Below are 67,844 nucleotides of genomic sequence, written 5' to 3'. Positions count from 1 at the left end.
GGAATCCCTATTTCCTGGATCATGACTGTCAGTTTGATGCCTAAGCTATGTCAGAGAAGGCAGTATGGGAGATTGCTGGTCAGGACCTGTAAATGTGCATCTTTTGATTCTATCACCTGTGATAGTCTCCACATGTATCTGCTAATCTTGTTTTGTCAGAGTTAAACTACAGTACAGAATTTGTGAACCCAACAACAGGGAATGAGCCTCAGGCTATAGGGTGCTTCCTGATACCAGCTAACTAGTTTTACAGAGGTTTCTTGCAACTTCTCAGCTGCTCGAGCAAGATGGTATGCCTACCTGAGGATCACGAAAGGCTTTCTATATTATATAAGCCAGTAACTCTTCTGAAAGGCAAGCTCAGTTCAGCATGGTATGAGCACACAGCTTAAATCACATCACCTAAATTCAAGCCTGTGTTCAGACACTTTTCTTCAAATCAAAGCTTAAATGCTTCAGTCTTCACATTCTCATCACCGGGGAAGAAATAGCTGAGAGGGTGGCACCGTCCATCCCATAATTGCAAATGTAAATCTTGGTAATGATGATCATTAAACTGTAGGTGCAGGTTTCCTGAAGGCATGTTGTGTCAGGCAAAACAAGGTCGGCTTTTCAAACGTTCATCTCATTGTGTCAGTAGTGAAACACATTTCCCTGGTGGAAACATGTGATTGAGTAACCTAATTATATATTCTGGCTTCCAAGAACAGCCTTTATGTTAATGCAACAAGAGATACATTCTCTGCCCTAATTTACAGCCACGAGCATTCCCTGACTGCAGTAAACTGGCATGATCTTACAGAGTGGCAGTGCTCATATTTCACTTGTTCCTCGCATATCTCAAATACATCCTTGTGTTACAAGCAGATCAGCCCCCTGATTCGCTCTCAGACATGGCTGTTGTAGCACCATGAGTCAGATTATGAGTTTGTGCTTCAAAAAGCATTTCTTTCCATACAAAACATTGTGTAAGAGACAATCCTCCTGGACTAAGCACAGGTGGCCCCTCCCTTCCAGGGTCATTTTTTAACCATATGCCAAAGCCAAGCTGTTTCTCATACACGAGGATTTAGAAATACTTCTAGGGAAAGGAAGGGAAGCATTTCCTTTTTGAGCATCTGCCCCAGTACCTTCTTCCCTTGGCTAACTTCATAATCTGATGGATGTAGAAGCCAGAGATTCCTTCCTGGGACTCAACAAGGGCCTGGGCTGTCAAATATCTGTTTGACAACTGATTTAAAATGGATAGCCTTTAAATTAGTATTTCTGACATTGCGTTGCCTTTGAATTTTCATCCCTGTGTTGAGTTCTACCAAGCAAAAGGATCCGAATAAGCAGCACTAAAAGGACTTCTGCATCTCCTTTGTCCTCCATATGACTCCAGTGTCCCAGCTGTTTTTAAATTTCCTCTTCCTTTTTGCCTGTTTTTTGATTATTATTTTTCTTCTGGCCTTTCTCTCATCATCTATGTGCTCTACTGCTTTTACCTGAGATGTTTACTTCCTTCATGTGACCACTTGAAGTGCAGACAAGCCTAGAGAGATGGGGGAAATGAAAATAGAAGAGTGATGTAAAGGAAAAAAAGCCATGTAACTTTCTTCTTACTTCAGTGCAGACAAAGCCTCAAAGCATGGGTAAAACTAATGTGGGAGCACCCATATTCACACTATCTCCCTGCAACATCCCATCATTTGCATTTCCTAACCTGATTCATTCCCTTCTCCTGTCAGACCACCATCAATAAAAGCTCTTCTCTCTCTACATGCTCATTCCAAAATCACCTGCTGGCTCCAGGAGGTTTTACCCTTTCTTACAACATGCTCCTTCTACTCAGGCAGATGATTTTATTTTTGTCCAATTGCTTACATGAAGCCTCCGTTTGGTACAGGTCTTCCAGGACATAGACATACTCAAAATGCAATCTCAGAAGTTTCTTTGCTTTCCTGATTTAGGCAGAAAAGAAAACTTCTTTCATGCTAAACCCTTAGATTAACTGAGCATTGGGGAAATGTTACTATTTTGGAGACTCTGTGCTGTCCCCCCAGTTATGATGTCAGTCCTGGAGTTTGCACAAGCACATGTGGTGACCTGCCTCAGCTTTGCCTTTTGATCTTCCTCCCACACAACTTATTTACAGAGTGTGGAACATCACTAACCTGCTTGGCAGAGAAGTTGTGAGCTGGTTTAGCTGGAGTTCCCCACACCACAAGCACTGGTGGTTGCCACTGAATGTGTGCAGTTCTTCACATGCACACATACCTGTTTTCCACAAAAGATTAGCATGCTGGCATTAAAGACAAAAGTAATTATTTTGAAGCATATATCCTTAACATTTTAATTACCATGGCAGCTCCCATCAAACCCCCTTGTTGATGATGGAGAACAGAATCAATACGGACGACCAGTATGATCTAGTATTGTTCGTTTATTAAGGAACCTCTACAGCTTATATAGACTCAGAGAGCATCATTGGCATAGCTTCATTGGTTCCCCACGACTGACCCCACATCGTACTATTATAGATTATTGGTTAAACTACTAATATCACGTGAGGTTGTTGATCGACATATGCGTCCTGTTATTCCAAGATAACTCTCTGTGTTTATAGCTACCAACACCTTGCTTTAGTTACAGGCTGCAGCACTGTTTTGCTAAACTGCTAGCTACTTCTACACTTATGCTAAGCATGGCCTACCACTATGTCAAGCTCTAAGCTTATACTGCCAGATTGCTCACACTGCTTATTGCTACCATTGCCACACCCCCCAGCAAAGCTCATTTCATGGCTTGACTGGGAACTGGACTCAGCCCGAAACTTGCTTGATCTTACATCTTTGTTCTGAAATGCTGAGGAAAGTTGGCCTGTGAAGCAAAAAAAAAATATATATTTTTTTTTTGCTCCAGTTAGGAAATCACAAAATTGCAAAATCACTTCAGTTGGAAGAAACCTCTAAGATCATCAAATCCAATGACATGGTTACTTCTATCAGACATTGCCTAATAAAGTGTCAGACTGACAAGATCGTATCACCTGTAGAATAATAGTGCATCTGGGCTGGAAGCTGATCTGGTCATCAGAGGACTGTGGTTTCTGGAGAGCTGGCAGAAGAATGGGCAGAAAACCCTGAATACTTTCAGGAGGAAAGGAAGAAGTATGATTGTTTTGAATATGGGATTTCATAGTCTCATTTTAAAGACTGATAGTAGAGGCTTATTCTTATTTATATAGTTTTTAAATGCCCCTGGGCATTCCCTGTTAGCTTTCTAAAAGCAGACTGATAAGGCAGTGCTTCGCCTTTGTTGACAGGAGATAGCCCAGCACACACTGGGAAGGTCACAGTGACAGAGCTGAGTACCCAGACCCTCCTCACAACAGGCACATTGAAGCTGTATCTCAAGACAAGGAGACAGCCTCAGGGAACACAAGCCTATGACACAACCTGCCTTTTCTCTTGGATATAGAGAATTACTGAAATCAGCACACCAGACTTGGAGGGATCAATGTTGCACCTTGGTTAGGTTCTTGGAGACAAACTACAATGAAGTTCATGACATGTGTAAAATGTAGGCCCTAGTCTTGCAAAGCATTGAAAATTATCAACTGCCACTACCATAAATGGGGGTAAATCAAATGATACCGTGAGTTACATATATATACTTGTGTATACTTATGTGTTAACACAATGCATTGTCATTCTAAGAAAGAGGGCCACAAATAATTTTGATTAATTTCTTTCTGTGCTCTAAAAAGTTAGATACTTTTTGGTTACATACACAAGACTCTACCTAACTGTGGCAATTTTTTCCCCTGGTGATAATTATGATTTTTCTCAGACTGGTTTCTGTGGAAAGTACTGAGTGGCTAAATAAGTGCCCTGTCATACAGGTAATTTGCTAACATGGCCACATTTGCTGGCTCTCTACCACAAGAGATCCACAAAAGTAGGATCAGTAGGCCCACATCATATTTATGTCTTTCTAGTTATTTCATTGCATGCAGTGCTATTTAAAAGAGAATCTCTGCTGTGCCATCAGCTCAATACTGCCACTTGGACATTTGCATAACTTCCAGAATTTTATTTCTAACCTTTTCAGAAGTCTTCTCCAGCAAGCAGCTTTCTCCCTGCCAAAAAGAGAGAAAGCTGCTATTTTTACCTTCCCCTTTTCCTCCCTCAGTTGAGATCTTTGTAACCCTGCTGTAATAGAGAGCTGGGAATCACTCAGTAAAAGAGCTGTGATAGAACATGCAGTACAAAATCTGTATTGGCTTTAACTCTGAGGTGCTTGATAAAGCCATTTCTTCTTTGATTCATAATTTTTAAATTAAGGTAACATTCAGAAATTATTCCATTTCCAATACAATGGACACATGAGAAATTAAGCTTCCCATCACTTTTGGTAATACAAAGCAATGGCAGAACATCCCCTGCTTGCTGACAAACAGCTCTTGGTTCAGGTGACACCATGACAGCATCAAACACTGTGTTGTCCCTTATTACAAACCCAGCAAAGCCTAATGAGACCAAATCCAAGGGCTGAGAAAACAGCACATTATTTCTGAAGGCAGTCTTTGTTAAGTGACTGCTTCCCACTGCCATTTTGGGATTCAGTGGGAATTATATCATTCTTTGGTTTCTGTGCTCCCGAAAGAAGAAAATTTACTCTATCTGTCCTAAATCTGGCCATCACTGATGTTATCTCCGTGCCAACACTTGCAGTTTCAGGGCAGCTTCTCAGCAGTCCCAGCTTGTGCTGGGTGTCATTTTCTCTGTCATTTTCAGCAAAACCAAAATACTTTTTCCATTGGCAAAGAAAAGCAGTTTCTGAAAAGTTCAAGTAAACTGTTTGTGGTTTGTTGTTTATTTTTAAAGCCCCCCGTCCCAAACTTTTGTAGTCAAAACTCCATTTGTAGGTGAATTTGTGATTTTTTGAGAAGGAAAAACAACCAGCCAACCAACTCATTAAATCCTCAAAACTTTAATGAGATAAAGCATTTCACATCTCAAAAACTCAAATGCAAATGACTACAAGATGGGAAGTTTCTGCTCATATATTGCAGGGATAAGGAGTAAAGAAAACAAAAAAGTATTCAGACCGCTCTACCAGGTGGTTTCAACCACTCCTATTCTGTAGGGTCCCTACTAGAGTGATGCAAAGGGAGTTTCCTCCTAGCCCCACGACTGAACAAGCCAGCAGAGCAGACTAAAGGAGGCAGACAAACCAGCTCCAGTGTGGAGAGCTGAGAATCGTCAAGCTGCCCAGTGCCAGGGCACTGGCACAGCTCCAGGATGGCTCTGGCAGCTGTGTTGAGCTGGGTGCAGAATGGGGAAACCGTGGCTGTATTCAGCTGGTCCAAGACACCTGCCTGGGCCAGCAGAACAGAGAACAGAGCACCAACCCCAAGCACCAACCCCATGCAAGAAAAGTGTTGGGGTGCAGAAATCCATACTCAGAGAGTTTCAGCCATTTTTGTACTTCAGAGCCGGAGGAGGAGGAGAGTAGCAGGAAAGAAACATTGTCATTGCAGGATGCCAGCTCCCGACAGCTGCTCCAGCCCTCTTGCCCATCTCTGGCCAGCTGAGTGGGCTTTTTGCTGATATGGCAGATTAGAGGCTGAATGTGCAAAACTTTGAGAGAAATGGTAACCTTCATCAAGAAGGAAATGATGTATAGATGAATGTGCCAAAATGTCCAGCCTTGGGCTGGAGCCCAGTTTCACCCTGTAGATCAGAAGAATCACGAAGAGGTGATTGGGAAGAGTCAGCATGGCTTTGCCAAGGGCAAATCCTGCCTGACAAAACTGGTGGCCTTCTATGAGCAGGTGACAACATTGATAGATGAGGGGTGAGCAACTGATGTCGTTTACCTGGACCTGAGCAAAGCCTGCGACACTGTCCCGCACCACATCCTGGTCTCCAAACTGGTGACACATGGGTTTGATGGGTGGACCACTAGATGGATAAGGAACTGGCTTGATGGCCGCACCCAAAGAGTGGCTGTCAATGGCTCCATGTCCCAGTGGAGGCCAGTGACAAGCCGAGTCCCTCAGGGATCAGTCCTGGGACCTGTCTTATTCAACATCTTTGTGGGTGACATGGACAGTGGCATTGGGTGCACCCTCAGCAAGTTTGCTGATGACACCAGGCTGTGTGGTGCAGCAGACATGCTGGAGGGAAGGGAGGCCATCCAGAGGGACCTTGACAGGCTGGAGAGGTGGGCACAAGCCAACCTCATGAGCTTCAACAAGAGCAAGTGCAGGGTCCTGCATCTGGGTCGAGGGAATCCCAGGCACAAATACAGGCTGGGCAGTGACTGGCTGGAGGGTAGCCCTGAGGAGAGAGACTTGGGGGTGCTGGTGGACGAGAAGCTCAACATGAGCTCTCAGTGTGCACTTGCAGCCCAGAAAGCCAATCAGATCCTGGGCTGCATCAGGAGAAGTGTGGCTAGCAGGTCAAGGGAGGTGATCTTCCCCCTCTACTCAGCTCTGGTGAGACCCCACCTGGAGTCCTGCATCCAGTTCTGGAGCCCCTATTACAAGAGGGATGTGGAGGTGCTGGAACGTGTCCAGAGAAGGGCCACAAGGATGATCAGAGGGCTGGAGCACCTCTCCTATGAGGACAGACTGAAGGAGTTGGGGCTGTTCAGTCTGCAGAAGAGAAGGCTCCAAGGTGACCTAATTGTGGCCTTCCAGGATCTGAAGGGGGCCTACAGGAAGGCTGGGGAGGGACTTCTCAGGATCTCAGGTAGTGATAGGACTAGGAATGAAGCTGGAGGTGGGGAGATTCAGGCTGGATGTGAGGAGGAAGCTCTTCACCATGAGAGTGGTGAAGCCCTGGAATGAGTTGTCCAGGGAGGTGGTCGAGGCCCCGTCCCTGGAGGTGTTTAAGCCCAGGCTGGATGAGGCTCTGGCCAGCCTGATGTAGTGTGGGGCGTCCCTGCCCACGGCAGGGGGGTTGGAACTAGATGATCCTTGTGGTCCCTTCCAACCGTGACTGATACTATGATACTGATACTATGATCATTGTAGCAAACATTTTCATACCACCTTCAGCTCCTAGTCACGATTTCTGTCCACCCTCTCCAAATCCAACTTCTTCCAGCCCTTCTTCCCCACTGAGAAAAGGTAAAGCCCATCTCTTTCCTACTCTGAGACACCCTGGGACCTGGTGGGGACCAACAAGTGGGAAGAAACGGTGGGATCAGGGACCTCTTGTACTCTTGCTCTGCCAGCAATGGGGCTGCTAATCATAGCATGTCTGCCAGGAGTTCACAACCACTGCTCTAGCACAAATACTAATAAAAATAGCTGATGGACAAGCACACCTCTGTTGGGAACTGCCCGAAGCATAGGGATAGAGCAGTGCTCTATGCAGCAGCAGCCCTCTCTCTTGCTCAGTGTGAAGTCACCATGGGCCAGCAGCCACCAACAAGTACCATTTGTTCTTCCACATGTTCTCTTCAGCAGTTACCACCACTGGAATTACAAAGATAAAGGAGGCTAAGTTCAGTAGGGAGCAGGTATAGAATCAGAGGTGCCAGACAGACTGTGCAGGTATTTGGGAGTCTAAAGATGGCAATGGGTGCCTATGGGATTACAAAAGGTTCTCCAGTTGCATTTCTGTCCCACATCACTTGTGCCAAGTTATTGTATATGTAGGATGTTCAGCAATACAAGCTGTGGAGCACGAACATCATCCTTCCACAGGGACACCCCTGGCAGAGCAGCCAGCCCCAGACCAACCCCTGGAGGCTGCTAGACCACAGGGGAGGGCTAGGAGCCCAGCATGTCTTCTGTGGCATCAGTTCCCATGACCCAACAGCCCTATGGAACAATCACACCAATATGTTTCAGTCCCACATCCCAGGGGAGGGGGGGCAGGTTTTGAGCACTGCAGGCAGCTGTGGGAACCTGTGGTTTTCCAGATCCTTGTATTTATGTAGGAATGGCAAAATGTGTTTTCTATACAGAACAGATTAGTGAAGTGGGTGAGAGAACCACCTGGTTTGGCTATGCTGGCCACACTTGTAAGGAAGCAGCTTGTCAAACAGGGAGAAAGTGTAGACAGCATAGCCTTTGGTAACCAAAAGCTGTAGGCAAAGCAGAAATTCCTAGCAGCACCTTTCAAGGCCAGCTCAGAAGATGCACAGCTCTGTCTGATCACCAGAGCCAAGTTTTATATGACAAATAGTTTGTATTACTTCAAAACATGGATTACCAATTAATCCTCCACTGCTTAGAAACCCAGAAACTGCAGTGGTGTCAGTAAGTTAGACCAGGTCCAGACTTTGAACTACTTCAGGATTTTCTCACTTTGTCTGTGGTTGATGGTGTTGAACAACTCATTTTCATCTTTCAAATAACACCTTTTTTCTACCCCACCCCCCCCCCCACCCCCCCCGTATGTGCTTCTGCCAGGATACCCTGTGTTTCTCATGCATTGCAACCATTACCTCTTGCAGATTTCTACCTCACAGGTATTTTAAAATGCTTACTTTGTTTTATGCTCAGCTGGCTAAGGACAAGTTGCAAGAGGATTTAACTAGACACTTGCCTGTTAGGGTACTGATAGAAAAGGCACATATGAATCCCCCCCTACCAAGGACATTCTTGGAAATAGCTATAATCTGATCTGCAATGCTCTATTTGCATGGTTTTGATTTTATTGCACACCTTCACAACTTGAATTCTACCATCTTGCTTCACTGAGGGTTGAAATTATCTTTTCAAATCTTACAGCTAAAGTATAGGTTCCTCACAGTGCTGAGAAGCAGTTCTTCTATAACTGCTTCTAGGGACTTTGCTGTGGTTTCATCACTGTTCCAGGGAGACAGGCTTGATTTTCTGACCTGCTAGCCCTTAAAGCCACCCAGCAACTTTGACATGTGCTTCTCCAGAGGGAGTTATGAGGGAAGTTCCACCACTCTGAGGTGGCTTTACAAACATCAGAAGTACCTCACACTCCTTGTAGGAGGCATGCAGGAACAGGCGTAACCTAAACTACTTTTGATACTTTCAACTTCAATTGGTGACAACTCCCTAGGCTGGAGCAGAAGCGATAGCTGAGGTGGGAATGGCCAGATTGGCATGCTCAGGGAGATTTTTGTCTTGATTTAGAGCTGCTCAGAAAAAAACTTGTAAATCTGTTCCCACAGCTAAAAGTTGCTGCTCTGATTTGTTAGACTAGCCCCCAGCTAACCCATTTCATGGGAACTGACAGCTAGTACATCTGAGTGATGTCTTTAAAAGGCTCTGAGCAGCGAGTGACCCTAGGTTATTGCAGACAGGCAACTTGTTTCTATAAATTCTCCCCTAGGAAGGAGATCAGAATATACTCAACCCACTCTCATTTCTTCTTCATGTATTTAATCTGCATCTAAGCTTAACTGGTTTATAGTAGGAGTATCTCGTAGATCTACAGCCAATTGTTATTTATAAGTTCTCCCAGCTCCAGGGCAGGAAAGGCAAACTTCTTGATTCACTGCACTGCTGTTGTATGAGATGTGTCTGTCCCTTGAAAAGGAAGAAGGCATGGTCAGACTCATGGGCAATTTCTCAAAAAAAGGGTGAAAGGATCTCTTCTTTCTTCCACAAGGAAGTATGTTTTTCCATTTTTCCAGACAATGAACCAAGAGAGAGAATAGTTCTGCAAGGAACCAATTCATTTTTTATCTTCCTGCCATTTGGGAGAAGAAAAATGGGAGGAAAGGAACCAGATTTAAAAGACAGGACAATTTCTTTGTTCCTTCAAAATGCAGGCTCCCATAAAAACTGCTTTGCTTCTCCAAGATAACAGCATCTACATCTTCAGAAGCAAGGCTGCATCTCCCCACATTTAAGTAGTTCACTGAATCCTGACCCCCAAGAACAAGAGTATTGTTTCCCACATCATAAGCCATGGAAAGTGTTTATAGGGGAAAATGCACGCTACTGCATGTGACACCCAATGAACCCAGAGCCTGTGTTCTCCTTACACAAGAGAGGTATCTAATATTAAAAGACCAAAAAAAAAAATTTTTTTAAATTGCATAAACAAGAGGCAGATACTTCCACTCCTATCTGGAGGAACACTGCAACAGAGAACCCCATCACTGAAGGAGTTACCAAAAACCCACAACAATCAATCAAGAGGTCAATTACTTGTCTGGCTAGGAGCTGGCTTATGAAATAAGAAGTGTAAACCACAAGCTATGCAGAACCACATCTGACGATACACTGCCCTTCTCTCCTAAAGAGCACCCCAGAGCACCACAATACTGTGCTGCTGCATTAAGGTCCCCTGGAGCATCTCCCATTTTACAGTCAATTAAAGGCAGGTTCTATATACAGCACGTGGTTATGGCCCCCCTCCAATTAGGTCTGACTGATGAAATCTAGGGACCATTATTTGGAAACTAGTAAGAGAAGGAAATTAGTAAGAAAAATTTATGAACACTATAGTCCCTGAACTGACAAGTAGTCCAGCTGTATCAGAGAAACTGATTGACAAAGTGTATCTCATGATACTTTTGGCTAAAGAACCACTCACACACTGTGCACTGGAAGCAAACAGAAACATGTGCCAACTCACCTGACCTGTGTGTATTGCACAAACTGGAAGCTGGAACTTGGAAACTCCACTTACCTGTGCTTATCCTCAGCTTCACTGAAAATACCACTGCATCACATTAATAGCACTACAAATTATTTACTATTCCCCAGAATCCTTCATGAGGCCCAGGAGTGGTTTCTCCATCAAGTGCCCACCAGCACCAGAACAAGAGGACACAGTCTCAAAATGCACCAGGGGAAGTTTAGGCTTGAGGTGAGGAAAAAGTTCTTCACAGAGAGAGTTGTTAGCCATTGGAATGGGCTGTCCAGGGAGGTGGTGGAGTCACCGTCCCTGGAGGTGTTCAAAAAAGGATTGGACGTAGCACTTGAAGCCATGGTTTAGTAGTCACGAGGTCTTGGGTGACAGGTTGGACTTGATGATCTTTGAGGTCTTTTCCGACCTTATTGATTCTATGATTCTAAGTGACATTTCCCTTATTTTACAATTGAAGCTAAAAATACCCTCCTGCATTTTACGACTTCCTGAACTTCATCAGAAATGTGTTTTATGCAGCAGCACAAGCACTGGGAAAAAAACAGGGTTACAAATAGATGTTACAACCACCAGAGCATCAAAGTAAATTGGACATTGAAAGAACCATCTCTCCCTCTTCAGGAGGGGACTAGGCTTTGAACAGATTACAAAATATTCAAATTGGAAACCAACACACCCTCTTTACAAACATACTTCCAAGGAAGAAGAATAAAGAAAAAAGAAAACAAACAAACAAACAAACAAAAAAAAAAAACCACCCCAAAAAACACCCACAACCACACAAACACCCCCCACTATTCATAGCTTTTTTATTATATGTTTTGCTTATGTTTATTGAATGAAGTGAAACAAAACATAGACAAACATGAAAAATAAGATCTGTGTTCCTCACATCTCATCTGTAAGGCAGTCTTTCAGAATGAACGAGGAGCTTCTCCGAGTACAAAGGCCAACAGAGACCACACCACCACAATGCCAGACACTCTAAGGGACAAGAATAATAAAATGCTGTTAGACTACTTATATTTGGAGCTTAATTTTACTTTTAGTAAGCATTAAGATTCTTTTCCAAACCAGGTCAAGCAAGAAACTCACTCTTCATGAGCATCGCTGTCACTGCCTGTTGCACCTTAAATCTTGAATTTGCTCCTACTACCAAGCTTTCAAGGCTGCTGTATTAAAAACATCCATCCCACACTTGGGAGACTCTGCCTCACTCTGCTCAAGCTTATTAGAGCTAGCACTACAGCTCATTGAGATAACGCCCTGTTAGGACAGCACATACATAGTCTTGTGCTATCCATAGGGTAACATTCCCCTGTTAAATGAGGATCAAGACTAAAGTCCAGTTGGGCTGAAAGCTCAGCAGTCGGCAAATGAACCTGCTTCTAAAGCCCTTGTTCTCCTGAAGGGGGAAGGAAGGAAGGAAGGAAGGAAGGAAGGAAGGAAGGAAGCACACCGCAAAAGAGAGACCGCCTGCTTCTGCGATAGGGCAGGGCGCTCTGCAAGGAACGGTATTTCCCCCTCCCTGCGCATGCCACTTCCCTAGCTCACCGCAGAAGGCAGTTCACTTGCGGAGAGTGCCTCCAGTGGCGGTAGACGGAAATCCGCAGATGAGGGTGATGCTTAAAGTCTCGCAGAACAAACCTGACACTGTAACGAAAGCGGAGGTCGTGAGCCGTGACTTCCAGGCTGCTTACAGCATCCCACAACTAAGGGCAGAAATCTCTTTAATAGTGGTCACAGCAGAGGGAAAGTGGGATGATGACCCAGATCAGAGAGGATCAAGGAACAAAATATTAAGACCTTCCAGTCACTTACTGCTTGAATTTATTGGAGAGCAGAATGAACTGGTTCTTTGAAAGTCGTCTGACATCAAAGCGACAAAACGCTTTAAACTCTTGGTAAATCTGCCTTTCATTCACCTCTGGCCAGCCTTGGACATGGACAACCAAGAGAGGGGGATGCTGGCAGGGAGTGTCCTCTCCTGAAAAATTCTGGAAAAGGTGCAATATTGAGACATACCGGAGTTCAGAAATACTAAAGCAGCACTACTAATATAATCAGAAAATATACAGACTGTGACAAAAATAAGACAAGTTATGCACCACAGGTGTTGGTGTATAATTATTTTTCTTTTGTCCCAAGATTTTTCTAAAGCTAAGTCATAAAAGCAAACTACCAAATTTACCATGGGAAACCATCAGAGAAACCACACAAGAAACAGCAAGCTCTATTACAGAGCACAGAGAATGTGATCTGATTAATGTCATCTTACAGGATAACAATATTAAAACATTCCACAAGCAGAAATTCAACTCATTTCAAAATGGCAAAGGTCAACTGTGCAATGACAGCAACTTCTGCAATGGTAAGTCCAGGCACTGGTGGATTTTTCTCCTCTGATGAAGCCATCAGCTAGGCTACTAACCCACACATCCCATAAAGTGGTCTCAGACTTGCAATTCATACGCACAATGCTTGAAACACCACCTCGGATGAAATTCACTTTGTTCAGATACTTGGCTAACACGGTGAGATACTGAGAGAAGGAAGGCACAGCCTCCACTGCCTCACTACATCTGCAAACAAAATGCAACAAAGACTTGTTTGTCCAGCACTGTACAGTGTGTTTTGAGCACAGATCTCCTGAAATAACTCTTGAATTAGGCACAAAAGAGGCATTTCAGGTCTTGGTATCTTGTACATAAAGTTAAACAGCTGCAAGCAAAGGGAAGGGCTTTGAGCAGCTGCCTTTTCTGATCTTAACTGAAAGCACTGAATCACAGATTTCAAAAAAGGAAACTAATGGAAAATTATTTGACCCTTACCCAAGTGAACTGATCTTGAGAGAGCTTGTTCAAGAATCAAGGAGTCACAATGTTATTTCCCAACCTCTGAGCCATTGCATGGCCCCTGATTTCTTTTTTTTTTTTTAAATGTCAGCTTTGACATAAAGCTACTACTTTCAGATTTCTAAAATAAAAATCTAATAAGAACAGTGACGTTCCCAGTAACACTTGCCCTTATCTAAAAGGAAGGCCAGCCCACAAAACAAAGTCAGCCAGAGCAAGCTGACAAGCCTTTTCCGTAGGGTCCCATCCTCTTAAAGCAGTTTTCAGTAGACATTTAAACATAACTCACTCTGTGTGTCTGCACAGTAGCAAATGAGCCGACTTCAGAAGAACTAGGAGGAATATTGAGGCAGCATTAGAACAAATATATATAAATAGATTATATATAATATACATTATATATACATATATATATAATATACATTATATATAATATATAAATATATTAATAGTAAGAGGAAGGGAAAGGACAACCTCCACTCCTTGGTGGATACGGAGGGGAACATTGTAACCAAGGATGAGGAAAAGGCAGAGATACTTAACACCTTCTTTGCCTCAATTTTTACTAGAAGGGCAGAACGTCTTCCAGACAGCTGGCCTGCAGAGCTGGCAGAAGGAGCCAGGGAGCTGCACAGTTTCCCTATGTTCCATGAGGAGGTGGTTGGAACTCTCCTTAGCAGCTTGGATCCCCACAAGTCCATGGGACCAGATGGGATTCATCCTAGGGTGCTGAGAGAGCTGGCAGATGAGCTCGCCAAGCCACTCTCCATCATTTTCCAGCAGTCCTGGCTCACCGGCGAGGTCCCAGAGGACTGGAAGCTGGCCAACGTGGTGCCCATCCATAAGAAGGGCCGGTTGGATGAGCCAGGGAATTACAGGCCTGTCAGCCTGACCTCAGTGCCAGGCAAGATCATGGAACAGGTCATCCTGAGTGCAGTAACACAGCACTTACAAGATGGCCAAGGGATCAGGCCTAGCCAGCATGGATTTAGGAAGGGCAGGTCCTGCCTGACCAACCTGATCTCCTTCTATGATCAGGTGACCCGCCTGGTGGATGTGGGGAGGCCTGTGGATGTAGTCTACCTGGACCTCAGCAAGGCCTTTGACACCATCCCCCACAGCAAACTGCTGGCCAAGCTGTCAGCCCATGGCTTGGACGGGAGCACACTGCGATGGGTTAGGAACTGGCTGGATGGCCGAGCCCAGAGAGTGGTGGTGAATGGTGCCACATCCAGCTGGCAGCCAGTCACTAGTGGTGTGCCCCAAGGATCAGTGCTGGGCCCTGTGCTCTTTAACATCTTTCTTGATGATCTGGATGAGGGCATTGAGTCCATCATCAGTAAATTTGCTGACGACACCAAGCTGGGGGCAAGAGTTGATCTGCTGGAGGGTAGAGAGGCTCTGCAGAGGGACCTCGACAGGCTGGACAGATGGGCAGAGTCCAACGGCATGAGATTTAACACATCCAAGTGCCGGGTTCTGCACATGGGCCACAACAACCCCATGCAGTGCTACAGGCTGGGGTCAGAGTGGCTGGAGAGCAGCCAGGCAGAGAGGGACCTGGGGGTACTGGTCAATGGTAGGCTGAACATGAGCCTGCAGTGTGCCCAGGCAGCCAAGAGGGCCAATGGCATCCTGGCCTGCATCAAGAACAGTGTGGCCAGCAAGAGCAGGGAGGTCATTCTGCCCCTGTATACTGCACTGGTTAGGCCACACCTTGAGTACTGTGTCCAGTTCTGGGCCCCTCAGTTTAGGAAGGATGTTGACTTGCTGGAACGAGTCCAGAGAAGAGCAACAAAGTTGGTGAGGGGTTTGGAACACAAGCCCTATGAGGAGAGGCTGAGGGAGCTGGGGTTGCTCAGCCTGGAGAAGAGGAGACTCAGGGGTGACCTTATCACTCTCTACAACTACCTGAAGGGAGGTTGTAGACAGGCGGATGATGGTCTCTTCTCCCAGGCACCCAGTACCAGAACAAGAGGACACAGTCTCAGGCTGCACCAGGGGAGGTTCAGGTTGGATATTAGGAAGAAGTTCTACACAGAAAGAGTGATTGCGCTATGGAATGGGTTGCCCGGGGAGGTGGTGGAGTCGCCGTCATTGAAGGTGTTCAGAAGGAGACTTGATGGGGTGCTTGGTGCCATGGGTTAGCTGTTTGGGTGGGTTGGATTGGTTGATGGGTTGGACACGATGATCTTGAAGGTCTCTTCCAACCTGGTTTGGTTTATTCTAATAAAGGTTTATTCTAAAGCTAAAGAAATGTAACTAAACAAATGGAAAGCAAAAACTCACTAAAGTGCAGCTATGTTACCAAGAGCAACAGACTGTGTATAAACAAATATTTCTTAGCACAACGTGGAGCTACAGAGTGGGAAAGAATTGCCAAATCCCAACCCAAATTCTAAAGTGTTTAAGAAGCATTTTACCTGAGCCACAGAGAAATGCATCGTAGCCTGCCTCATGAGGAAATTTCTTCTCAGCTGCAAGTGTCCCAACAAAATAAAAAATAAAATAGTAATTTTTAAAAACAAGTGAACACCTTTAGCATGCTGTGGAAACTGCTCCACTGTGGAGCTGTAGCATTCATAAGATCCACTGTTGTGTTTGGGGAGTTTTCCCCCCCCACCCTCAGCTCTATTTATTTCCTCACCCTGAAACCTTTACACCTCATACAAAGTCTTGCCATGCATTTTAAAATGATACCAACAAAAAGGCAGCAGTTCCATGAATGGCTGAAAACTTTATGCACATTAAATATATATATATAAAATAACTTTCATGAAGATTGCAACCAAATTGTGTTCCATATGTTATAAATAGAATAGGAACTATTTTGAAACAGAGGGAGCCCTGTAATGCAGGACACCATGCTGCCAGGAGAAGCTAGGAAACATCTGCCCTACAGCCAGTATCACACCATATACTGAACACACCCTCCTCTACATGAGCCACCAAGCTCCTGCTACTTTCTGGAACCCACTGTTTCCCACCTCCCCTTGCCCCTTTTAAGAGCTATTAAATCTTCACAGCCCCCAGGCAGGGTCAGTTCAGCCCAACTGAAGTGCACCCAACATTGGTACTAGCACCATGATGCAAACCTGCTGGGCACTATCCTTTGGGTCTGGACAAAAACGAGTATCAGCAGCTTCGTGCAAATTCAGCAGACTCACCAGCACTTATTTATGCTTTGCACGTGAACATCCAGAGAGTAAAACAAAACTATTTTAAGGTACCAGACTTTATAGATTTACTTTACCATATCTGGAGCAACCACTTGCAAGAGCTATCACTGGGCACGTTGGATCTTTGAGATTTAGGTTGCTGCTGAAGACAAGTGGATGTGTAAAGTTTTTGTCTTTCCTCACTAGGTTAAAGACAAATTACTATTCTCCTGTGACCTGTGGCTTCATTTCAGAAAAACCTCGTAAAGACTTTAAAAGAGTTTTTGTAGTATTCTATGAAAAGGCTGAGACATTTAACTAGAAAACGTCTACCAGTTTTCTTCCTGAAAAATAACCCCTAAATACTTTCTCAGTCTCTTGCCCCAGTCAAACCTTCTAAGCAGTAAGTCTGCTCTAACTGCATACAAAAAATGTGAACAGAACTAAAAATCAATGGAAAGGATTTGACTAAATGGTTCCATTTGAATGAGGAACTCTGGAAGGCAGATTAATAAACAGACACTCATGGAATGACTGAAATCAAAGAAAACAATCAGAAAAACTGTGAAGAGACCAGTCTTAAACTGTAAAATCAACAACAAAACCACCCCACTCCAGAATCCCAGTACTGCTTTTATAAGCACTAATTTTACATCTCCTTCTTGGGAGTTGGGGGTGAGAGAAGAGTTGACATTTTCTTTCTTAGCAAAATGTACATGAATAATTTATCCACAAATGTGTAGGGGAAAAACAACACCCACACACACCACAGAACTGTTCTACTACATCATACCTAAGATCATGAGGAATGCTGTCTACTTATGTGCTCCATTTGAACAGTGTACTTAGTTACTGCATTGGGCTCAGTGCAGCTCTTTCTTGGGAGCTAGCATTTGAAATTAAGAGTGTATTTTCACTGAGAAACCGAAAATCACTCATCTCATAATATGACATGGCACAAGTGACATACAGCTCTAAAGTTGTATGTTAAGACTGTCTGCAAGCCAAACCCCTGATCACTGGAATAATGGTGGTACGAGATGAGAAGTGACTTAGAACAAATCATTTACTGCACGGTTACTCTAAAAGAAAGACGAGCAGCTATTTTGCTCTTAAATTTAGAAAGAAACCAACTGAAAAACATCTGGGAGGAGGGAAAGTATGAACGTGTAAAATGACTGACTTTGAAATATCTTTCTTAAGAAAATAAAGGGATTGCTAAACACTTGAAACCCCACCACTTACCTGCACAGAATCGTATATGCCTCCAAAAGACCAGACGCTCGAGGAAATGGGTATTCCTGTAAAATGAGAACATGTTAGCAAACCAACCAAGACAAACCCTGTGGTAAGTGGGCTCATTTACTGGTACTGCTGACTCATTAGATAAGATCTAAAATCAGAATGTCTCAGGGCAACGCTGAGAGCTGGTCACAGTGCTGTAACCACAGGGCACTGAGGAAAGATGTCGTTTGGCTGAAAGACAAGTTTTAAATCCAAACAAAAAGACCTTTGCATCTCACCTTCCAGATAGATTTTGTTACAGTCTTGGTGTCTATGAGGACAGGAAACAGGTTGTGAATATTCCTTTTAAACTCTTCATAGCTTTCTAAAAGTGAAGCACATTTAGAGAAAGACATAATGGAACTGAGGAAAAGCCAATATTATTTCAAACAACTATGAAGGAGGTGAAGTCAGAGGAGCAATGCACAGGTCTAGCAGTTACAGCTCAGAAGAGGCAACTTGCACTGCTGCTTGCTAAGCACTGTGAATGATCACTGTGATTACTGTCCCATCCCCATTACAAAGACAGCAGCTGTGTACCTGGAAGGGGCTTGTAGAACTTGTCATGAAGATGCATAAGGTCCATAAGCATGTTGTGTCCCACTAGTGGCTACAGAAAGAGTACAAACATAACAGCCCATTGGAACATATTTTTGAGGATCTCAGAGACAACCATTTTTTAGGCATATGTAACAGCTGTAATCCTTTCCTCTGGTGAACAGTATCTACACATGCTCATCCAAAGGTGCTTTCAGGAAATGTAGACTCTCTAAAGCAGGGTATTTTTTTCAGCAGCATTCTAGTTTGAGTGGACCTAAAGAGCTAGTTAGATTCTCAGTCAATACTAGTAAAATCTTGCAGTGATCAGATTTATAGGCTTACTCAGAAAGGGAAGAACAGCCTTTGCCTGCACATCACCCATAGTCTTCTGAAGTTGAAATTCATTCAATAACATGCATACAGAACTTAAGGATTTCCATACAATCAGGTCAATGGTTTAACACTCATTTTTTCCAACCATGATTATAATCTAAGAATTCATCTCAGTTTTACTGAAATAAAACAGGATAAGCACACTGAATGAGTCATTTAATACAAATTACTGCTTAATCTTTTATCATCTCTTTACATCCAGTATAGTAAAGCAAAAAGATATGAAAAATGAGAGAAGGGATAAAGCATTTTACCTTCTTGGCTCTAACAAGTGTCTGGAAGAGGTTGGTGAAGCCACGGGCAGACTGGAGAATACGCTCCTTCTGGCAGTAGTCATAACGAGAGTTCTCCAGAAGCTGACGATGCTGTGGACTCACTTTTTTCACCATTATCTGAAAACAATCATAGAATCATTTAGGTTGGAAAAAAAAAATCTTCAAGATCATTGAGTCCAGCTATTTACTCTACTAAGTCCACCACTCAATGACGACCCAGGAACCACATCCACATGGCTTTTAAACACCTCCAGAGATGGTGACTCAACAACCGACCTGGGCAGCCTGTTCCAATGACCTTTCAGCAAAAAACATTTTCCTCATGCCCAGCCTGTACCTCCCCCGATGAAGCATGAGGCCACACAAGAGCAGTCATTAGGTGTCTCAACCTCCCATGCTAATTCTATGTACACTGCTTACTGTGGGTAATTCTGAAGATAAGTTTACATTCTAGATTATTAAGAATAGGGAAATAGTGCATTCCCTGGGACCTTGGATCTCGCTTCTCTTCCATATGGAGATCAGTGATCCAGTAACGTAAGAGACTTCCTTCTACAGTGTCATGTTAATGATTCTCTTGTTAAGAGAACGGTTCCTACCACACTTGGGTTTTTTGGTGCACAACTGAACATAATTCAATTGAACTTAACACCAATATGGTAAATTCATGGCACTGAAAACTAGAAACAAAACAGCAGTCACACAAACTGAGTGCCCAGAGGCTATGCTTTGGGTGAGAAGGCTGGGTAGGTCTGCCACTCATTTTGACTTCTGTCATGTACTTCTAAACAACTGACTGGTATCATACTCACACTATGTTTTGACAAGTCCACAGCCATCATTCAGAAAATATTGCACCAAACATAAAATAGCAACTGCAAACAGTAAGCCATGTAACAGCAAGTAAAAGCCTTCACAGTAACTACATGGCAAAAGTCACCAAAGGAAAAGCACCAAGAAAAAATTGGCTAAAACCTGTACATTCTTGTGGAAGCACTGAGAGATCTAACAAAGTCTGGAGCTACAAAGAGGGTCCCTTCAGAAGTGCCCCATGGACAAGTACTTCCAGCTCAAGGTATTTTTGGGCTACAAGACAGAAAGAAACTGAAGTTACTCAGTTTTCTGTATAACTTTTCTTGGTATCCCACAACGAATACTTTGTAGAACATTGCTTGTTATTGTCCTCTCCTCATTCTGGATCTTACCGTTAAAGTACCAGCAACATTTCAGTGTCCCTGCAAGAATGCCAGTCCTATCTATCTAGATAAAAGCCTTATTTTCAAAAGGTTCACATTTCCTTCTCACCTTCTTCCCTCCAAGAGGCTGTGTCCAAACATTTTGGAAAGCCCGTCTCAAAACCAGCTGAACTTCAAACATCTGATAGCCTGACACAAAAACAAACAAACATACATAAACCCTCAAAAAACAAAACCAAGCACACAAACAAACAAAGTAGTAAAAACTTCTGGTTTTACTACTTTCTGTTCTTCCTCCTTCTTAACCTCTTCTATTACGCCCTGAACTAGAGGATTAAGATTTTGTTTCTCTGAGCAATCTATGATTCTCTGTCCCTCAGCTCCTCCAGAACAGTGCAGGAATTCCTCAGCTCTGCTACAGCATTCCCAAGAGCTAATGTATGTGGTAAGTGGCCTGTCTATCCTTACTGGCATATATATATGTCTCTATGGCACTCTTTGTTGCTCCACATCAGAAGAAAAACTCAGAAAGGTCAGAAGAAAAACTCAGAAAGGTGAGTGCCTCTCTTTGCCATGGGGAAGAAAACAAAAACGAGATCACCCAAAATTTGTAACAAGTCAGAAGTTGTCCTGATTCAGAGTTAACTACAAATTTTCCAGCTGTGGCTCTGAAACAGCATAAATGAAAGTTGACTACCACACTCCAATCTCCTAGGCATCCACCTCCACTGCAGAAAAATCACCACTTCACAGAGCAGAAAAACAATGTGCAGAGATGAATCCCAGAGCGGAACCGAGATATACACAGGGGCAAAAAGGTGCAAAGTCCGGATGGGCCTAGATGCTTTTCTTCTCAACAGAGCAGTTTAAAAGAACAGGCAACAAAGGACAGTAGCAGTCCTTGGGGTTCAGAAGTGATGAAACCACTCAAAGGCATCCTGTTTCATACCACTCAGATCCTGCAGAATCATAGTCTCCTCTTCCTCTGCAGCAGCTATCCAACAGGTCACTTTATCAATAGCCTTCTTCAGCACATCCCTGTCCAGGGAACTAAAGCAGAATCAGGTGGAAAAAGGCAATGTGAGAAAAAGCCTCATACCTTGCTGTGGGAAAGCAAAAGCATCTTTTCCTAAGAATCAGCCAACTCTCCACATTGTATCCTGTGATCTCAATCTTCCTTCAGACAGATCACAGCATGCTGGAACAGCTGATTGTGAAATACTCAGACCAATAGGCATGAGTATTTCTACAGTGTGATCTGAATGAAGGTGAGCTGTCACCATAGTCAGTAGTGAGGAGCCACCTCTCTGAATGGTGCTCACCTGCTGTGTTTCCAGCTACTTGCTGAGAGATGCTGGCTAAAAATCTTCTCCTGTACATCATTCATGTATGGGATTCCATCTTTGAGGAACTGAGTGGGGATCAAAAACAGCCAGGCTGGTTACCCTCCATTGGACTTTCTTGCAGAAAACTAGAGAACAGCACATTAGCCCGGTTCAAAAGCAGCATGTACTTGGAAGCTGCTGGTGTTCCTCATTCTCAGAATATCCTCTTCAAAAATACAAACTGTAGGTAATGCAAGATGCATTCTTACATAAAAGTGTTTATGCATAAAGAGTTTTTGTCAACTGCAATCAATTTTTATTACTCTGCCTTTATCTTGCCTTTAATGAGATACTTCAAGTGTCAAGCTTTCGTGACGCTTCCTATAAAAAACTGCTAAACAGTGCTCTTGTATGATTATGTGGTCTGAATTTTATAGGAAACGCAGTAATATGGAAGATGCAGGTAAACTGAGACTTCCCCACCTTCATGGCTAGTGAAGACTCCCACTGAGGTTGGAAGAGACCTCGAGGATCATCGAGTCCAACCTGTCACCACAGACCTCATGACATTTAATAACTCCTCAGCTCACCAGAGATAGGTCTTCCTTTTCTGAGGTGGGGAAAATCTCTCTTTGGCTACCACAGGTGTGGTTACTGACTATATGGCAGTTCAAAAAAAACCAGGACTAACTCTCCCTGTTGATAATGAACCACATGATGCATTCACATTTGATCAAGATACTAACTTTCCCAGAAATGTAGGAACAGTCATCTTAATTTCTCCTGTAATTGCAGAGACTTCCTTTGTTCTGTATTTCTGTTAGAGAGATTCCATACCTTATTATAGTCAAAGCCATAATGAGACAGGAACTGAATGCTAGATGCAGAGATGGTAAATTCAACATCTGTAATTCCCATGGTTGATGGAAAGAGAAAAAAGTTGTACGAATGCACCACATACCTAACAAAAAGACAAAAATCTTTCTAGCACATAATTACAAGAAATAACTCCTCCCAAGAGAATTCTGGGTAAATCTCAACTGCACTGTCTTCATTGTAACTGAAAACTACTTTTTTACTTACTTGTTTGAATTTTCATTTGAGAATATTGCCAGCCCTGCAATACAGAGAAACTTCTGTTGAAATGGCAATACTTAGATGGATGCCTATAGATACTGCGACAGCTGAAGGACAGATGTGAGGATCCCCTTGTGGAAGACATGTTTTCCATTCACTAATGCCACACACAGGGTGAATCTTAACAGCAACTACAAGACTACTCCTCCGCTCCCCAAGAGCTGAAGAGGGACAAGTTTTTACCGGTAAGTGGGAAAAGCAGTCAAGTGTGTTTAAACAGCAAATGGATTGAACAATGGGTGAGGTGAGCTGGTGATGAAAACCTGCAATCGTGTGTAATGCAAGCATTTGGAAGGAGATGGGCACCACAGAAAAGTAACTACTTTACTATTTAGGTTCTTTTTTAATTATTATTAATCCTTTACAAGTATGTTAAAATTTTATACGGCCTAAAGCTTCAAACAGTATTTTAAGCAGTTATGGAACTGGTTTCTTGACTTCTAATTAGTTCTTAACTGTCAACAGCCCTCTACCACAGGACTTTCCTTGCATTCACTTTTTTTTTCTTTAGGAGTATCAGAAATACTAGCCTTTATTGTCCTAATAGTTTCCTTACTCATACACTGTATCAAATTATAGTCTATAGGAGCTGCTGTCAACTACTACTTGCTTGCTTACTCTAAAGCCCTGTATCTGCAATCTTAAAATACAAACTTCAGACCAGTAAAAAATACATGGCCCACCTGACTTTAAGCGTTTTAAAGTATTAAAAAGCTAATAGCATTACACTTCAGAGGGTTAAAAAAAAAATCCTACCCTACCACAGCAAAGAAATGGGTCTGTAAGGAGCAAATTAAGAATAAAGCTACCTCCAGGGCTTGCCAGCTGGGAAAGGGCCGGCTACCACTGGGACCTCGGGAAACTTGTTTCGGTGTCAAGAACAGCACTTACCAAGCTGAGGAACAGTGAAGTGCTGAATGCTCCGCCTAGCCTTCAGATACCGTTCCGCAGGGGAGTCAAACAGGCTATGAACAAAACCAGAACTAGGGGGAGCAGAAACAACACACGGGTAGTTCTCACAGAGCTAAAGCTGCAAGTGTCCCTTACATTCAAAGTCCTTTACCTGGGTTCGTTATTTTGTGGGAAAGTTGAATGCAAGCCAGTAAACTCCATATCAAGGGCTGTCGAGGTGGAAAGAACACAAAAAACACTTGTGTAAAGCGTACATTCCACCAGCATCAGGACAAGGATGTCTGAAACAGGTCTCTCTTCACCAAAACCTCTGTTAAACCCACCAGGAGCAAGCTCGAGAAAAGGCAACCGAATGCCGCGGAAGTGGCGGCTTCCTCCCCCCTGCTGCGGGGATAGGAAATCAAAACATTCCACCGGGCGGCGACTGCCTCACTTCTGGGGTGTGACCCTGCCTGCAGCTAACAGTCTGTACCCCGCACCGAGCCAAGGCCAGCACCGCTGCGAGGGCGCACGTTCCAAAACGCCGCCGTTTATAAAGGGCAACGTCTCGGTGCTCACCAGAACCATCACCCGCTAAAACGTATCTCAGTGCCGCCCTCGCTGTGGCCTCGGCCCTCGCCGGGCAAAGGCCTGACTCGCCCCTCAGCAGGAGGCCCGTGGCGGTGGCCGGGCGGGCCGCAGGGATCGAAGCGCCGCTAACCACAGCGGGCCTCCCCCCTCAGCGCTCACCCAGGAAAGCAGCGCGGCGGATGCGACCCTGGAGACGCGACAAGCGCCGCTCGAAACACGCCGCCCCCACCTCCATTGCTCTCCACCATGCGCGCCTGCGCCGCTCTGCGGGGGCGGCTTTTCCTCCGGCTTTTAAGATGTAAACAGCAAAGCCCGCCGACACCTGAGGGTGGCGGTGCTGCCGAAATAAAAGATGGAAAGGTTTAGACTCGAAATATAAAAGGCTGAAAAATATGTCACGAGCAACGTGGGTGACCCAACGAATTCAGTTCTGCTGATCGGGCAGGCAAAGTGACAATATTACGCAGACGCCGAAAGAGGGAAAGGGGGAGCTTCTGACTCCCTCCCCCTCTGTGAGCTTTAAGTAGTTAGAAGCTGAGGGTTGCAAGTAAGCTGCAAAGGCGAGTATGGGGATTTAACCTTTTTATCAAGTTTAGGGCATAACTTTATTACAGTTCTAAACTTTAATGACTGCATTAGAGTGGCATTTACAAAGTTCAGGTTAGGCAAACACAAACTCAGGTATTTAAAGCACTGAATTCTTCAGTACATTCTGTTAACCTATCAGACTGAAGTATGATAAAAGTTGCTTTTAGCCTTAAAGGTGTTGATAATTTTATAATCATGAATATGACACACTTCTGTCCATTTAAAAATATTTTATTGTTAGACGCCACATTCTACCTCTTCCCATCTCTGAACTTCCACTGCGCTGGTACAGATGCCTGAAGAAGTGCCTGGTGCTCCTTCAAAAACTTTCCCAGTGGTCTCTTGTTTTACTGGTAGATTCTTCGTGGCTCACGCAGAATGACACCACCCTCCTCCATAGCTTTTTCAAATTCCTGGATCTTTTTTAAAAGATAGAGGTATGAATAAACACAAAGAAAAGCCATCAGCATCAAAATACCAGCGAGAACATATCATGTGGAGGGACAGAGGTTAACAGCTTCACTAAAGCGTAATGCCAGGAGCTGAAGCTTGTCAAATCTATCCTTCTGAGTGTTACAAGGACTTGTCAAGCCACAGAGGAAAATTAATAAACAGCAGCCAAATTAATGCTTAAAAAGGGAAAACGAGAAAACACATTTAAGGAGATAGGTACTTGCCGAGTCACAATGACGTTCCCAGGGAATAACAGCTTTGAAGTTCACAAAGTTAATTCCTGCTTCCAAACAGCGCTGTGCCATTACACGTCCAAGGTTTTTGCATGCTGTTACTCCCTTGGGACTGTATAAGTGTCTCTTTATAGCCCACTCTCGTGTAGAGGCAGAAACAACAACATCCCCATTACAGCGCTCAACGTAGGCCTCTACATAATGCTGTGTCCGCTCAAGCCGTAATCTTGAATGAAGGAAAGAAGCAACATGGAATTACGATATCTTTTACAGATCTAAAGAGAGAACATATTTAAATGCTTAAATGCATAAATGACTCACTTCAGTAAAATTTAGCATACTAGAATTATTAATGTAATAATGATTTCTTAGTATTGCTTTTATTATCTAAGGCTTTGTTTATTAGGATGTAAAACAGGACTCATGTTACCAGCTCAGCAGAATGAAATTCAAAGAACAGCTTTTCACCAGTTATATAGGTGCACAGTCCTACACCACCTCACACCAGCATTCACTCCAAGCCCAGCAATGTACACTTGCACAGTGTGGTACAAGTAATTTAAGCCATACCATAGGAATTGCTCCAACAGAAGTATAACCTTAGATTTGCTACACAGTCTCTTAAAAGCTTATGCTTATGTGAGAAACGAACTCGTTTCTCACACTTACACAGCACATAGTAACTTGTTTGCACAAACAAGTGGTTAAGCAGTATTTCATAAGCTGTTACATAGAGAGTATTAGGATAAATTATCTCTTATTGCACTGAGACAGTGTCAGACTTCCAGGTATGAACAAAATGGATGTGGTTTTGAATCCCCATCTTAAAATGAACTTACTTTCTGGAAGACAAGCAATCACCATTTTTTAGAAAACCAACCAAACAAACCAAACCAAACAAAAACCCAAACCCAAAACAAAAAAAAAACCCACACCAAACCAAGAAAACCTCCCAGACTGCAGCTGTACATGGTCTGCACAAGACTAGAGGAATCCTAAATTAAACAGTAGTTGCTTAAACACTATTATTGCTACTTTAACAATAAAATCATAGAATCATTAAGGTTGGAAAAGACCTTTAAGAACAGAGTCCAACCATAACCCAACTACCATAACCACTAGACTATATCCTGATGCATACAGTAATTTTCATGGGATGCTAGTCTACTGTTCCCTGAAAGCAGAAGATACTTGCTGATTAAAAACAACTTAAGGAGTAATTGATTCAACAACCCAAAAAAGTAAATTTTTGTAGAAATTCAACCTGGTGAGTTTATGTGGTTTATGTTTGTTTTGGTGTTTTCATTTCTGCCCACATCTTTCTGACTCACCTATGCCAGAATTCACGCTTTGGCCATGTTGTCTTCCAGCCACGCTCCTTCCTGGCCAGGGCTAACTGCTCCAAGTTCCGAGGATTCCTATTAGTAAAGTCTGGGGCAACAACCTCGTTTTCGCTTGTGTCCACATCAGTCTCCGTTTTGAGACTGGATGTAGTTGATGCAAAACAAAGACCTTGAAGGAAAGCAGGACACAAAACCTCCCAGAGTTAGATAAAAAAAAAATATAGTGCTGTCAATAGAACAAATGCAATATGGAACAAGTTATCAGGACAAAATTAGGTTTATGTTTTGTTTTGGGGGTTTGGTTGGTTGGTTTGTTTGGGGGGGGGGGGGGTGTTTGGTTGGTTTTGTTTTAACATAAAATAAATGTATTACCAGAGCTCAACCTGTTTCTCCAATTTATGGGGTGAATTGTAGGCTAAAATTGGAAAGTATATTAAATTTCAATAATAGTTCAAAACTCAAGCATACAATATAAATTTATGCATGACCAGAAGATCTTTAGGATTAAAGAATTTACAAAATACTGAAAGTGAAATATAACAAAAGCAATAACGGTGCTACCAAATAACAAGGTAATTATCCTATGTCCTTCAAGGCTATTCGTTACTAATTAATCTAGCAAACACGAATTTCGAGTTAGGCTTGGAGACGCATTTTGCTACAAAGCTTTTCGGTCCAGAAAAGTAGCGCGAATGTCTCATCAATGGACTGGGCCTCTCCTTGTCAGACCGCCCACCCCGGCCCGAAACGACTCGCAGCGCCCCCATCCCACAGCAGCCCAACGGCTGTTACAGGCAGGACTCTGACACAGACCGGGTCCTGCCCATGGCAGAGGGGTCCTGCCAGGACACCTAGCTGGCGGATCACGCTGGGCTCGACCCTCCGCCGGCAGCACGGAGCATGTGGGACCCCGTGCTGGAAAATGCCGCCATGACGAACAGCAGGTGAGCTGATCTTACCCGTCCCACGTGCCTGGAGCCTGCCGGTCGCCAGCAACAGGCAGCTGCGGGTCCTCAGCGCCATGAGAAACCGGTGACCACCAGGGCCTCAGGAGACAGTCACCTCTCCTCCTCTCAGGGGAGCCTGGGCGCCGCCATCTTGGTGAGGCCGGTACTTCCCTCGGAAGTCACCCTCCATGATTTCCGCCCGCAGTCGATATCGTCATACGGAAGCATTATTTCCTTTTCCACTTCTTTTAATGCAGGGGAGGGGGTAGGCGGGTCTCGTTCTGCTAGTTCAGTATACCCCGCCGTGCAAACTCCAGAGGGAAGTGCATGGTTGTGTCAGTCAGTAAACACTTTTGTGGCTTGGAGAACCTCTTGGATTTTTAGCCTTGGAAAACAGGCTATCAACAAAGACCTGTGCTTCCTGAAACGGATCTAAGGAAAGGGGAGCTGGGCCCGAGGAGCAGACATTGCACACATGGCAAGGCGGGGAAGTAGGCTTCCAGCACCTACCAAAGCCACGCGGTAGAGGGCAGAGCTGCTACAAAAAACTGTTTACTGTTACTAAAAGCTAACCTGATTCCACGGTGCAGACTACGTATCTGCTGCTACTGAACCAGGCACAAACAATGCCGGCAGGCTTGCAATACCGCCTAGCCCATGCATTCATACCGCTGCCCGCTCGCCTGTCGTTGCAGGCTTACCCTGCATTCAGACAAAGCCGCACCGTTTGCGGGGACCTGGAGGCTGTGCAGCGCAGCGCGCCGCGCCCCTTAGAAAGCATGGACCTACTGCCCATGCGCACCAGCCATAGCTACTTTCTAGAACCTCCTGGAAATCCTTCTGTCCCTCTCTCAGAGTGGCTGCTTTGTTCAACCGCAAGCACCAATCGCGGCCTCAGTCTGGGGCCGTACCGCGCTCGTGGATTGGGCAGGTAGGGCGTGGTTCCGCCCCTCACGCGCGGCGGGGCTGTCTCTCGTGCCTCCACCCTCTCCCGGGAAAGGGGGGTCTGTACCCAGCATTCTTTGCGGTTCTCTGTCTTTTCCGCCGGTCCGCGGGCTGCTTCACCTCTTCGTCTGGCGCCGCGGCCGGGCGGGAAGATGGCGGCGATGGAGGGGCCTCTGGCTGTCTTTGGGGAGCGAACCAGCGGCGACGCGATCCGCACACAAAACGGTAACTTCCGCGCCCTACTGCCAGGGGCTACATGAGCCGTGCGGGGAGGGGCATGGAGGAGGTAACATGGCGCGGCCGTTACCAGCGCCATGTGCTTTCCCATCCTGGTCGCCGTCCAGGGAGGGCCTCGCGCTGCTGCCGGCTTCTGTTAATCCTGGGCCGCTAGGAGCTGTTGGGAAGGCCGCTGCTGCTGGGAGGGAAAGAAGGGAGGGCGGGTAGGATTGCTCCTTCTCTGCAGCTGCCACGAGGAGACGAGCGGCTTGCGCGAGTCTCGCGCCGCTCTCAGGCGTCCTTGTGACCAAGCGATCTTGCGAGCCCCTTTTTCGCGCGGTGCAGGCACGCTCCGGGAGGGGGATGGTTGCCGGCTAGAAGTCGGCTTGGCTCCGTTCCGAGCTTGTAGGGCGTGAGCTGCAATAGCCTGCAGACTGCCGCGGAGTGGGGAAGTCGACAGCACAGAGAAATAACCTGATGCTGAGAGTGCGGACTGGCCCCGACATGACTGTGGTTAACTAAAGTTCTCAAGAACATGTCACATTTCTTTGTATTTCATTCTGAGTCTTGGGGGAAGGCTTCAAATGCCGAGGTTTGTGTTAAATTTCTGTATAGATTAAATGGGAGGGAAGATACTGAAAACCTGCTTCCTGATAATCGCGAGAGGTATATAGTCTGATGATACTTCAGGTGGAACGTTCAGAACGAAAATTGGGTTAATCTGTAGCTGAGATTCTACTTGATAATGGCACCTTTGATATCATGGTTATTTCTTTTAGAAGGCTACCATTACTTCTCTAAAGCAGGAAAAACAGTTACATTGGTTGAAGTTCAAAGTGAAAGTCTGAGTTGTAACCATTCCCATTATACTACCACTTTTTCAATTTCCAGATTAAGTGGCTATGCTTGTGGGATAGAGAAAAACGTGCCACGGTCTGAAGGAAAAGGTTGTTTGTATCTTTTTCCTATATGAAGTTGGCAGAACATCTTCTAAAGACACTGTACTTCAAGTGACATGAAACTTCTAATAATGACTAAAACGTCGCTTTTGACTTTATAGACTTTGCTCCAGAGGAAGCATTTTGTTATAGTCATGAACCTGACGGGGGCTGAAAGATATGTTACTAGTTGATACATAATACCATTGTTCTGTATCTGTCTCTAAATGAGGAGTAAACTTTTTTTTTCAGTAAACTTCTATGGAATAACTTGCTGCTGCCAAAAGGGAGTATGCTACCAATATCTTCTAAGTTACCACCAGTGTGCTCTTCTGACCTCAGTAGAGTTCTCCCATCTTGCCAAGCCAACACAAACTTATTCTTTTTCCGATCAGGTAGTTTTACCAGGTCAGTTAGCTAAACCAGCTTAGAGGGAAGTTTGTCAAAGACTCTGTTTTAACAGAAAGCCATTACTAGCTTAGTTAGGCTAAAACTGAATCCTAAATTAGTTCACTTTATTTCAGGTTTTAGAATTGCAGGTTCTTGGCACATTTTCTTGTAAAACTTAATCACTCTGAAGTTGAAAAAACAACGGTTTTTGTTTCAGTTACTGCTGCATCAGCTATTGCCAACATTGTGAAGAGTTCTCTTGGGCCAGTCGGTCTGGATAAGATGTTGGTGGATGATATTGGGGTAAGTAAAACTTTAAGAGGTACCGGGGCAATTGTGTATTCTTGTGTAAAAGTGCATCCACATAGTGTGATTTATAGGTCATGTGCAACAGGTGCATATGCCTAGTTTTTTCTGTTCTGGGAGGGGTTAGGAGAAGAACTGATATAAGTTCAGCATCAGGTAACACATGGTACATCATTTTAGTCTAACTTAGAATTGTAGTTTATGCAGTACAGTTGCCTTCTTTTTTCACATAAGTTCTTGTCACTTAGCAAGTATTGATCAGATGCGCAGGGATAAATATCACCATTGAAGTCAGGTATTATGATGATGATGACAACTTGGATATTCTGGTCTCCACATTAGAAGAGATTTCAAGGAATCCCATAACAATTTTACAGAAGCATTCTATATTTCACTTCTTAAAGTGGCTTTGTGGACCTTTGCAAAGAAAATTTATTTCCATTTATGTGAATGTCATGAAACACAAAAGTTAAAATTGGAATAGACTTTATGTTACCATTTGATTTTTCAAAATTAGGATGTGACCATTACTAATGATGGTGCAACCATTCTGAAACTGCTAGAAGTGGAACATCCTGCTGCAAAAGTTCTTTGTGAACTGGCAGACCTGCAAGACAAAGAAGTTGGTGATGGGACAACCTCAGTGGTACGTATGAAGTCCTACAGTCAGATACACCAAATGTCTGTGTTTTATTATCACAACACAGTTTTGATTTATCCGTTATGAGTCTTGATACAACATCAAGTAATCAGGCAGAATGAAAAACTGAGTTGGCTGAACATAAGCAGTTTTTAAAAGTAAATTACAGAAGAAAATTAAACTTGTGGATTTTTTAGAGGTGTTGCTTTCCATACACAGCTGGTGTTCTGTAATGCAATTTTTCACTTTTCTTTTTCCTATTGATGATTGAGGATGGATTCTAACATAAAAGTCCTTTTTTTTGTTTGTTTGCTTTGTTTTTTTTCAACCCTGAAAATTTTGTATTGGAAATAATAACTATGCTGAGTGTTGGAAACTTTACTGAGGCTTTTAACAGCCTGATGGTTGGTGGAGAGCAGGGTCAGATGGTCTTTATGTGATACCGGAAACTATGACTCAAGGTTGCAAGTACTTGTTTCTGTTGAATACAGACACTGACCAACTGTTTGTGATTCTGCTTGCTAGTTAATGGTGACAGATAGTTATTTGGCTTGTATGGAATACGTGTATTTAGTGTTCATGTTTTCAACAGGTAATTATTGCTGCAGAACTTCTTAAAAATGCAGATGAGCTAGTGAAACAAAAAATTCATCCTACCTCCATTATTGGTGGATACCGACTTGCTTGCAAGTAAGAAACTAATACAATTGAAGTACATTGCATTTTTTAAGGTATAATAACTGTGGTTTTCTTGTTTATTTCTGTATTTGTGACTTCATTAATACAGACTTCTTGCAAAGTGGATATAGTGTTTTGTTTTGGGGGTGTTGGTTATGTTTTTCTTTTGTTTAGGGTTTTTGTTTGGTTTGTTTTTCAATTTTATATTTCTGTACTTAAATTAAAATGTCGTATTTCTGTATTACTAGAAGAATTTATTTCATACCTGTGCTCTTTGAGGTAGCATATAGAAGAGTTGAAAACATGTAAGATTTTTGTCTTTGTGGGGATGGAATTCTTTACCAATATTTGTCTTGATTCTACAGGGAAGCAGTTCGCTACATCAATGAAAATCTTATTATTAACACAGATGAATTGGGCAGAGAGTGCCTAATTAATGCTGCTAAGACATCAATGTCCTCTAAAATTATAGGAATGTATCCTTTAACTTGATCAAATTAGTAAAGCAAGTGTGATTGACAGGAGAGCTCAAGCATCTAGCTCAGTTTCCTTTGCAGCAATTTGTATGAATGGGATACAGCGTTCATCTGGGATTTTTATGACAGGGTGTGGAAAAACCTTTCACAGGTGTTGTTTTCTGACACATGGAAAAAATGTTCAGATTCTTCCAATGTATTTAAACCTGTTTGGGTACATAAGAGTTTCCTTATGATGTTTTCCGTTAGTGAGATTAGCTAAGGAATTGTGTGAATGGAAGAATGCACTGTAGAAGTCAAGTACCTGGGGAGTGAAGCTAGAGAAAATACACTTTAGTCCATAGTCAGAGAAAAGAAAAACTTTTGTTTTTTGTGCTAACAAGGGAGTGCAGAGTGACCACAGGGTAGATACTTTTGTTAAGAAGCAAAAGGTGCATAAATGGAAGTATCACATTAGCCTGCCCTAATTTTCTTGCCAGTGTTTCTGTTTTGAGAACTAATCTTAAGGCAAGGGCAAAGAAAGCCAGCGCTTCCATGCCTTTCTGGAGTTCTTGTTTGGAAACAATTATTGACTTGTATTTTAACGACTGTCAGTGACTTTGTTTTCTTACACCTAATTTTAGTTCTCCAGTTTTAACCTTAACAGCATTTTAGTGATGGTGATTTCTTTGCTAATATGGTGGTGGATGCTGCACTGGCAGTCAAATACACAGACCAGAAGGGTCAGGCTCGGTATCCAATCAACTCAGTTAATGTTTTGAAGGCACATGGCCGCAGCCAAAAGGAGAGCATACTTGTGAACGGTTACGCTCTGAACTGTGTGGTGGGTTCCCAGGGTAAGAACATGCTGTGTTTCATACAGCTTTTGTGCATATTCAGTCCTCTTAGTCTTTCTTACATGGATCATCTCGTGTCTTTAGTTGCAAATTGTGGGTTTTCAATCCTTGGGGGGGGAACAAACAAACAAAACCCTGCTTGCTACTTCAGTGAGTAGTGATCTGGAAAGTGTTGCTATGTTTCTGTAGTTTCCTTGGCTCAGTAGCCACATGGTAACGCTGTGATCTTCTGGTACATAATAAGCACCACTCTTGTGGAGTTGCAATGTCAGGTTTGTAGAAAACAATTTACAAAGCAGAGGTATGTTGTGACTGATGAGCTTTTCATGGTTTGGGGATAGGGTCTGTGAAAAGGTAACGTAGGTTATAGAAGAAGTATGGTAAAAAATAAGTTAGAGTCTATTAGTATTATTCTGTATTGGGACAGAAGTGGTGGTGGAAGAGCAAAGAAATAGAAATCTAAAATAGAAATCTAAAACTAAAATAGTTGTAATCAACAGTGCTGACTTGATGTTCTGTTAACTCAATTTGACAAATTCCCTTTTCTTTTTTCTGTCAGGTATGACCAAGAGAATAGTTAATGCAAAGATTGCATGCCTTGACTTCAGCCTGCAGAAGGCAAAAATGAAGCTTGGTGTTCAGGTTGTTATCTCAGACCCTGAGAAGCTGGACCAGATAAGGCAGAGGTACGTGGAAACTTGAGTAGTTAAGATAGTGGGTCTTCACAGGCCAGTTTTGGTCTCATTTGAAGTGACTCAATGCATTTATAGCTCAGTGCAAGAGGTAAAAATTTCTTAAATTACAATATTTTCCAACAATAGCAAATATTGGTGATGAAAGTCTTCGTGTCTGGAGGCAGGACTAGGTCAGTATTCGAGAAAGCCATGTGTTCTTGTACAGTGGTCCTTTCTTGCAGAGCTCTGCACTAAGATTTCAGGAAAAGAGTTGACTGAATGACTGTAGATTTGTAGTATCATTTTTCTAACTTTCACTTGATCCTCACAGAGAGTCAGATATTACCAAAGAGAGAATCCAGAAGATTTTGGCCACTGGTGCCAATGTTATTCTCACTACTGGAGGTATTGATGATATGTGTCTCAAATATTTCATTGATGCTGGTGCAATGGCAGTACGAAGAGTTGTTAAAAAGGACCTTAAGAGGATTGCTAAGGCATCTGGAGGTATGTTTATGTAAAAATAGGTTGTTTCAAATTATTTTGTAAGTGAAAGCTTTCATTAGGCTATTAGTAACTAATTTTCAGCATACAGCTCCTGAAGATACAAGGCCTTCAAGGAAAGGATGAGTAGAGCTGAGTGACTCTTAGGTTTTACATTTACAGTTACTTTTAAGTGACTTCTATCAAGGTGGATAAGTACAGTAAATCGACTGCTGAATATTTACAGTGGAGGAGAAAAAGTGCTGTCATGCACTGGAAAGACTCCCATTGTGGAAATGGAAGCCAGAATCTGTATTTATTAAGTCTTTATTAAGCATATCTTCTTAAGCCTCTTTGGAGAGTTGTGTTAAGTATGTTGTTCAGATGGTTTGAGGCAAATGAATTCTTAAGTTCTTACATGCCTATTGGGGAAAAAAAAAAAAAAGCAATCTGGTTCTATATCTTACCTGTGTGTTCTTAAATTTACAAGAACACATTATTACAGCAAAGCACAGGAGCTCATACTCACTGTGGAAAAGTTAAGTACTGTAAAAGTTGAGCAAAGAAGAACGGTATGGGTTACAAACTGCAGAATATGGAATTGCTACCTGAGAATTAGAATTGCTGTTGATTGTAAGAGAAGTCTATGTTGCTTTTAATTATCTTCAATTTGTTTTTGTGTGCCTATTCTGGGAAATTGGTGAAGGATGTGCTGGAATTGAATGCTAATCTCACTTGTTTGTTTGTTAAAGCGACCATATGTTCAACCCTCGCAAACCTTGAAGGTGAAGAGAGTTTTGAGGCATTAATGCTGGGACAGGCAGAAGAGGTGATTCAAGAGAGAATCTGTGATGATGAGCTGATCTTAATCAAGAAGTAAGGATCCTTTTATTCATTAGTTTTGTGTACATTTTCTACTGAATTGAGATAAAATCCCATTTATTTACTTCCATGCTACCTCAGTGGTATGAGTAGTGATACGCGTGGGAGAGAGTATGCAAGCCCACTGCAAATTAGGGGTGAAAGTATACATACTTAACCTCTTCTGCTGGGGCTGGACATAATAATACTGTTTCATACATAATGTATGAAACAAGATAGACTTAAAATTTTGTGTATAAACTTTTTCTAAACTGGCTTCCCTTTACAGATAGCAAAAGGAAATATGTACCATCTGAATAACTTCTGAGTAAGAAGGTGCAACCTAAAGATTGTACTGTTTATAGTGCAAGATGGGGTTTACTTGTGCTGGTTTCATTGAATCAGTGACTGGCTTGATAGTATGAAATACTGTTAAAAGGGTGGGGTTTGTGATGGGTTGGGGTTTTTTGCATGGTGGTTTTTGGTTGTGTTTTGGTTACATGTTTTTTTAAATAGGCAAGAAAAGCAGCAATTACTAGCTCTCCACACGTGGTATTTTCCACTGATGTAGTTTTGTTTTAGTGTGACACTGCTGTCTGAAGACTTGAGTACCAGTATAACAAGAACATACATTGGATATTAACTTCCTCACTACTTCAGTATCTCTTCTCTGTATTCAGCTTCTTGTTGTGTGAATGAAATTTAACCAAGCCACGGCACTTCTGTGGCAGTTAAATGACTATGGTGTCACCAGCTCATGTAGTGCCAATGCAAGAGAACTTTCTTAACATTCTAAATCCATTTTCCCCTCTATTTCATGGGAAAATAGCTTGTCTGTCACACTTAGGTACTTTGCCTTACAGGCATAACTTTCAAAGTTCTTTCATATTAGAAATGAAAACCTGGAATAAGTTACAATATACATGCCCTGTAGAGGTACATAACGATATTAAGAAGTCCTTTTAAATCTTCAAGGAGTCTGTCTCAACTGAATTTGGCTTTAGAAGAAAAAAATTAGCTAGGAGAGTTCTAACTTGTATTCTCTTCAGCATGCTGATTTCTGATTACTTTTTTCCCCTAGTACAAAGGCTCGTACTTCAGCATCAATTATCTTACGAGGAGCTAATGACTTCATGTGTGATGAAATGGAACGATCTATACATGATGCGCTTTGTGTTGTTAAAAGGGTATTGGAATCCAAGTCTGTTGTCCCAGGTGGTGGTGCTGTAGAGGCAGCACTCTCGATATATCTTGAAAATTATGCAACAAGCATGGTAAGTCTTGCACTAAGGACAGAAAAGCATGTGTTTAAACTGGGATAACATTAACTTCCAAGTATTTTCTTCTACTGAAAGTTGGTTCTAAGGTTCCTGAATATCTGTTAATCTCGCAGACTGTAATATGCTTCTTCAAAAGGGAGAGTATGAGTTACTTTTCTGACAATTGGAGTGTGGGGTTTCTTGACCTAAAAATAGGTTCTGCCTGTTGGAACTCTTGATCATAGCTGTATTCTTCCCTCTTTTGTTGCAGCAATTGGTTTAAAAACCTTTTTCCTTTTTCTAGGGATCACGTGAACAACTTGCAATAGCAGAATTTGCAAGATCCCTCTTAGTAATTCCAAATACGTTGGCAGTAAATGCTGCTCAAGATGCAACAGATCTTGTTGCGAAGTTGAGGGCATTCCACAACGAGGCTCAGGTTAACCCAGATCGCAAAAACCTGAAATGGCAAGTATCTGTCTGAAGAAAGGCTGTTACCCTAACATTGATGGTGATGGGTGACTTGGATGGAAAATTGTCCTGCCAGTGTAGTGAACTGTGAAGGTTATCACTGAATTTCCTCCCTCTGTCCTTCAGTCCTGTGTATATGTTACTGAGACCTAGCAGCAGTGAAACAGCATAATCCCAACTGTTTTTCTGCATTTTCTACCTCTCCATCTCAAAGTATTTCTTCCTTGCAGGATTGGTCTTGACTTGATCAACGGAAAGCCTCGTGATAACAAGCAAGCTGGTGTCTTTGAACCAACCATGGTCAAAACCAAGAGCCTGAAGTTTGCAACAGAAGCTGCCATTACTATTCTTCGAATTGATGATCTTATTAAACTGCACCCTGAAACTAAAGAAGAGAGAGGGTGCTATGAGGATGCAGTTCACTCTGGAGCACTTGAAGAATAACTTAGCTTTTATTTATGTTTGTCTAACTTACACTTCCCACTCTTGTAACTAAACTGTTAATAAAACAAGTGCTTGAATTCTGCTGCTATTTTCTTGTAAACAAATTAATTTTGAAAGTGAAGTTTGGTCCTTGGGTTGAGAATTTTAAGTTCTAGTATGTGTTAGCAACTTTGGTGCATCCACTAGCCCCTATTCTTTTTGTCAGGGCAGCGACTAAATGGCAAAAAATGATGGAGGAAGCCTATTTAATTAGAGGCAAGATGAACAGATACATGCTCCATGATTAGAAGTTTATTAGTAAACGAAAAGTTAACAGTAGCTGTTTGTGTATCCACATTCATCTCTCAACACACATGGCTATTCCCATGCCTCCTCCGATGCAGAGAGCAGCAATGCCACGTTTTCCCCCCGTTCGTTCCAGTGCATGTAGAAGTGTAACAAGGATGCGACACCCAGAGGCGCCAAGAGGATGGCCAAGAGCAATAGCTCCACCTTGGATATTAACCTAAAAAGGAAAAAAAGCCAACACTGAAGGTCAAGTTAAGAATTCATTTAACTAGTTTAGCCAAGATGCAATGTGAATAACCCCACAGGGTATAGTCTGAAACTGAAGACATGCATGAGGCAGCTGTTAGTATTTCTTCAGAAAGAGGCTCCCCTTTCCTCTGAAAATAAGGTGAATGTAAGGAGGGCTGAGTAACACACCTTTTCCCACCACTGGAAGGATACCATGACAGACTCAGCAGCAAGCTCAAGGTCATGCAGTTACCTAGCTTTGCATACAAATCTACTATAATAGAGTTGTAGCCTGCTACACCAAGAAATTACATTCCTGCTAGGAAAACAAGACTACAACAGAGTAGCATAAGGAAGCACCTTAAGGAATTCCAATACTTTATGGCAGATTTGAATAAACTTTATTAGAATAGAATAGAATAAACCAAACCAGGTTGGAAGAGACCTTCAAGATCATCATGTCCAACCCATCAACCCACCCAAACAGCTAACCCATGGCACCAAGCACCCCATCAAGTCTCCTTCTGAACACCCTCAATGACGGCGACTCCACCACCTCCCCGGGCAACCCATTCCATAGCGCAATCACTCTTTCTGTATAGAACTTCTTCCTAACATCCAACCTGAACCTCCCCTGGCGCAGCCTGAGACTGTGTCCTCTAATTACAAGAGGACCAGTCTCACCTCTTTGGAATACAATCCAGGTGCACAGAATGGAACAACTAGGAATTACAGGAGGCTAATCACAGGCTCAAATATATTCTTTACCTTTTCTGGACTGACTTTAAGTTCTTTTGCTATTGCAACAGCTAGTGATGCAAAGGCTTCGTTAATTTCAAACAGGTCAACTTGTTCCAAAGTCCAGCTGGCTTTTTCAACCTGAGAAAAGAAAACAGACTTTATTAGTTTTTAGGTCTTCTATACATCAGAGGAAGCTTTTCTTAAGACTTATATTGGGCAATGAAGACAACACTTCTAAAAAGTTGAAGGAAACAATCTTTCTAGACCCAGGGTTCATAACACCATTCTCAAAGCAACAGACAAAATTTAAGTAGGTACAATGTGCTGGCTGCTCAAAAAATACAACTAATTTCACACATAATGGTGATAGTGCAACTGTGGGGATCAAACCATATGTATGTGGTGCCCTTAATAAAAGAAGCACTGTTATCAAAAGCGGGGTTTAAGAGATTAAAAGCAAGCTTTTTACAACAGAAGTCTAATTCCACTTGAGATTCTTTGCTTAACACAGATATTTTTTTTTCCCAGGAAACAGTGCAATTACTATTAGTATGGGTGTCAAGTGCAATTTGCCCAGCTTCTACCCTTATGTTGAAAGTTGTGACTTAAAGCTTTTTGTAGATTGTTATTTTGGAAGAAGGTTTGGCTCACGTATTCACACAAGCAACTCTTGTGGCACAATTGCTTGCACACAGGCTTAGGCATGTTTCACATTTACATATTTGCTTTGACTCAATTTGTTTCTAACATGACATTTGATCAGTAGTCATCTGCAAGATGATATTTCACAACCTGCTAGCCAGATTAGTGCATATCCAAGACTGCTGTCAAGGAGGAAAGCCTCTTTCTACTAGATGTTACAGGGACAGTATGGAAATTCTTCACTTTCTGGGGAAAGGCTTGATTATTTACTATGTCATAACAAAAATGCATGGCCTAATCATCCTCTCACTTTAAAGTGCTACTATGAAATTCAGAAGAGGTAAACTGGTAAGACAGAGGGTGTGAATTGTTTGAAGATGCACACTTTATATTAGTGTGTCCTTTTTCAGAGTACCTATAAAGTTAGAGGTTCTGTTAAATAACAGCTTGTCCTACAATGTAAGCTGAACTATGTATTGTGTATCCATTTATTGCATTCTTGATTTAAAAGAACAGTTTGATACCAGCTTTAAATTTCTCATTTTCCTGTTAAAAACCACAGAGCTTGGGTGAGTTCAGGCTAAGCTTCTACACTGGCAGGGCATTTCAAAGATGAAAAATAAGACCTTTGTACAGTATAAATAAAACAAAGAGAATACTAAAGTGAAGCTATTGTTATCAACTGCTCCGTTGCATAACTCATTTTTACAACGTTGCCATGGGCTGTGTCTATATTAGCAAGCAGTGGGGTACACAAGGGATGCTCAGGGCATTTTGTTTGAGAAATTTGTCCTGTGGACTGAACAGAGAGTGCATTAGTGTGTGCAATAATGGTCTGAGCACATTAGATGTGGTTCTGGAGTGCACCTTCTTACATAGTTTCATCTGAAAGGAATCCAGTTTGTCTGCTCCAACCCTTTCACAGGGCAGGCTATAAAATACAAAGGGCTCCATGTTTGCTAATGCAGATGCACTCATTTGCCCTTCTCTTGGTGGTGTGCTATTGCATATTCAAACATGCAGTCCTCTGAAAATTACCCTGGCCAGACAAGGCAGCAGAACTGTATCACGGCAGGAACAAATCATCCCCAAATCAGGTTGGTATGCACATTCACAAAATTAGATCTTTAGCCTCCTAGGTTAACTAGTTGGCCTTTCACAAACTCAACTAGTTTATGCTCTGAGCTGTACTTACATTCTTTTTTTTTCGCCTCCAGTGAGTAAGCACTAGAAATCTTATATACCCTCCAATATTTTAAGTCTTATTTCCAATTAGTTTATTTCTTCTACTATTTTCCTCAGAATATAGAAAAAAACAAGACATGGACAGAAAATTAAAACAAGCAAGAGTATTAAAATACTAAATACATAGACAGGTAATTACTTACAGCTCTCTTTATTGCTGAAATGGGCCCTACTCCCATTATGGATGGATCTATACCAGTCTGAGCCCAAGATACAATCCGAGCCAAAGGCATGAGACCTCTCCTAGCAGCTTCCGATTTCTTCATTAAAACTACAGCTGCAGCTCCATCATTAATACCTGTGGAATGACAAACAACTTCTATGCATATGTTGGGGTTTATGGCTTTTACTGTACCACCTTTTCCTTCTTGTGTAAGTTCCCCAAGCAGACAAAACAAAAATTAAAAATCTTTTATTGGATCAGGTCAGCATTGTTCAGATCAGCCAAGACTGACCTCTGCCGCAAACACCTAAAATGGGTAACGTATCTGTACTGCTGTAAATGAGACACATTGGTGGTATTTATTTGGAAAGTAGTGGGTGTAAGAATTTGAGACAAATCTGAAAAAGCAGATTTATAAGACAGATTAAAAAAAAAAAAAAAGGGCAGCGTAAAGACCCAAGGAAGGAGCTTCAAAGCTGCCAATAATGGCAGGACAATTAGTACCACCAGGACAACATTTGAAAACATGAGTTGTTATGTTTTTCTCTGTACAGAGCTGCAGTATTCAAAACCATTTGAAAGCTAGTTTTGAAATAGAGGATGTAGTTTTTATTTGTTCCAGCCTATCAGATATTGCTGTTACTGCCCCAAACTTGCATCACTTCACAGAAATCGAGTAAACAAAAGACAGCTCGCCTGTACAGAAATCCCCCACCACAGTTCTGTCCAAGGTCTACCTGTGTTGTCAAACACACTGCCATTTCCTGTGAAATACATGCAGCAGTAGCCACACTCACATTAGAAGGATAGAGTTAAAAAGTTTCAGACTGAATAAGCCTGAAAGGCTCTTAATACTAAAGGATGGGATGACCTCGAAAGTTAAAATAATCAGAAACAAGACATGGCAATTAAAAGCACTATCTTAAGGCAGCATGATTCTGTCACTGTTTTAGACAATGCCTTGCTGTGACTTCTGTACATAAACCAGAGAGAGATTTGGACAAAGTTCAAAAACATCAAGGTATTCCCCATATAACCTGTGCTGATTTTAATACTAAAACCCACACCTCTAAGAAGAGAGTTTAAAAGTAAATGTAGGACCACCTTAGTATAACAAATTAATAGTATAATGAGTTAGGTAGTTGATGGAGCACATGTACAAAGATTTCTGTGACATAAATCATACAACCAATCATAAATAATTTATTTGTATTGTATATAAGTCACTTCTGTTTGAGCTAATGGTGTGCTGGATTTGTGATTTATTGCCCAGTGCTTGATTCTAATGAAACTAAATAAAGCAAATACCTCAAAACTCTGTGCATCCATTAGCTTTGCACACTGGATAAAGGACCCATTTTTGGGACTACCACACAGCAGCCTAACCCCTTGAAGGGATTCTGCCTTGAGCCACAAGCTACTGTTCCTTTCCATTTCAGTTTTAGCCAGATGAACCAACCTGAAGCATTAGCTGCTGTTACTGTCCCAGTTCCATCTGTCAGGAAACATGGCTTTAACTTTGCCATTGTTTCCAAGTTGCTCCCATGTCGAGGGTGCTCATCTGTCTTAACTTCTATAGGACCTGCAAAACAGAGCAATACTCACAGGAGGGTCTAACCACACATGCACACACACACATATCTTGAACAGAATGCTGGCACAAACAATGGGGCAATCAGGAATATATGGCACAATTGTCTTAACCAACCAACCATTCTTATGTCAGAGACAGCTTCCAATTCATTGCAGTTTAACAAACTGCCCTAACCCTACAGCTGCTTTTAACAAGGCAGACAGGTGAGTTTTGCAAGACAAATGCTCACAACAAAGATACTGATTAGTTGTACAAAAGCAGGTCTTCTTCTTGCTCTTCCTAACCAAAACCTCCTCTTCCAAGCAGAAGGCAATCTTCCAAGTGATCCTTGTAGGAATCTTGTTGCAGAGAGTAATCCAGGATCATTAAACATTATCATCTAAACTTGTTATCAAGAAAGTCCTTCATTAGTTTGTAATTATCCTAACACCAGAATTTTTCACAGAGAATCTATTCAATGCTAATGTTGAACAACTGATTCCTGATTTCTGTTCAGAAAACTCAGTTTTTACACCCATCTCACAATGAACTGGGGTAATTCCCCTGCTCTAGAAATGGACCTATCTAGAAATGGACCTATGGCTCAAGCACCAGGACAAGTCTGTTTATATCCCTAACAGACCTAAGGAGGACCATATCTGACAAATAACCTCATCTAGTTAATTTATTAGTAACCCTGAGCATTGTCACTCTCTGCTAGGTGGGCAAGGTTTGCCAGATCAACATGACTGATTTAAGTTTGGTGCAAGAGTTTAAGAAAACAAAAAGTACTTATTTTTGGTACAATATCCAAGCCTACATAAAGTCAGTGGTTTGCTTGAGTAGTAACTACATCTCAAAGAAAACAGCAGTAGTATTTGCAAAGAGCTACATTTAGATATTCCACGTTTGTATTGCTTCTGATTTAAAAAATAATCACTGAAAAGATAAAAATAAATAAAAGAGAGCAACATGCTACATGCTTACAGAACAGATTAGAAATAACAGTGTGTAAGTGGGAAACCAGATGGTTGTTTTTTTCTTTAAAATCAGCTCTTATCCATTCACACCTACCTTTCTTAGAAGGTACAAGAACAGGAACAATTTCTTTTGTAAAATAGCCAGCTTTCTGTGCTGCCTCTGCCCTGTTCTGTGACTGTACAGCAAGTTGGTCTTGTTCCCCTCTGCTGACTTGCCACTGATTGGCCACATTTTCAGCTGCAATAGGAACAAAATGCAAATTACCATGAGGAAATGCTAACATTATAAATTGTAGAACTGTAAGCGACAAGGCAGTAATTAATGTTTGCTATAGCAAGCTGCTCAGCTTGTTGAATAGTTTTTATTCTGATTATCTTGTTTTGCTTGCTCCCGATTCTCTACTTCCTTTGGAGGGTAAAAATTTCTGTGTAGGACCTACTCTGAGAGGGTCTATCAACTTAAATATAAATGCTCTTCTAGTTTATTATTTCTCTGGTTTATTACACTCAGATCTCGCTACAGGTAACACAGAAGAGGAAACATTCTGAAATTACTCCATTTCATCAGCAAAGTTTGAAAAAGCAGTTGGCTGACTATCCCATGCAGGGTGCAATAACCTGAAGCTGCAGAAACATGTGTATCCACAATACACTTCATGTAATTCCTGCCTACTGTAAATCTGTGCTGCCAATTGCTCCAGTTACATGCAGGGATTATTTTATTTATTTTTCATGAAATTAAATTACTCTCATGCAAAAGAGATGCACTGAGATTAGATCAGACAGAAAGAAAAAAAGAAGAAAAAACAAACTAGCTTTACAAACAAAGCATTATCAGACATTTCTTTCTTAAGGGCAGGTTAAAACACCTTACTTAAAAACAGATTTCTGAAATGTCCTGTCAGTTCAATCTTTTCTCCTCTCCAATTAACCATTTAATTTTTTAGATTGTCACCACTTACCTGTTATACCCATATGGTACTGATAAAAAGCATCTGTAAGGCCATCAAGTATTATAGTGTCCTGCAAGGAAGCCTCTCCCATTTTTACTCCAGCTCGCATGTGAATGACATGAGGAGCCTGCAAGAAGGTATTTTGAAAGGAGTTAGACGTTTTATATCTCAGTGCACAACACAGCAGCTGCAAGAAGCTACCCCAAATCCTGGCATCTCCCCAGATGTCTGTTCTGTATCTCTTAAGAATCTGCCACCTCTGTTTGGCCTGTGAATTTCCCCAGCAGCAGATCACCAAGGAGCAAGTGGCTTCACTTCGCAGATCAAATCAATCATCCCTGGGGCCATATAGCCATGGGTCCCCCACTACACTAACATTATCCTCAGCAAAGGCAGCTAGAGAATCCCAGCAGAAGCAGCTACCCCCTTCTAAGGTATCAGATCACCAGCCCAGCAACATTCCTCAATACAGCCTTGGGGTGGACACCTTGAAATACAAGTGCTTTGCTTTCTTTCCAAGCTCAAATTTCTTGGTGAACAATAACATTTCCAGTTATTCTTTCCCTGGACTTCTTATAACACACACAAAAAAATGCCATTTCTCGTGACTGGGATAGATGGAAATTAAAATGGAATTTTAAACGTGGTGGGTGTTTGCATGGGACCTTTTCAGTACCTACAGTATCAGGTCCTTTGGTGTGGTTTTGTTTTGTTTAAAAACACAAACAAACAAACAAACAAAAATCACAACAAAGCTGACCAAGTCAATTGTTTTCTGTGTAAATTCATTGCAAATTACAGAAACCAAAGATACTCCTTCAAAATGCCTGTAGAGCACTAGCCTAGGAATAGAGAGTTTCAACATAACTTAATGCTGTTTGCTCCCAGCAAGTCCGCACAATGCCACTGTCATTGTTTGCTTTACCTTGCTCATACTTTCCATGCCTCCTGCAACCACTATGCTGGAGTCTCCTGTCAGTATAGACTGAGCACCCAGGCATACTGCTTTCAAGCCTGACCCACAGATCATCTGGCAGCTCCAAGCAGGCACAGAGTAAGGGATTCCTGCAGCAACACTCGCCTGTCGGACAGGGTTCTGGCCAGCACCTGCAGGAACAGGCATCATTTTTCCTTTGTCTGTTCTTAAGAAAATGAATGTCAGCCCTGTCACTTTTCATAATAGGTACCCTGATTTCATTAAAATGTAAAGCTCACTCCAATTTTCACCTGATACAGAAGTTCCCAGGGGGAATCTGTAAACAGGAGCTCAGTTGTATTGTTCATTAATAAAATACCTGCAAGATCAGAATTTGGTACTGATAGTTTTGTACCTGCACTCTGCCTTTGACAGCAGGTCAGATGAAACACCAACTTCAATTTATCACTAGCCCGTTGTACATTTGTAAGGTGACAGTTCATTCAAACTGCTACTCACCAAAGGGTGTCTTTTTTACATCTCCTGTACATCACTGGCAGATGACCTTCCCTAAAAGTTTTTACGGAAACCAAAGGCACAGCTATGCAAGGACAGCCCAAAAAGCTTTCATTCTTTGTTGTGACCCTGATGGAGAGGAGTGCTAAAGACATTCTTCATCTGCCATTTCCTCAGGCCAAAGTAAAGCCAGCTCTTTGCATGCAAAAAAAAGGTCTAAGAATATATCATTCAGCAAGCTTAAAATATGCAGGAATCTGGATCAGCTTTAAGTAAGGAAGAAAAAAAGTCTCCTTTATTTTCCTCCTCCATCTTTAAAATACAAACCTGCCCTATGACTCTGCTGATTAAACATTACCCTGGAAAAGGCTGGGGACCATTCAAAGCAAACAATTTGCTATCAGGTCCATTTTCATTAAATCAGACTATTTGTTTTCAAGCAAGTGGCATCACAGATGCCACGGGTCGATCTTGCAGATAAACAGAAACACTGGCCTTGCTCTTAAAACCTAAGTTATCTATACTTATTACTTTGAATTATGAAAGGAGATGACCCACGCAAGGGAAGGGATGCTGTAACAAAGAAAAGAGGCTGACCTTCACGTATACATTGTTACCTACTTCGGGAATTTTTTTAAAAAAGTAAACTATCCCTCCTCATATCCTTTCTAAAAACCCAGCAATGGGTTTGGTCATCCAGAGCGCATGGAGAACTAGCCAAGACGGCACTCAAGTGCTTTGTTAACGAACCACGTCCTTAACAGCAAAGAGTAAGGTTCCGACACGCGAAACCAGAACTGTTGCCAAGGGCAACAGAGAGATGTGGCCGTAGAGAGGAAGAGCCCACAAAGCAGTGCCCGGCAGCGGGAGGAAGGCTCTCCGCCGCGCCCCGTGCCCCGCCGCCTGCGTACCTGCGGTGAGGACCTGCCCCAGGATCACCTCCGTCACCTCCTCGGGGGCCAGCCCGGCCCGCCGCAGCACCTCCCGGATGACGGTGGCCCCCAACTCGTGCGCCGGCAGCGTGGACAGGCCGCCGTTGAAGGAACCTGGGCGGACACAGAGGAAGAGCACTCAGCACCGGGCCCCGCGAGGGGGGATAACGGAGAAAGAAGGTGGGAGGGGACGACACCCTCCGCCCGGCCCAAGCTCTCACCGATGGCCGTCCTGGCGGCGGAAACGAAGACGACAGGATCCGTGCTCATGGCGGCAGAAGCGGCGGAGCGGCGCGCAACAGCAGCGGGGAACGGGATCAGCAGCTGTGTCTGGCGAGGAAGCGGAGCTGGACTCAGTGCCGAGCCCTCCCTCGTGGGTTGCCAGTCCCGCCCATCGCCCGCTACCGGGCGGGGCGGGCGCTGCCCGGAGATTGGGCGGGAGTGGGGATTCCGCACGGGTGATTCGTGGCCGCGCCCCTGGGGAGAGCCAGGAGGTTGGCTGGCGGTGGGGCCTGCTCTCTTGGCTCTGAGACCATAGCGTACGGGCGTCTCTCGCCATCTCTCGTCATCTCCCTCCTCGAGGCGGTGAGAGTACGCTGCTGCAGCCCTCCGTCGTCCAGGCCCGGCGCTGCCGCGCACTCCAGGGGTGTCAGTCATGTCTCTCCCCTTCCCGTTGATACACTCGGGGATGTTCGCTGCCTTTTGCCAACTCATGCTAATACTCAGTTTACTTTTTCACAAAATTAAGCATGCAGATCAAATGCTCTATTATAACATTGTGGCATTAAGGACATTTTGTTTAATGTATAGCGGAGTTTCATAGGATCGATGTGAGCAGGGGAAAAAATGAATACTCATTTAAACTATAATGCGTGAGCTGGCACAGGCAGGATGCACACACAACCGCAAAACCACGGATTAAATGCAAAGAATACATTTATTCCCAACCAGGGGATCTTGGAAGTAGCACCCTAGCAGAGGTGCCCAAGCGGGGCTGCAGGCACTGCGGTGCTCAGTTTCTGATCGAGGTGTGGAGCCTGCTGCTTTTTCACAGGCATAGTTCTCCACTGCTTTGGTCTTTCCCACAGCAGGGGAGGTATCTCACTCATGTTCTGTTGGCTGGCTCTGAGTCTATGGCAGGCCTACGTTAATTAAACACAGATGCTTAGTTTAGTACTAGAGTTAGCAGTGACAGGTTGAAGTTTGGATTTGATGATCTTGAAGGACCTTTCCAAACAAAATGATTGTATGATTCTATGTTCTACTTGTTAAACAAAGAAACCAAAAAATTATTAATTTTTCAACACCCCAGCTGCAAGTCACTTGAGTGTGTTTACAATCTTCCTTGCCAATCTTCTGTTATTCCAGATAAAAGTATATCACAGAATCACATAATTAACCAGGTCGGAAAAGACCTTTGCAATCAAGTCCAACCTATTATTTTCCCATATTTCATCCCCTCACTCAAGAGACCACTTCCATTTGGGCTAGAAAATCTGGAGGTGTCCACTTTGGCTTTCAGGATATAGGACAGTGTAATTTACAGAGGCATTCAAGACATACATACAAAAAAAGGAACAAACATATCTCTACAATAATGTTTTCAAATCAGGTGCCCTGTTCATCCAGTCAGGAAAAGAAACCACTCAGCCAGACAGGCATCAACAGTAAATTGTTTCATGTGACGCATTATGTCCTGGAGATGTTACACATTGTCCTCTGTGCTAGTTGATTCATCTAAGCTCTAGGAAATTAAATCAGTAAAAATCAGGATGTCAACTCTGAACAGAGCGCTTACTTGCTATGTTGCACAAATTTTATTTACTCCCTTTCTATGAATGGAACAAAATGGACTTCTGCCTTGACCAAAATATTTAAAAGTGCAAAGATTTTAATTTTGAATTTTTAAAAAAATTAATTTCATTTGGTACTGGTGCCTCAATTTTATTACAAATAGGCTAAAATTTAGAGCATCTCAGTGTTCACTAATTTACTCTTCTGCTGAAAAATGTTTACTACATTTAAGCTTAACAGAGATCAGAGGTTAATCATCTTGATCTTGGGGAAACATATCCAGGGGATGTGGTTTTGATGTGGTATTTTTAGTATGAAACTATTAAGCACAAGCCAGCCTGTGATGGAGGAGGAAAACAGGAGTGCCATCTCCTTCCAGTAATACATATGCAGTTGCTCCAGCTCCTCCAGCTAATATCACTTTGGGTTTGATAACCTGATGTGGAGTAATTGCCCACACAGATTGGAGAGCTGTGGCTCATGATTTTTCAGATTGAACTTCAATGTTGAGTTAATGACATCAGTAACACAGTTCCAATGCCATCTCCTCCAAATAGGACACAGGTATTCATCATGGATAACAGAAATATAAGTTATCAATAGAGGATGGAAAATAAGAGAATTTGGGGCACAGACTATATGGCATTCTCAGAGATTATTATATGAATCTTCACATCTAAGCTAATAGGTCCATGGTCCCAGCATGCAGTCATAGAATCATAGAATTGTTTCAGTTGGGAAAGACTTTTGAGATCGTCAAGTCAAACCATCAACCTAAGCCCACCATGGCCATTAAACCATGAATCTGTCAGTGTTCAATTTCCCCTGCAGTTAATATTTTGGAGGTTCTAATGCTTCAATTATGTTATATTTATTAGCATATGTTGTTATGTAACTCCAACCAGCAACTAAACAGCACTCAGCCACTTACCACTCCTCTCATCCTCCTAGTGGAGTAGTGGGTGTCAGCTTGTGGGTTGAAGTAAGAACAGTTTAATAACTAAACAAAACTAAAATATAACAACAATAAGAAGAAGAGATTATAATAGTAATTGTAATTAAAAGGAATGTAACAAAAAGGGACATAAAAAAACCCAAGAAAAGACAAGTGATGCACCATGCAATTGCTTACTGCCCACAGATTGATGCCTGAGCAATGATCCACCCCTCCCCCAGCCAACTCCTCCCAGTTCATATACTGAACATGACATTCTATGTTATGGCTGGCTTGAATCAGCTGTCCTGCCTATGTTACCTCCCTGCTTCTTGTGAACCTGCACACTAGCCAAACATGAGAAGCTGAAAAGTCCTTGATTCATCAGCCACAAATGGAATTATCAGTATTTGTCTCATAGTGAATCCAAAACACAGCATTTAACTAGTTATTAAGAAAGGAAAACTAGCTCCATCCCAGTGAAAACCAAGACACCATATTTGGTGAGTTTAGCAAGAAACTCCAACCCAGACACTATATCCACAGAAGTGAACACATATTGACACCCCCTTGACAGGGGCAGTGGGCCTATGTAATCAACCTGTCAGGTATTTAAGGCCCATAGGTAGCGTTTTATCTTTCCCCATGGCCTGTGTAATGCCCATAAATGTAACTGTATACAAATAGCACATTTATGTGTGCATGCTCTATAAATATGTAAAGGCTATTGAAATGAAAGTGTTATCCATCACCATCTTCCAGAGTTGTAAATTTTTGCTGATTTTTTTCTACAAGAGTAACCATACCTGGTACAGTCACTGCAAGGGTAAGTGTATATATAACATTATTCAGTTCTCTGTAATCTACAGTCATTGTCCAAGTGTTGTCTGGTTTTGCAACACGCCAAATAGGATTAATCGATTTTGGGGGACCTGTCAAGCTTTTATTTTTGCTGCCACAGCTTTTGGAGGTGCCAGACAGGGGTGGAGGGTAGGTGTGGAGCTGGCCACCAGCAGGGGCAGGTAGCTTTTTTGGTGTAGATGATAACTTTCGCCATTGGTGAAACATTTCTGATTATATGATCCCATCTATTTCTGATTGTGGGATACCAGATCATACAAGATCATTCCACATTTATTTCTTCATCACTCATTATGTAACTTCTTTCAGTTTTGCTGGCTTTCCTTCATTCACCACCTGAACAGATGGTCCTGAAATTACTACCTCATCTTCCCTCAAATAGACAGAATAAAGCAAGCAAGTGAAAGAAAGGAAGAAAGGAAGAAAGGAAGAAAGAAGGAAAGAAAGAAGGAAAGAAAGAAGGAAAGAAAGAAGGAAAGAAAGAAGGAAAGAAGGAAAGAAGGAAAGAAGGAAAGAAAGAAAGAAAGAAAGAAAGAAAGAAAGAAAGAAAGAAAGAAAGAAAGAAAGAAAGAAAGAAAGAAAGAAAGAAAGAAAGAAAGAAAGAAAGAAAGAAAGAAAGAAAGAAGGAAAGAAGGAAAGAAGGAAAGAAGGAAAGAAGGAAAGAAGGAAAGAAAGAAAGAAAGAAAGAAAGAAAGAAAGAAAGAAAGAAAGAAAGAAAGAAAGAAAGAAAGAAAGAAAGAAAGAAAGAAAGAAAGAAAGAAAGAAAGAAAGAGAAAGAAAGAAAAGAAAGAAAAAGATAAACTGAAATCACTCATGTGTGTCACAGCCTAGATTACATTTTCAGTCCTTAGTTCTTCCTGTGCAAAGTCCTGTGCTAACACATTTGCAAAGCAGATACTTAGTCTAATGGATGTGCCAGGCACAGCACTTCAATGAAGTTGCAACTGAAGGACAAGAAGATGGTTAGAAAATGTGCTGTCACTCCTACCTTAGCTAGAGTATCAACAAAGTTGGGAGATACATATTTTTTTCATCCAGGTAGTAAAATTGTGTAGGACTGGGAGAGTGAGGAGAACAAACTAAATCTTAGAAAAACACGTAGTTTGTGAGGGCAAACACTAACATATATAACAGTGGATGCACCAATACAATTGTGATCACATTCTCCATTGTCTAACCTGAACTTTGTGGTATGAAATGTGCACGCATAACATACATCTGAACCCTCTGCATGGAAACACTGAGCAGAAGGAGCAATACAGTACCTGAGTTGGATTCCCCTTGCTCTTACCAGTCACTATTCTTGCTTTATGATGTAAAAAGCTACAGCATTACTAGATAGGACAAAACAACCCCTACTTCATCTATGGAAAGCAATACTGTTAGCCTAGATTTCACCAACAGCTCTAATAAACCATGCTGGTCAGAGTAGTTCCAACACTCAAAACAGGTTTCTCCTTTTAGCTATTTGGTCTGACTGAAGGCCAAAGGAGGGAACCATAAGATTACCCCACTTATGTTTAGGTTTCCATCCTTTGTCAAGCAAAGAATGCCTTTACTTATCTTCAGGAAAGGAAATCTTTGGAAAATCCTGTGGGCAGCAAATGCTTAGGTGGAATGATCTACGAGTACATCCTAAGGATGCGTTAATTTGCAACTCGCATGTGCTACAGCTTTTGTTTAGTGATGCTGAGCACTTGGGGCAGCTGACAGCACTAAACACACACACACACACACCCGCCCCCAATTAAATCTGGATGGAAAATACAGTGTGATGTCTTTTCAAAGTACTCATCATGCAAAACTCAAGACTATATGCTTTTGAGCAATAGAGTGATTGGTTTAGAAAAATATTGTATGGTTGCAGAATAACCTTACATGACTGAATGTAGTCCCTGTATCATTTCAAAATTCAGTAGAGAATGAGTGATGGACATATGAGGGCAGCACCAAGTAATCTAATTTTTCAGATCACATACCAATACATAATTCTTAATGTAATATTAGACTGATCAGTACTTAAAAGTCATCAATGTAAATACAAAATCAATAGGTAAGATGAGCTCAGATTAACTCTGTTAGCAGGTGTGCAAAGTCCAAAAATTACAATATACCTGAAGTCAGGTTGGACTCGATGATCTTTGAGGTCTCTTCCAACCTTGGTGATACTGTGATACTGTAAGCCTGACAGGATTCCCTTGTATTTAAAACTTCACAGCTATCACCATAAATAGTGAATAGAGCATAAAGTGAGGCTTCAGCCCCTTCTGTCCCCATCCTCCACCTTTAATCCACTAACAGACAGATGGAGAGTTTGAATGTGAAGCAGGAACTTCAGGCAAGCTCATCTCAGGGAGCTGACCTGCAGCACCTTTGCTTACAGCCCCCCCCACAGCAGAACCATTTTGCAACTCAACATGAATGATGGACCAGGCTGCGATGCTGGGTAACCTTCAACAGAGATGAATGAGTTTTATCTTGCTATGTTTATCAGGCTTGTAGTATACTATTTAACTCTACTTGGATAGTGTCCAGGATTGAGATCTAGGATGGATAAAAGGGACATGTAAAGGAACAAAATAAAGTAACAATTGCACAAGGACAAATAATTATGAAATACATGGTACAGGCCAAAGTTGAACTCAAATGTAGAAAAGAACCTCTTAAATGTGACTTAGCAGCTATGCTTCTAAATTCAGTGTAGTTAACGAGCAGTATAATAATAATAATTAAACTACTGCCCTGTGCTGGTATATGTTACCATTTCTTGGAAATCTAAACTCTGGGAAATGAAGTCAGTCAGTAAAAAGGACATCAGCTCAGAACAGAGCTTACTTGCTATCAGTACGTAAGGCTATGTTGCGCAAAGTTTATTTATTGCCTTTTTATGAACAGGATGGACTTGGGCCTTATGTGAAATACTTAAAGCGCAAAGATTTTGGCTTTTTAATTTGGTACTGATGATTCAGTTTTATTAGAAATAGGCTAAAATTTAGAGTACATCAGTGTGCACCAATTCACTCTTCTGCTAAAAAAAAAGCTTTCTAAATGTAACCTTTAGAGAGAGATCAGTGTTGTTATCAAAATATGAAACCCTTGATTTTTAGCATTAATCTGACACTTGATTGAAGATTCACAAAAATCCTTTTGTTGGACACGTAACTTTGATAAAAACTAAGCTCTACCTTTCATAGGAAACAAAATAAAACCCAAAGAACAATTACTTTAATAAATCTTGATATGAGATCATTCTATAATTTTCCAAAATACTTAATGTTACAACTTTCCCGTGATAGGAAATCCTCTAACCTTTGCAATCTCATACACAAATAACGGTACTAATATCTCCTTTATTGTCATTCTTACAAAAAAATGCACATGGGATTCCTCAGGGAACGAGATGTGGCTCATCTCAATGTGTGTTAAAACTGGCATCTTCTAAAATCAGAGCCAAACCTTGCCACAGTAATTATATAAGACACCTCACAATCATTGATACTTTTGGTGTCCATACTTCTTACGTGAAAGACTTTGAGAGGTGTTCACCCTTTTGATGCATGTTTTCTGTGCTTTGTCTTTGAAAATACTTTTATTACTGTTAGGGAATAGGATTTGTTCTTTGTTTAGTCTAACAAAGGAAAAACAAAGTCACCACCTTTTTGTCTCCTTAAAAAGAAAAAAAAATCAGCTACCAAAACAAGTATGATCAACAACAACCATCATTTCTTGAAAACCAGAAGCTTTTCCACTAGGGAAGGATTTGGGAAAGCTTTTTCTTTTCTACATGTGCCATTACATTGTGTCAGGGTATACAGGGCATACAGGCATGTTAAGCACCTTTAGTACTCTATGGCCCTTTCTCATGTCTAGAAAGACAACTTATTAATAGACTTGACACCCAGTTGTCTATGGGTAGCTTCAGCATGTAAGTTATGTCTCAACAAGCTGTTTTCCCAGTGAGGATGAGATTTAATTTTTATAAAATTCCTGGCCCTTGAAGTGAAGACCAGGTCCTTGAAAATCAAGGTCCTGATAGGCAAAAAATTGTTTTGGCTGTGTAAAGAGGAATCTGTGTTTACCTTGAATCTATTTTTGTCAGAGAATGCTTGTAATCTAATCAGTGTTTGATAAAAAATGCTGTCATCTCCCAAGACAGAAAAATCTTTGCTTTATTAAAATCGCCATCACTTTTCTATGACTTAAAAGGTATAACAAGTACCTGGTTTTATATCCTTATCAACTATAGGCACATCTGTATTTCAAGTGCAACCCTGTAGCATTTATCAAGCATCCCAAACATGAATGTAACTCAAGTCACCATTTTGCTGTATTTTTATATTGACTAATAGCAAGTCAGGGGATTTCTTCAGGAGAGGCTCTGGAATTCACTCACTGGTACACTCAGCCCCTAACAGGAACAAAATTTTCAACCACTATGTTGTATCTGCTGATTCACAGGTGCACAGTAGCATCACAAGTGCTGCCATCTTGGAGACAAGCTGTAAATCAAATTGGTTCTGTGGAGCTGTACATTATTGTACTGCTGATCTCGTGCGTTTTCATGGAGTTATATACATATATGCAAAAAATTACTGGTAAGTAAAAGAGAAGGACTTGTAAGAACTTTCTGAAGAAGTGTAATTACATCTTGCTTTAAAAATGGAAGAAAAATATATCATAATGCCACTAAGACCCTTAAAACACTCTTATCAGGAAATATAAAGCACTAAGATTTCAACCTAGCATTCAGGAAGCTTCTGTAAGAGAGGAAGAATTAATGGATATCAAATTTGGGCTTTTTGAGGCCCTAGTAGTTACCTGAAGGACCTCTCTGTATAATTTTTTTCACATTTTATCTTTCCCCCACACCTGTAAACTACAGCAGCACTTTTCTAGTGCTCCAGCAGCAGATGTACCATGGTTTTGCCTTCCTCTATCTCATGTCCTTACAAGTTAAGGGCAATCTTTGCATGAGTTGACTGGCCTTTCTTTACCTCCTGAAACCCAGAACTGAGAGGTAAAAACAATAACGAGCCTTCCAGTCAATGGATAATTAAATTAATGAACAACACATTGTAATTCAAGGAACCTGTAACTGGATGTGACAGTTTTATGAGCAGACTTAAAACAAAAATGAGAACCCTTTTCATTATCCCCTGAGCAATCTCTGGGTGTGAAAGTGCCACTAGGAGGATGCGTAGAGGTGTGCAAGTGCAGGGGTCCCACTGTAATGCGAAATAATGGTCTTGTTGGGACATTCTTCTCTTTTTAAGCAACTTTTCCATTAAAGTCAGAAGTATGTAATGATTTCACCATACAAACAGATGATTGCTTAAACAACAGGAGAGATACAAACACAATATACTTAATGAAAGTGCAATAGTTAATTTGCCTTAAGCATATTGATTTCTTGTGTGCAAGCTGTCATGCCCACAGATTCATAATCTGGTTCCTATTTTATCATTATAAATAAATGCATATGTGATTTTTGCTTTTTTGTTGATGCTTGGACATTCTATTACATGTTGTCTTGTGAGGACAAACAGTGCTGCTGGGGGTTATGCTACCCACTATTATTAGAAATGCAAATTCACTCCAGTTATGCTGCAAACACAACACAATGCAAGTGTCGACACATTTACTGAAGTAGCACCAAAATGTTCTAGGTTTGTTCTTATTGCTGTTCTTACTTTCTCAAACAAAAATGTTAAGTGTCACCTGATAATACAAACTACTTTGAAGGGACAGAAGGAATGCTGGTAGCATATAAAGCTCTGTGCACTGATTCCACTTCTCTCTAGATGTCTCTGGCTACCTGCCTCTTGCTCAGCTAGTATGTTTCTCACAAATGTAATCCATACTTGTAAAGATAAATTTGAAGCTGCTGACAAGGTATAAAAGATGAAAAAATGGATTTTTTTTTGCGCTCACAAACACAAAGAAGCATTGGTAGAAGGTTTACGGTCCTACACCTTTATCTGTACTTTTAAATAGATGTAAGAGAGGCCTGGTTTCTGAGCATAGGAAAAAATAGCCAAATTCCAGACAAGTACTGTGAGATCTTGTGTTTAAATCACCACTGGTGTACAGAAACTGTTAAGTAATTCATATATGAAAAAAGCTTCAATTTCTTCTCCCACTCGGCTTCTATACATTTTTAGTATGGTAATGTTCACATTTGTGCATGGAGAAGTCAAGTCAATTTGCTACATTCACGTTCATATTAAGGACTACACTGATATTTCAGCACCTCTTCCATGCTGCCATATCCTGTGATGGCTTCAATCTGTTAATTAGCATCTTGGAACACTTAAAACAAATACCTGCAAGGTATTTGCAGAGGAAAGCAGAAGCAGGAAACCCTGAACAGTAATGACAGCTTATTTTTCAGTTTTAAAATGAGGTAAGACTACAAAATAATTAATTCAAGCCCTCTGTTCTCGTGGTCACTCATCACACGATCCTTAGCCTTTTTTAGGTAACCCTGTCAAAGCATTGGGTTTCAAAGTGCTTGAAGTTTTCACCGAAAAAAACGTGTGTATTCATATAGAAATGGATGTAGGGCCATGCGCATTGGATGCTGTGGTGAATATAGTCTGGTATCAGGAAGGGTCATTTGAAATTCTGAGCACATCGTCACCACTGATGGAGTGAGTGACAATCAGTTACACCTGTGCAACTCAATAGACTACTTTAGTGCACAGAAGCTGTAGAACTCTGCTGGCAAGAGGGGAAGGCATTTACTTGTTCTAATAGCATTGCTTCGGAAACTGTGGATAATGAGAGAGATACATTTGATGGTATCATATCAGCTCAGTATTAGACTGCAGTTAAGGACAAACAGTATGCTTTATTCTTTATTATTCCCAAGTGCTGAAACTGAAGTTTGATTTCTTTAGAAAGAGCTAGCATTAAGTTCCGTTTCTCTGATGATACTGACTGATCCGGGTTATCCATGTGAAAACGTTACTTCCCAGCTTGAAGAATGAACCACCGCCATGCCCGGCGCCCATTCTGCACGTTAGTAACTGCTACGCACGGTTTTCTTTTCCAGAGATGCCACCTCTCCCGTCAGCCTTCCAAGAAGGCGCCAAGCAGCTTTCCCATTAAGCTCGCGCTGCTCCCGCCACCCCTGCCCGCCAGCCGCTTTCACAGGCAACGCGCAGGCGCTGCACACACAGAGATGGCTGCACTCCCTACAGTTCACGCAGGAGCTCACACCCCAACCCCTCCAGCCCGACGCTGGAAGGCGCAGGCGCAGCGCCCGTATTCTTCCCTCTCCTCTCCGGTGCCCCACGCCCCGCCGTGCGCTCCTGCCTGCTGCCTCCTCCCTCCCGCCTGTTTAACTGACAAACTTTAAATTAACGTTGAAATACCCTAAGGAAACCCTCGCAGAGGCATCCCGACACCGCCTGCCGGCGGGGCGGGTAACAAGCTTCCTTAAAGATATCTCCACAAAAGGGGGCAATGCGGGGGTCGAGCCTCCTACCACTGAGCGTCTATGCCCTGTCACACTACTGCGGCGGCTCCTGCCGCCCTGCACTGGCTGCGCACGCAGCCCCCCCGCCTCTAACGTGGGGGACGGCTCGTGGGCGGGGCAGCCGGGCGCTCATTTCCTCCTCGGGCGCCATTTTGTAGCGCAGAAAATCCGCAAATAAAGAGCGGGCGGGAGCGGCGCGCGCGAAGGAGCCCCGGGTCGGGGGGACACGGCGGCGACCCCAGGTCCGGAGCGCCGATCCTTGTGGAGCTGGTAGTGGGAGTAGAGGTGGTGGCAGGCACGAGCAGTGGCGGCGTTTCGCCCTCGATGTGACAGGCGCGGCCCAGGCAACTGGTGTGCTGGGAGAGCGAGGCCTCCGCATCGCGGGCGGGAGGTGAGTGGCCGCGCGAGCGCTCCTCCCTGTAGCCGATTCCCCCCCCGCCCCCTTCTCTTGGCACTGCTGCCGTCCCTCAGCCGGAGGTTGCTGGGCCCGCGGGACAGACCGGGCACCTCGCGGTGCCAGGGCTCCAAATCCCGGCAGTGGTTTTATCTCTTACCTCAAGCTGGGGGAGGAGCGGAAGCACTTAGAGCCATTTTGTGCGAGGCCCGGAGTCCGGCCTGGCAGCTCGGTTGGGATCCACCTCCCCCAGCCTTCTGCAGACGCCACGCCGGGGTACGGCCGCCGCCACCTGCCCCGGGGCGCGGGAGGCCCGTGTCAGCCCCTGTTGAAGATGAGCGAGGGTGGCGGGGCAGGCAGTGCCTGAGCTTGGCGAGGGTGTGTGGGGGGGCGGTGGCAGCGGTAGCAGCGGTAGCTGGGCCTGTCAAACACCTGCGGTGAGCCGACCGGCCAGCGGCCTGCAGCTGCGCTTGGCCCGGACGACGGCGTTTCGCTACTTGTAGGAGGGTGGCAGAACAAGGCCCAGCTTCAGGCCGCGGCGGCTTTTGAAGCGAGTGTGAGGGCTACTCTGTTATCTTTAAGAAGTTCGATTTTATTTTTTTTTTTCTCGTGTGGTGGTTTTGGTTTTGTTGTGTTTTTTTCCTTTTTTCCACCCCTCCATATTTCGGAAACCCGGAACTTAGGAGGGGCTGTTCTTCACGGAGGTATTTTTCATATCGTTAAAAAATCTGGCAGTTACTTCATGTATAACTAGTAAAGCAGCATACATGATACTGTTTTGTTTTGGTTTTTTTTTAAATTCTTACATCCTATGTTTTTAAACATTATAGGAAAAGGTGTACTGGAGTTCCCAAAATAAAATGTAGCTTCCCCATTTCACTGCTTTCCATATTTAAAATGCCATAAAAGCCTAAAACATGATGAAATTATGTAAAAATTCTTTAGTTGCCTGTGACAATGTTAAGCATGCAGTATAGTTCGATATGCAGGAGTGGTGTGTAGCAGACATCGCTTCCCCAAAATCATGGAAGTGCTTAGTTATGGTAGTACAGTTAAGCTGTTTGTCATATAAATCACAAAATATAATTGTGTTAGTTTTAATAAGTTATAGAGGAGTATAGTTTTTGTTGATTCTTATTGTGGAAAATAGCACTTCATCATGCTCTTGCAAAATATTTCTGATTTGTGTAGATCTCATCTCCTTTTTTAGAGGAGAGCCAGGTAATGAGAAGGACCTTTTGCTGTAAACTACTTGAAAAGCTAGGGTATTAAGAGTGAACTTTCCATTGTAACGTTACTGTTTGTAATACAAAAACTCATTTCTTAATGAGCAGAAAGCTAAGGCAAATCACTGTGACAGCTGATGTCGTCGGCCTAATGCTCGTAACGTTTCTGAAAAATGCTGAGCACAACAGTAGTAATACATAGCAGTAACAAATTTCTAAGCTTTTGGTAGGTTACAGTAGGTGCCAAAAAAGCTGTTGCATGGGAGTAGTGAGGTGGAATCGACACATAGAGGGAGCGAGCACTGGTGTTTATCTGTAGATTCCTAGCTTCTCCAAAATAACCTGTAAAATATTTTTTAGCTTTTATGGGGTGCATTGTTGGGTTTTTTTGGTGTGCACTTCTATCACTACAATTGATAATAGGTGGCAGTATGGTAATAACTTCTGTAATGCAGTGGCCTGTAACTTCAGTCATCACTTTTGTGCTCTTGTCTGAAAGCAAGAAATGGCTTTGTAAATGATGGTGCACAGGCCCTCGAGGTTACGGTAGCCAGGTCTGGTGCTGCTGTAGAGAATTCAGTGCTGGAACTTAGTCTACCTTGTATCTCCATATATTACACTACACTTACGTGGAGCATCAGCCATTAATTGTATGCTGCTTTGCAGCCGGCTGGACAAGTCTCTGGGGAAACTTGAGGCTTTTGGTATTTGTATGTTTCTGGTACTTTTCTGAAGAACATGAATTCTGTCTTGGTATCATCTGTGCACATTTCAGTTGGTGTCAGCTGTAGCTTTGTGGGACATCTGAAAAGCTTATTTGTCTCTGTTAAGGACTTAAAACTTGTTGAGATCTTACAGACTGCTTCCAAGGAGTGAAGGAATTAAAAAAATCTTTGGGAAAATTTTAGTAGGAAAAGTAGGCAACCTAAATCCAGGTATCGTGAGCATTCCCCTGTGTTTATCTCAGGTTGTTTTGTGCTACTTTGGGCTACTGAGTTGTGCATCAGTGCTTTCTATCAATACCCTCTTATGCTTGAAAATATTTAAGGTACGTTTTTAGTAAAAGCCTGAAATAGGGAGCTGCATCCAGAAGTTAAAGCAAAATACTTTGTAACGTGTCTGTGAGATGAAAAGTTGTGGAGGGTGCATTTTAGCCTAGGGAAGTGCTTAAGTGCCTGTGTTACCAAGACTAGCCACAGGAAGCTCCCACTCATCAGTGAGATGCTTCTATTGCATGTTTTTTGAAGCCTTTCCATGGGTTCTAATGTCGGTTTTTATTTTATGGTTTCATCTGTGCACTGTACTTGATGCAGGGTTTTTTGCATGTGGCGGGTTGGGGTGTGTGTGTGGTGTGTTTTGTTCTGTTGAGTTTTATTTGTTTGTTTAAACTAGGGGCCTGTTATGTAGAGTGTTGTGTATTTGTGACTAGTGTAGACGGAGGAGACTATCCCTCATTTGGCAAGTAATTGTTTCTTGTTTCTCTTACTGACAAACAGTTTTACGATTTTTATCTTAGGATTTGGAAGAGTTAACTTAGTTCGTTTACTATCTGTGGGGAAAATACCTGGTCTGTAAAATTATTTTTTTGAGAAAATACTTAAGAGTGTTGGTTTTGTGAAGCTGAGTGTTCACAACCAAGGAGCTCATATACATTGTTATATGTGCATTGCTGCAGTTTTACAAACTTTTTATGTTTTATAAGCAGCTTTTCTGTTGAAAAGTATATTTCAAAGACACGTGCTGCTAGCAAATGTTGTATTCATTTTACTTGTATGCTTATAATATTTTCAGTTGTACTATTTTTGATAGCAATCATTGTAGAAAATAGTGTGTATTATCCTTTTGAAGTAAGGACATGTTCTGAAACTCAAGGCATGAATATTTAACCTAGCACAATGCAATCCTGTTATGCTGCATACACACAAGAGGAATTTGGTGTACCTATTTGAAATCTTACTATTCTTAAGTAATCATGCAGGTTTAAAATCAATTGTTGAATACTTGTTTGTTAGAATCATAAAAGTAATAGAATAAATACTTGGAAGATCATGGAGTTTTGACGTAACCCAAGCATTAGTGGTAAAATTCACATTTTTTCCCCAAGACATACTGAAGTAGTAGTGTCAATTACTTTCCTTAGACCTTGATTAACCTCTGCCTTATAACATACAATGTTTAATAGAGCACATGCTAAATGTCAGTTTGATCTAAACATATGGACAAAGTTTGGTAGTTTTGGCTAGCGTTTTAGTCAATTTCTACAAAAAAAATGCCTCTGACTTTACAAGTTTGCTGCTGTAACCTGATTAATGTTGCTTCGTACTCTAGCTCTGCATTGTGTGGAACAAATATTTCAGTAGTTTTAAAAAAAAGAAGTAGAAATACTAGCTTCTGACTTAATTGTTTCATGTATGCTTGCAACTACATTAAATAAAGTTTTGTTTTGTTTTTTTACCTCCTCCTTCAGAGTTCACAATGACGAATGAAGAACCTCTCCCAAAGAAGGTATGTTTAAAAATACTTTTGGCTTTACCCCCCTCCCCCCCCCCCCCTTAGGTAATCATGACAGCTTGATAAGTTGTGCTTTTCCTTTTTCTCCATAGGTTCGCCTTAGCGAAGCAGATTTTAAGGTTTTACCTAGAGATGAGCTCATCCTAAGGTAAAGTAAAAAGCAGGTGAACTTTTAATGGAAAGATGTGACCTAACTCTTCCATTGTTTTTAGCATCTTTGTTCTGAAAAGCTCTTCATTGTTTCTTTTGTGAAGTTCTCACCTTGTCCTGAATATTTTTATATAATAGTTTGAGGGGAAATGCCTTTTCCAATGAACAAAATTTTGTAATGCATGAGTAGGAGTTTTTATTAATTTATAACTTCAGAAGATAAGATTCACATTGCTTGCAAGGTAGCAAATTATTTTTAAACAGTAGAAAAATGTTAACTCCTTACTTCACAGGAAATTGTAGGTTTTCTTAGTTTACACACTTGCTTTCTCAGCACATTCAGAACTTAATAGTAAAATGTTGAAATGAAGTTTTTATTGCCTAGAACTTGCATAAAACGGAGTCTAGCCATCTTTTTCACCTTTCGGGAAAATTCCTGTCACTGTGGAAAAAATAATAGGCATCCACCTGCTAAAAGAAACTGACTCAAGTGACTTGCCCCTGAATTTCCTGATTTATAAACGAGGACCTAACTGTGCCAGGCATCTGTGGATCCTTTGTTTACCTGTTGGAGTCAATAAATGTACATTTTGGTAAACTGTAGCTCTTTTTTTAATTTTTTTTTTTTTTGGTATGCTAAGTTACTGGCATTACTAACATATCTCAAGTTAAATGTTGTTTCATAGAGCAAAGACTAAACTCTAAAATGCTTTTTAAGGTACAGGCATCTGCCATCACCTTTCGCATTTTTAGGTACTATGATACATTTTACCTGTACAGCTGCACTGGTAAAATGTATGTAGACAATACTAATACTTTTTTTGTCAGTTCTTGTGCTGCGACTCCCAGTGTCACTGGGTTCTTTTTGTATGAAGTACATAATTTAGGTTTGCTCATTTTAACTTCTTTTGGCTAAACATGAGTGGGATCAACAGTAAGCCTTTCAGTCTGGCCTTTTGGGTAATTGCTGCTTGTCTTGTTGCTGTGGACTCACCTCTGTTTTTCCTCTTCTCTGTAATGCATTAGCTACTTATCTTGACTGTGTAAGAGTTCTATAAAGAAAGAAGAGCCAGAGATGTGATAACAATGTACTCCCTGGGTCATAGCTGCAAATCTAATCAGTGTTGCCCTGACCATTCAGCCTCATGTTTGGTCTTGAAAACACTGAAGCATCCAGATTTACAGAAGCAGTTCAAGGAAATATGGTGCTTTTACAGAATTTACTCAACATGCTTACAGCCAGTCACTATGGCACCTGCTAAGTGCTTATCGTTTTTCTGGAAAAAGTGAACCCCAGAGCTCAGTATAAAAAAAATGGGTGCTCAAAGAGAAATAGTGGTATTTATAGGGGTATTTTGAGGCCATGTAGTCTTAGTCTGCTTGATATTTTTAGAGAATGAAGGGAATTGATAACCTACGTAATGCTGCTCAATTGCTTTCCAGTTCTTGTGAGGCAGTAAGGAGCCTCTTTTATGCAAATTGAACTTGAGGCTGTCTTCCTAGTTCTGTGCACAGCTCTGTCTTGTTCTTTAATGCCTTTGCAAGTAGCACTGTAGTGAAACTTCAAATTGTCAATGTTTAGCCATCAGATTATTGACAAACTTCTAAACAAATTACAAAGTAAATACTGAGTAGAAATGAAATTGATTGGTGAGGCAAAAAGCTGGCTTTTAACTTCTTTTTCTCGACTGAAGGTCGCCACTGAGCTGCCTGAGTCCCTTACAAAGATACCAGAAAGGGCAGTATGGGACAGGCTGGTCAAAGCAATTCTCATGTTTGCTTAAACCAATGCATCTCTTAAGGCTGTGTGTGTGAAGAGAACTCTTTCTTGAATCTTTTAAGAAAGGCTTCAGTCTTGATGTCAGGCCGTAAGTTCCCACAAGCTCTTTTTTAAAAGAAGTTGTTGAAAGTATGTGCAAATTCTTAAATCTTTTAACCAAAAACTTTTTTATATCACCATGAGTGTTGATTTTTAGCTATGTCTATTAAAAAAAAAGTTTAAATTAATGCATATATTAGGTGTAGATGAAACCTTGTGAAAAGGATATATAATATTCAAGTAAAGCAAAGTTGTTTACCAGAGGGGAATGCTTTCTTCCCATGGTTGAACGTGTGCTAGTAGTAGCCTTCATATTTTAATTGCCATAATTTGGGCAGGAAGGAGAAAAATTCTGTCACTACTGATTTTTTTTTTTAAGAAGTTTCTTTTACTAAACCTTACAATGTATTTAGGGGTAAAACCTTTTTTCCTGAAGAGCCTGTAAAGTGAGCTAGCTGGAAAATGCTTAGATGAATTTGTTTCTTGACATGGAAATGTACCATTGTGAGGAAGACACTTAAGTACTTTAAAAACAAACAAAATCCCCAAACACCATCCTGTGAACTTTGGTATGGTATGTCACGCTAAACGTTACTGTAGACTTTATTTACTATTGGTTTGATGGTTTGTATTGGATGCAATGCTGTTGTTACATGTGAGGTTTTCTGACCGCATGAATCACTTAACATGCCTTCAAAGAGTTATTAAACTGTTTAGCTTCTGGTTGACAAATGTAATCAGAGTGTATGATCTTGATTTGAATGAGCTGGTGTAACTACTTAATGTAGACTGCCAGTTCTAGTGTATTATAATACATTTCTGCTTGTCTTGTTCGCTTGGTAACAACGTTATCTTTGTATTATAGTTTCTGTTAGGGAATTCTGTTTAACTTACTCTACTTTGAGAATGAGATGTATTTTAGCTAATTTACACAAGTAACTAATAGGTGCTTGAACACAGTAAGTTTTACAATGTCAATTCTTAAGTATTGTAATTCACAGCTATCTTTTTATCCTTGTGAGATACAAAGTGGATGTAACTATTTCTAGGATTTAAAGCCTCTTTATTGAAACTGAAGTTGCCTTTTATGCAGTTGTACAGTTCCCCCTCGACATTTTCTGATGGTGATGAATTTGTGTTCTGAAAGTTTAGTAATGAGATGCCTTGATTAATATACTGAGCTTCAGAAAACTATTTGTTCTCTTTGTCTCTTTGATAGGTGGAAACAGTATGAAGCATATGTGCAAGCTCTGGAGGGCAAATACACAGACCTTAATTGTAAGTTAAGTCAGGTTTCAAAATGGTATGAGTTAACTAAATGTTTGTGTAAAGCAGAGTGTACAAGTAATGTCTGTGCTTTCTAAAATTAGAAATAAGAGACAGTAATATACATGTCAGTTTTTTGTTAGAGAAAAGACCCTGTTTTTTCTAGCCTAAGTTTTCAACCTTTCCTGACCTGTTCAGCAGCTTGCTTTCTGTTGCAGATGTTACACAGTATCTGAAGTCTATTCTTGCATCTGCAGGACCACTTGTACTGCTGGGGGAGGAAGTTTCAAAACATAATTCCACTAAAGTGCATTTTCAGTTCTTTTCCCTTAGAAAGGAAATACTTTGTGGCTCTGCCTTCAGCAGTTTCACAGTATTGTAAAACACAGGGAAGCAGGGGAATGTTTTGTAGAATTAGTGTCTCAAATGAAACACCAAATAATATTTTCTGGTTATGCAAATAATTTGATTGTCAGTAGTACATAGTCTTTAAACCTTGGTCTGTACTTCAGTCTTTTGAAAGCGAATATGGGAAAAGCATCCTATTCTTAAATGGGAAATGCAGCATAATATATTCTGGAAGTGACTGAACTTCCCGTCCTGTCACTTGTAAAAATTGTTAGTAGCCAGAGATGGGCTTGCCTTTTTCTGCTCACCTTTTCAGTCTAAATACTGGAAGAGTTAGTACCAATGAGTTCAAAGGGTATTTTTCTGCTAGTCCCAACAGATGTCTTCTCTTTACTCCGTTGTTACATCCATCTTCTATGGCCATCTTTATAATGTTTCAGTTTTGGAAAGGCTAAAATACAGCAAATGTAAGCAGTCAATTTCATTTTAATCTCAAACCATCCCTAACAGAGATAAATAGAAATTCTTATATTTTTAGTGTCTTAGTTTTGGAAACTAATACAGGCTGTAGTTAGCAGTCTTCTTATCTGCAAAAAAAATTATTTAGAAATTAATTGTCTGCAAGCAGTTCATTCTCAGTTTACATTTGCAATTGGTCATTCTCAAGTAATTGGAAAAAAAATTTGCAATTATTCCAACTTTCCATCATTATATACTTGACAAGTAGCAGACTGTATGTATACTGTTTGTATCAGACTGCTTCCCTCTATTTCTGTTTTACAAATCTGCTGTGCTGCCTTCTCTCATTTCATAAATGTTAACAGATCAGAAAAGTTCTGTCATTTATGAAGTTCTCAAATGTCTTGCTGTTTACTCATGAAATGCTGTGACTAGTTTGAGGATTGACCACAAACTACACTGTTTTACAGACTAGATCAGTTTTTGCCCATGTAGATTTCTCTCCTCTCCTATCTTGGCCTTAGAAATTGTTGTAGATAGCAGGACAGCTCAGTTAGACTTGATCTTAAAGGTCTTTTCCAACTGAAACTATTCTATGATTCCAACTTCCTGAGTTTCAGATTGCAAGTTGGAGTACTAGTTGGTTAGACAAGCAGTTTAGAAGTTATTTCCTGTATAAGCATGGAAATGTTTTCATAAGTTTAGAAAGCCTTAAGGAAGGATCAAAAAGATGTATCACAGTATCACCAAGGTTGGAAGACACCTCAAAGATCGAGTCCAATTTGTCACCACAGACCTCATGACTAGACCATGGCACCAGGTGCCACGTCCAATCCCCTCTTGACCATCTCCAGGGATGGTGACTCCACCACCTCCCTGGGCAGCCCATTCCAATAACAAATGACTCTCTGTGATGAACTTTCTCCTCACCTCGAGCCTAAACTTCCCCTGGCGCAGCATGAGACTGTGTCCTCTTGTTCTGGTGCTGGCTGCCTGGGAGAAGAGACCAACCCCTTCCTGGCTACAACCACCTTTCAGGTAGTTGTAGAGAGCAATGAGGTCTCGCCTGAGCCTCCTCTTCTCCAGGCTAAACAATCCCAGCTCCATGTGTTTAAAACCAACTTCTGTCAGGCTATTCTATTAGTGATATTTTGACTTTTTTCCTGTTTCATGCTTGTTATAGTTGTCAGTTGTCCTTAATTCTGACTTCTGTTTATTAATTTGTTTTTTAGATTGTTTTAGCTTTCTTCAAGTAATGATTCTGAGTGTGTGCTATAAAACATGCTTTTTCTGTATTATTACTTGTAATAGCTAATGATGTGACGGGGTTGAGAGAATCTGAAGAGAAACTGAAACAGCAACAGCAAGAGTCTGCCCGAAGAGAAAATATTCTAGTCATGAGGCTGGCAACTAAGGAACAGGAGATGCAAGAGTGTACTGTAAGTATTTAGAGAGGATAAATGTTTTCAGAATAGTACAGGAATATTAGCTTTTGAGACAGTACCCCTGTACTTTGGGTTTTGTATATCTATAGCATCACATTTTTTGTGCTTAAAGAAATGTGGATTCCACTGAATTAGTAAAGAATACTTAATACTTCTTAAAATGTTAGTTTTTTTTGGTTGATTCTCATCAGCAGTTGTGCTTAGAACCAAGCTAATCCTTGCATAAGCCATACTTGCTTGCTTCTAGCATTTATCAACTGTGCATGTTTACCAAAAATGTTACTTCTGACTGTCACTGGATGCAGGAACAAATTGAAACATAAGGATAAGGTCGAGTTTATTTGGTTTCATTTAGGAGGTTTTAGACTGATGTTTACAATAAATTTGGATAACAAAGTATTTGTAAGCTTCCACATCCATTGGGTGAGGTAAGGGAAACAGTTGCTGACTTTGATTGCAGAAGCTGCTCTTGGAATTTGGCAGATCTTCTTGGGATTTCTAATGTTCTTTGTACAGAATACCTTTTTTGTGGCTGCTTGTTTCTCCATTATTTGTGTGGCTTTTCTGTGAC

General features: G+C 41.8%; 5 protein-coding genes and 1 non-coding gene across 12 annotated transcripts in view; 3 read left to right on the top strand and 3 right to left on the bottom strand.

Moving 5' to 3' along the window:
- Positions 1–7,384: 7,384 nt before the first annotated feature.
- Positions 7,385–24,666, bottom strand: PNLDC1 (PARN like ribonuclease domain containing exonuclease 1). Of its 7 annotated transcripts, none has more exons than XM_068152607.1 (20): positions 24,388–24,666; positions 23,810–23,867; positions 23,638–23,729; positions 22,693–22,726; positions 22,447–22,570; positions 21,607–21,695; positions 21,234–21,334; positions 20,394–20,473; positions 19,068–19,205; positions 18,421–18,490; positions 18,120–18,205; positions 17,842–17,897; positions 16,692–16,759; positions 15,862–15,915; positions 13,728–13,770; positions 13,060–13,165; positions 12,405–12,580; positions 12,138–12,236; positions 11,476–11,567; positions 7,385–7,474 (listed from the first exon to the last, which is right to left on the bottom strand). In XM_068152607.1, exons 1-19 carry the CDS (start codon positions 24,461–24,463, stop codon positions 11,498–11,500), a joined length of 1,620 nt encoding a protein of 539 aa, XP_068008708.1. In that variant the 5' UTR covers positions 24,464–24,666; the 3' UTR covers positions 7,385–7,474; positions 11,476–11,497. The 7 variants fall into 7 exon arrangements, with proteins under 7 accessions (XP_068008708.1, XP_068008718.1, XP_068008699.1 ...); XM_068152617.1 differs by lacking the exon at positions 7,385–7,474 and adding an exon at positions 9,250–9,511; XM_068152598.1 differs by lacking the exon at positions 7,385–7,474 and having other exon boundaries at positions 10,202–11,567.
- Positions 24,667–25,026: 360 nt separating this feature from the next.
- Positions 25,027–28,398, bottom strand: MRPL18 (mitochondrial ribosomal protein L18). Its single transcript, XM_068152676.1, has 4 exons — positions 27,805–28,398; positions 26,834–27,014; positions 25,494–25,728; positions 25,027–25,235 (listed from the first exon to the last, which is right to left on the bottom strand). Exons 1-4 carry the CDS (start codon positions 27,866–27,868, stop codon positions 25,164–25,166), a joined length of 552 nt encoding a protein of 183 aa, XP_068008777.1. The 5' UTR covers positions 27,869–28,398; the 3' UTR covers positions 25,027–25,163.
- A 398-nt stretch (positions 28,399–28,796) lies between these two features.
- TCP1 (t-complex 1) lies at positions 28,797–37,486 on the top strand. Its single transcript, XM_068152570.1, has 12 exons — positions 28,797–28,962; positions 30,499–30,584; positions 31,105–31,233; positions 31,820–31,917; positions 32,271–32,381; positions 33,036–33,217; positions 33,777–33,903; positions 34,223–34,398; positions 35,127–35,250; positions 36,317–36,509; positions 36,799–36,962; positions 37,196–37,486. Exons 1-12 carry the CDS (start codon positions 28,890–28,892, stop codon positions 37,407–37,409), a joined length of 1,677 nt encoding a protein of 558 aa, XP_068008671.1. The 5' UTR covers positions 28,797–28,889; the 3' UTR covers positions 37,410–37,486.
- LOC137454094 (small nucleolar RNA SNORA29) lies at positions 29,811–29,946 on the top strand. The gene has a single exon (XR_010990540.1). It is a non-coding gene; the product is annotated as a small nucleolar RNA SNORA29 (small nucleolar RNA).
- A 192-nt stretch (positions 37,487–37,678) lies between the features above and the next one.
- ACAT2 (acetyl-CoA acetyltransferase 2) lies at positions 37,679–47,315 on the bottom strand. Its single transcript, XM_068152585.1, has 9 exons — positions 46,808–47,315; positions 46,566–46,700; positions 45,148–45,329; positions 44,232–44,349; positions 43,364–43,507; positions 42,176–42,298; positions 40,697–40,851; positions 38,694–38,804; positions 37,679–37,914 (listed from the first exon to the last, which is right to left on the bottom strand). Exons 1-9 carry the CDS (start codon positions 47,298–47,300, stop codon positions 37,747–37,749), a joined length of 1,629 nt encoding a protein of 542 aa, XP_068008686.1. The 5' UTR covers positions 47,301–47,315; the 3' UTR covers positions 37,679–37,746.
- Positions 47,316–57,785: 10,470 nt separating this feature from the next.
- The window catches only part of WTAP (WT1 associated protein), a 22,213-nt gene continuing 12,154 nt past the window's right edge, over positions 57,786–67,844 (top strand). The window contains exons 1-5 of the mRNA XM_068152660.1: positions 57,786–58,046; positions 61,743–61,780; positions 61,879–61,934; positions 64,975–65,033; positions 67,140–67,267. Coding sequence (XP_068008761.1) covers positions 61,751–61,780; positions 61,879–61,934; positions 64,975–65,033; positions 67,140–67,267 — 273 coding nt within the window. The 5' untranslated portion in view covers positions 57,786–58,046; positions 61,743–61,750. The remainder of the gene's footprint in view (positions 58,047–61,742; positions 61,781–61,878; positions 61,935–64,974; positions 65,034–67,139; positions 67,268–67,844) is intronic.

The sequence above is a fragment of the Melanerpes formicivorus genome, unplaced genomic scaffold (assembly GCF_026170545.1).
Source record: "Melanerpes formicivorus ecotype bairdi unplaced genomic scaffold, bMelFor1.0.p_v2 SCAF_2, whole genome shotgun sequence".
Lineage (NCBI taxonomy): Eukaryota > Metazoa > Chordata > Aves > Piciformes > Picidae > Melanerpes > Melanerpes formicivorus.
The sequence above is the reverse complement of the archived record's forward strand: the minus strand, read 5'-3'. Positions and strand labels throughout refer to the sequence as shown.

Coding starts and splice junctions, on each gene's coding strand:
- ACAT2 (XM_068152585.1), bottom strand. CDS start 47,300: ATGAGTTGGCAAAAGGCAGCGAACATCCCCGAGTGTATCAACGGGAAG. Junction 42,299..43,363: donor TCTTGTACCTTCTAAGAAAG/GTAGGTGTGAAT, acceptor TCTGTTTTGCAG/GTCCTATAGAAGTTAAGACA. Junction 40,852..42,175: donor AACAGCAGCTAATGCTTCAG/GTTGGTTCATCT, acceptor GTCATTCCACAG/GTATTAATGATGGAGCTGCA.
- TCP1 (XM_068152570.1), top strand. CDS start 28,890: ATGGCGGCGATGGAGGGGCCTCTGGCTGTCTTTGGGGAGCGAACCAGC. Junction 32,382..33,035: donor TCCTCTAAAATTATAGGAAT/GTATCCTTTAAC, acceptor ACAGCATTTTAG/TGATGGTGATTTCTTTGCTA. Junction 33,904..34,222: donor CTGGACCAGATAAGGCAGAG/GTACGTGGAAAC, acceptor TGATCCTCACAG/AGAGTCAGATATTACCAAAG.
- PNLDC1 (XM_068152607.1), bottom strand. CDS start 24,463: ATGGAGGTGGGGGCGGCGTGTTTCGAGCGGCGCTTGTCGCGTCTCCAG. Junction 21,335..21,606: donor AGTAGCTGGAAACACAGCAG/GTGAGCACCATT, acceptor ATTCTGCTTTAG/TTCCCTGGACAGGGATGTGC. Junction 16,760..17,841: donor GCATATACGATTCTGTGCAG/GTAAGTGGTGGG, acceptor ACTTGTCTTCAG/CAGCAACCTAAATCTCAAAG.
- MRPL18 (XM_068152676.1), bottom strand. CDS start 27,868: ATGGCGCTGAGGACCCGCAGCTGCCTGTTGCTGGCGACCGGCAGGCTC. Junction 27,015..27,804: donor GCTCCAGGCACGTGGGACGG/GTAAGATCAGCT, acceptor CTTTCCTTCAAG/GTCTTTGTTTTGCATCAACT. Junction 25,729..26,833: donor AAGCGTGAATTCTGGCATAG/GTGAGTCAGAAA, acceptor CCTTCATTCAAG/ATTACGGCTTGAGCGGACAC.